The sequence below is a fragment of the Ochotona princeps genome, chromosome 26, assembly GCF_030435755.1.
Source record: "Ochotona princeps isolate mOchPri1 chromosome 26, mOchPri1.hap1, whole genome shotgun sequence".
Lineage (NCBI taxonomy): Eukaryota > Metazoa > Chordata > Mammalia > Lagomorpha > Ochotonidae > Ochotona > Ochotona princeps.
Window position 1 is genome coordinate 13,666,208 of NC_080857.1, and position 60,948 is coordinate 13,727,155.

Sequence of the window (60,948 nt, forward strand, 5' to 3'; positions counted from 1 at the left end):
CAATGTGGTAGACGTGGTGGGAACATCCTTAGGTCACCAGAGAGAATTAAAGCACAGAAAGAATTAAAGCACTTATCATAGGCCCTCCGTGTTAGTTCTCACCAAGTGCTATTATAAGAGAATCATGCTGACCATTCCAGCCTTTCTGGCTTCCTGTCTGGCAGCATGATCTTTTTTGGCACATTCCCACAACTGTGGTATCATCTGCCAGGAGCAGATGCCGCCAGAGACCCTCACTAGAGCCACTGCTATGCTTTTTTAGACTTTCCACCTCCAAAGCCATGAGCTAAATAAGCTCCTTTTCTGCAAAAGTACCCAACCTCACAAATTAAATTATAGCAACAAAACTCAGGCTAATACAAGTGGTGGCCTGTGTTGTAAGATGTCCTCCAAGGGATGTCAATGCATTGCATGAAAAGAACTGCCCAAAGAAGCATCTTAAAACCATCCTGTGACATGCTTTCTGCTCCTACTAATTGAGAAATTGAAAACTATAATTCACGGAAATATATTACATTAGTGGCTCCAAAATTTCTGTCCCCGTACCATATCTTGCTTAAAAAAATTATCACCGGGACCCAGCACAATGGCTCAATGGCTAAATCCTCACTTTGCAAGCACCAGGATCCCATATGGGCACAGGCTAGTGTACCTGCTGTTCCGATCCAGCTTCCCGCTTGTGGCCTGGGAAAGCAGTAGAGGATGGCTCAGAGCCTTGGTACCCTGCACCCTCGTGGGAGACCTGGAAAAGCTCCTGGCTTCAGATCAGCTCACCTCTGGCCATTGCAGTCATTTAGGGAGTGAAATGGATGGAAGATCTTTCTTTCTCTCCCTCGTTCTCTCTGTAAATCTGATTTGCCTTTCCAAGAAAAAAGTAATAAATCTTTTTTTAAAAATTAGCACTGAGCCTCATCGAAAGGGACAAATGAGACAGCCAAGGGTTTTTCTTGAAGCTAATTTTTAAATTCCCTCAATAAATTTAAAGTCCATTAGTGTGAGATTACATTTTCCCTACCATTGTCCTCTTCATTTTTCATTCTTTTTAAGGAATACTGCTAGTGAAAGGTCAGTGGGATTTTAGTTTCCAAATAAACTTAGTTGGAAAAATAAATTGTCACCCTATGGTAATCCCAAGTGGATGCCAGTGAGTCCCAACTGCTCTATCCCTGCTAAGGTACTTGGGAAAGCACTCTCTCTCTTTCTTTCTCTCTTTCAAATAAATAAATAAATCTTTCTTTAAAATGAAGAATATCAATTAAAAACATACTAGCTGAAGGAATCCAGGTACCTGACAACCATTGGAACTAACAGAAATAAAGGTAAGGTGAATGTATTTTTCTACCTGAGAGTCAATAATGTTAGTTACCAACATTTTTATCTATTTATAGTCTAATTATGTCCAAGTTGAAGTTGAAATTTATAAACCAAGGTTCAGCAGTATATGAATTTAATAAATGTCCACCATCTCTAATAATCTTTATTGTAGGGATGCAATTTTTCCTTATGAGCTGTCATTTGGCAGATTTCTTATTTGTAGGGAACTAGATGTAAACCTGTAGTTTCTGTGTTTAAATGCGTGTGCTAGCCTATTTGTTTGGAAACTTTTTGAGGTCCCCGAGCTCTTTGCTGGGAGAATGGAAAGAGTGAGTAGAGACAGAATCATAAATAAACTATTATTATTTATATCGTACATTCTTCATTCCCATGCACGAATACACAATGTTATTTATTAGTTTAATCACTGTTGTGAGAATTGTTATTACTATTTCATGAAATAAAACTAGAAGCGGAAATTGGAAAAGAGCAAAGAGAAAAACACAGTTCATCTTGAGGACATATAAGATTTACTGTATCTAATCTGTACATAGACAAACTATATTTATTTCTCTCCAGATTCCTTATTCATCAATGTATTAAATTGCCTCCTACCTCAGGAAACTCAGGAACATTTGTGAGTATAGAAACACAAATTTCATTTCTTGCCATTGTCCCCTTTATCCTTAACTCATTCCTAGTGTTTCCACTCCCAGGCTTTCGCATCTTGAGTCTCATATGCCTGCAGGGCAGTATAGGCCACTTGTGCAAACTCAGAGTTCAGAGAATTCCAATAATTTCAAAATTCTAGATGCGTCAACTCAGAAGTCCCAGTTGAGACGCTCTGAGTCTGCTTTCCTCCGTTCAGAGTCGTGACTCAGTTAAATACACCTGCTAACTTACAAATTCAAACTTCTCTGGAGATCAGCAGTCTTTGTATTTAAACACTAAGGCCATTCTTTAACTGTTTCTCCACTCTAACCGCAAAGATGAAAGAGTACTTGTTATCTACCCAGATGGACCTGTCTACCTTTCCCAGGCCTTGAACTGGCCATTGGCCACCTTCACGGACACACTTCCTGTAGTGCTTCACTGGCCCCAGCAAAAGCTACCCAAGCAACAGGTCTAATGCTTACCACTTCCTGCAAACCTCCTGTATGTCTTAGCTACTGCACTCACCAGTGAGCTTTATTTCACTATTATCTCATTCCAGTTCACTGTTGATGACTGTTCAAGCTTTGTAGAATTGAGAGCATGCTGCGGAGTTGCTTTCTTCCACTAGCCACCATCAGTATCAGTAGTTCTCTGGTTTGTTGGGTTTTTTTTTTTTTAAGATTTATTTATTTTTATTGGAAAGTCAGATACAGGGAGAGGAGGAGAGACAGTGAAGATCTTCAGTCTGATGGTTCACTCTGCAAGTGGTTGCAATGGCCAGAGCTGAGTCAATCTGAAGCCAGGAGCCAGGAGTTTCTTCCAGGTCTCCCACGTGGGTGCAGGATCCCAAGACTTTGGGCTGTCCTAGACTGCTTTCCCGACTGAAAGCACACCACAACATCTGGCACCCCTGGGAGTCAACAACCAAGACGATGCAGTGATAAAGATGCCCAGTGCCTTGCAGTCTGGTGTCTGCCGATTTCTGCAGCCTCGTTGCCAGTTAAGGAACCTCTACTCAGTCTTTGATGTCAAAACGGTTTCCGAAATGTGCTCCAAATACTCCTCTCCGCCTTAGCTTGTAACTGCCTATTGCTGGCAATTTCTGTTAGGGACCTTCCGCTTTCCCAAAGCTTTCTCCTCTGGATGTTTACGGTCTGTGGCCAGACTGCCCTCCTCCAGCAACTCAGACACTGAACCACCTGCAGTAGCCATGAGACATGGAGAATGCCTGGCAGCCAGAGTTGACCTTACATGATTTTTTTTCTTTGATGTCATCTAGACTGTAAGCTCAACCTCTTGTTAGGATGCCATCTTGGGCAGTGAGCAATAGGACTCTGCCTCAGTTTACCCATATTTATTAAACTTAGAAGTATTCCTTTTTTATTGTAAGGATTATCTGAGTATCTGTTCAAACCTAACGGAAATTCCTTTCTTCAAGAATTGAAAGAGGGAGGTAGTCCCTCATGGAATCTTTGGCTCAGCACGTAAAAGCCACAGGTGGCCAGGGGACGTGCCGCAGCTCACCAGAAAGGGGGAAGAGGAAGAGGAAGATGGGCAAGAGGGCACAAGGGTCAAGCCCCAAATCAACACCCACCATCTGCTGCAATTGACTTTCTCTGCCACCCATGGCTCCCACCTCACACCTGCAGCTGCTTATATTAAGCCAATTCCCTTGAATCCCCAAGAACACTGTTCAGCTCTCTCCAAATATTAAAAAAAAAGGTTCAAGGAAACATAGAAAATCAAAGTCAGTGGAAGAAGCACAAGGAACCCTGAGATTCGGTCTTTAGATCTGTGTTGGTTGTGCAGGTGGCAGGCCCTGTTCTTTATACCCTCACAGGTGTTTGTCGAATTGGCTCGAACATTTGCTTTTAGAACACACTTCTCCAGGGCCAAGGTAAGTAAACATCCCTCTTCTATGAGATCATGTCTCCGTCTACAAAGTAGCTTTGTTCCTTTCTGCAGGAATTCCCGAATGTCTGCTCTCTTGGTTTTGCCAATGGGAAGACTCTAGAGAAAGGAAATGGAAGGGAAGAGAGAAGCCGCAGGTGGGACTGAAGGCAAAAAAAATGTAGCAAAGCACAAACCACAGTCCAATCCAGCCAGAGTCTCTGCCTGGGGCAGGTCTTGAAGGAAGTGTGTGCTTCCAAGACAGAGCCCCTCAGTGGACACAGAAGGGATCCAGGGTCAGCCAAACCAACTCACTTCCAGCTGCAAACCTTGGGACTCAAAAGTGAGAAGAGACAGCAAGTCTCCGTGGGCCCATGCGTCTGTTCTTCACATTACTTCATCATTCACCTTCTTCTCAGAATCCTGAAATAAACCTGCCCAAACAGGCGTGCGGCACAGCAGTTAAGATACTGCTCCGGACATGGACACTCCATAGCAGAGTGACTGGATGGGAGTCCGGGCTCCGCTTCCTGTTAGTGGGTACCCTGGGAGACAGCAGGTGACAACCGAGCACTTGAGTCCCTGCCACCCTTCTAGAGGACCTGGATGGAATTCTGTTTCCTGATTTTAGCATGACTAAATGAACCATTGGATGGAAGACATGTTGGTGTCTTTGCCTTTCAAATCAGCAAAACAGATAAAAAATATTTTTTAAGAGAGAAAGAAGTTTTCTCTAGGTTAACCCGCAGGGTATGTGTGAAGGAGCCCATTTCAGCTCATACTCACGCTCTGATTGCCAATCGGCACCTTTCCCTTGGTGCCTTGCTTCTGTGTCTACAAGCATGTGCAGTGTGTTCCTCAACGTGCTCTTCTCTGGGACCCAGCAAAGCCCCACTGGCATCTCACAAAGAGAAGTTGTTGCCCTGGATATCTGTGAAACTGGGTAGTGTGCTAATTAGCAGGTGAACTGAGGAGAAAGATGGTCAGGTCTCTTGGCAACAAGGGAGTCACAATTTCTTTACAGGTAGAGAGGCTGTGTGCGTGCTCAGGCATTCTCACACATGGCCAGTGGGCTATGGCAGGGATTTTCAGGGTTAATTCCTATTTCCTTAGTCTAATTTTTTCCGTGCTTCTCCATAAACCAGCTCTTCCATTACAATTCACCTGATAGCCCACAATAGAGGTGCTTTTATTCTAAACCAGAATGCAAAGTCCTTTTTCCAAGACATCATTATTTTTTTTAAGACTTATATATTTAAAAGACAGAATGACAGAGAAAAAAAGGATAAAGAGGGAGAAACAAAAAGTTTGAGATCTTCCATCTACTCCCCAAATGGCTGCAACAAATAGGCTTGGGTCAGACCAAAGCCAGGAGCCAGGAACCCCAGCCCTGTCTTCTACATTAGGGCCAGGGGTCCAAGGACTGGGCCTATCTTCTGCTGCCTTCAACAGATATATTAGCAGGAAACTGGGATGAAAGCTGAGGAGCCAGAACCCAGACATTGCTCCAATGTAAGATGCCAACATCATAAACAGTAGTTTAACTCAAACCCAGGACTCACACTATGACTGGTTGTTCAGAATGCAAGCCTAGGCAAGCCTCCAGCTCTCCGGCTCTCACTGGCCTTGCTATGAACCACTCCTCTCTGCCGTCACTTCAGCTCTGAGTCCTTCAGACCTGCACAGACTTCACACACACACACACACACACACACACACACACCCCTCTTAGGGCTTCAGGACCCGCAACCCAGATTTCACCTCTCCCTCCAAATAAAGTTTAATTCACGTTTAATTGTGTAGGCCCTCTCAGGGCTTCTTGTCTGATTGATAATTGGTGGAATTGGAAATAAAGAGAGCAGTTCAGAAGAAAAACATCCATTTCAGGAAATAGTCAGTGGTTACTCCAGACAAGCAGCTTGGGGGTTTGCTCTGCTGCAAGCTTCGGCAACCATCACCCGCACTGAACCGTGGCTGGCCCGCTTGCCAAGCACCCTTCTCACCCACCCAACCAAGTCAGCTTTCACATCTCTGCTTCGTATAGATGCAGAAACAGGAAATGGACTTCAAACCCCATGCCTTTCTGACTTTGCAACGCTTGCTTGTCTTCAGGCACCAAGGGAAGGGAGTCAGGCTGCCGTGGCTGAGACATTATCATTCTAAAGCTACTTTTCATCCATGCTAGTTTCTTGTCTTCTTTTTTCTTTTCTTTTATCTTTTTTTTTTTTATTGTTTGAGCATTATATTCTCTTCCTGGGAATACAGCAAATCAGACGCTAATTTCTTGGCCTGGTTTTTGGCATAAAATTTTATTATTTCATTAGCTCTCATTCACATATTTCCTTCTTCGTTGAATGCTTAATAAGGAAACTAAAATTCCATTAAAAGGTCAATGAAAAACTCACATGTATGAGTATTCTGGGACTTTCCTAGGTGTTACACTTCAAGGGAAACATTGAGTCATGGCATGTTAAAGCACATGCCATGATGAATAGGTTTCACTGTTTGCTTGAAATGTCTGTGGTTCCCAGTACCTAGAAACTGTCACTTCTGTCTTCGACCAACTGAGAGTGGCCGTGTGCCACATCATTCTGATATTCTGCAGCTCGCTAGGACAGATCTGACAATCCATTCGACCAGTGGTTCCATCAACCTGGCCCTGAATTTATAAAACAGCTATAAAAGAGACCAGCATGATTGCTATTCAGTCGGTATGAAACAGATATTGTCAATTAAACTTCTTTTTATCTTTCACTGTATAATGCTTTCAAAAACTTCAACAGAATAGAAAAATATAAAAAAAATGTAATAATCGCCCAAATATCCCCTGCTCAGAACTGAATACTATTTGTTTCTTATCAAAAGATTTTTAATCTTTTCTTTGGCTTCTAAATATAAAATCACCCATCTTGGTAAAAATGATACACACCTATCATAAAAATGCAAAGAGGGGCAGGCATGGAAAAATAGATGAGCCTTTCACCAATGACACTGGCCTCCAATATGAACTTCCTTTTTTTAAAAAAGACATTTATTTTTATTGGAAAGGCAGATTTACAGAAAGAAAGAGAAACAAAGATCTTCTGTCCATTGGTTCAGTGGCTGCAACAGCCAGAACTGAGCCAATCCAAAACCAGGAACCTGGAGCTTCTTCCAGATCTCCCATGTGGATACAGGGTCCCAAGGCTTTGGGTCATCCTCCACTGCTTTCCCAGGCCACAGGCAGGGAGCTGGATGGGAAGTGAAGGAGCCAGGACACGAACAGGTCTCTGTATGGGATCTCGGCACGTACAAGGCAAGGATTTAGATTTAGCACAGAGCCAAATACAAATTTTTAAATATCTAAATCACACAGCCAGGAGAAGTATTGATCATATTGAATTAAAATGATAAACCATGGGGCAAGCATGGGAGCATAGCACGCTAATCTTCTGCCTGTGGTGCCGGTATCCCATGTGGATGCTGGTTAAAGTCCCAGTTGCTCCATTTCCCATCCAGCTGCCTGCATATGACCTAGGAAAGCTGTGGAGGGTGGCCCAAAGTCTTCATCCCCTGCAACCACATGGGAAACCCAGAAAGAAGCTCCTGGCCCCTGGTTTTATATCAGCTCAATAGCCTGGCTCATTCGTAAACATACACTTTAATTGGAAATCATTCATTTTAACTTTTTGCATGACTTGAAATGATTTAACTTGGACTTCATAATAGTGTGAAAGCGATATACATCCAGTAGAAATTATATTTCAAACTTTGAATTTTTACCTTTTCCCCTGATCTAGTAATTCATGATTTTATCCTCTCTGGTAATATAGGACAGTGAGCAACGAACTGCAGCCCCGCTGAACTGTGAGTACAAAGAAGAACAGCCAGGACTCTATGGTGTGCTGCACTGACAAACTAGAACATTCGGTATGTGAGAGAGAGAGAAAGCAGAAGCTCTCCTAGGCCCTGTGTCACTCCCCAAATGCCCATTAGCGCCAAAATCCAACACCCAATCCAAGTGCCCAGTCAGCGTCAGGAATGCAGCCACCAGGGCCCTCGGCATTGACTTCCGGGAAGCCGGAATCAGATCCTGAAACCAGGAGTGCAAAGGGGCATTTTGTCAACCAAGCCAAATGCCCATCCCATACATGGATCTTAAGGGAAGTGAAGGAAGACTACTAAAATCAAAGAAACTGCTAACAAACAAATCGAGGCTGTTATTTCAAAACATATTTTTTAAAAATTTCTGAGGTTAAAACAAAGAGTCATTAGCCATATTAGAGAATCAAGTTTTTAAAGTAGTTTATTTTGATGGGAGCAGTTTCTCTTCATTCTCCCTTTCCCACGTTCCCTCTCACCCTCTTCTTCGTGTTTGTGTGTTGCGGTGTTTACACAGTCTATTCACATTTTGTTAATTCACCCTGATCTCCATAATTGTTTCACATCAGTTCTGCATTTTTATGGGTTTGGGGCTCACTATCAGTCTTCCCTTCTGCATTGCCGTGTTCTCTGGTCTGAGTCATGCTGTAAGTGGTTTTATTTGCTTGCAGCTTCCTTTCAGAACTTCTTGGAAGGGCCTCGGTCTTTGAGATTCTGTTCTTGTGCTAAGAGCCATTAGCATGAGATCTACTCTCTCAAGAAACGTTTAAGTGCACAGTAGCCTAGTGTTAACTGCACACACAATCTAGTTCACTGGATTCTAGAAATTACTCACCTTGCATAACTCAGATCCATGCTGAACAGCAACTCCGCACGTCCTCCGGCCGTTACCCCCCGCAGTCATCTCCCTAGTCTCTCCGTGACCTTGGCCATGTTAGATACCTTACGTAAGTGAAACGTGTCCGTGTAACTTATGTCACCTCCCAGAAAACCCCGGAGGTCTGTCACAGTCACACAATTGCCTCTTTTTAAAGGATGAACAGCATTGCCTTGTACGTGTATGTGGGAGAGCTTTAAGGTCTGCTTTCAGTCATTTTGTATAAACACCCTGAAGTGAGCTCACCGGATCATATAGTAGCTCTATTGTGGGTTTTTTGAAGAAAATCCAAACTGTTTTCCCAAGTGGTTGCACTAGTTTGCTTTCCCAGTAGCAGCAGTAAACAAAGATGACACCTGCAGATTCAGTTTTTGTGTTTGAAACACGTTGACCTTCCCTCTTCACTTGCACTGAACTGCCGTAACTTTCGCCTTTTTAACTGTATTGACTCCGGTTGCCTCCAGCCTCTCTTCTGGGTTAGTCATTAAAATGATAGCCATGTTTCAGTGGTCTCCTGCACTATTACCAATTATTAGTTTGGTTCTTCAACTTAATTCCATGTAGCTTCCAAAACCCTGATTTTATTTGATCTTTTCAGTATCTGTCATTTCTATTTGTTGCCTTATAAAGTCAGATTGTTCTAAGACATAAAGCAATTGCAAATACCTTTCTTCTATCCCTAGCCCTGTATGTTCTTCTAGGCGAGGTGTGTGTGGAATCCTTCCTGCTTGCTCTCCTTGGAGCATGGCTTGGTTTTGCTTCTTTTCACGCAGGCTTGACCTGCTATCTGGCTGTTTATCTGTGTTTTGCTCAGGCGCAATAATCCTGTGCGGATTTTCTCCGTGGTCTGATACAAGTGAACAAGACTTGGAGCTCTCTTCTCACTGTATCTAGAACCAGAGTAACTTCCTGTCAAAAACAGATGGGAGAACTCACCTGAAAATGGTGTAGAGGTTAGATTACAAAACTTAACCCTTCTCCATCTTCAAATGTTTCACTACGGTCCATGGCTCCGCGCCCTGGGGCTCCTGCCACTTTCTGTGACTCCATGCCTGGCCATGGAGTTACCCTCCCGCATCCCTTCTTCCTGTGCCCTTTCCATGACTGCGCAGTCAGAAGGAGAAAAATGTAAGATCATGGGCACAGGGGCCCAAGGTCGTGGGCCATCCTCCACTGCTCTCCCTGGCCACACACGGGGAGCTGGATGGGAAGTGGAGCAGCCAGGACAAAGGGGATCCTGGTAGATCCAAGGTGAGGACTGGAGCCACTAGGTTATCACCTAGGTACCCAATGTTTTTTGGGGTTTTTTTTCGAAGTTTAATGAACTATATTATGTCTTATCATTTGACCACTACTTATAATCTTTCTGAATTTTGCTATTTCCTTATTTCATAATGTATAGGGGAAAGAATGCAGTTTGAGTCCACCATATTAGACCAAAGTTTTGAAATTTGTGAGAGACTGTTAAATCGTACAACATGATCCGTTGTACTCCCTGTGCTGTGAACACGACGCTGCACACCAGTTGTCTCTGCTTCCTTCTCTCCCACAGTGCGCATGTGGAAAGCAGGTGAGAGCCGGCCTTTCATTCCGTAAATACAGCCTGAGCAGCTACTCCATGGTACGCACCTGTGCCAGACACTTGGTTATTGCCATGAGGAGACCAGGGCACAGTCTGAGCCCTCAGGACACGCAGAGCATTGGTGCCAGACCAACACAGACAGCACAAACTTACAACCATCTCCGTTCTGTAAAATGGAGAGGTCTGTGCTTGGCTGATGGAGGAACTAGCACAGCGTGAATATACTTAATGCCAACGTACGTGCGCTTGATGCCACCAAATGAGACACTTTAAAATGATCATGGGCGTAAATTGTGTTACGTGTATTCTGCTGCAACTTTTACAAATGAGATGAACTGTAATGAGAGGGAGACAAATAGTAGCGTGGAAGCAGAGATGAGGGTGGGTCAGGAGACACTTTCCTGCGAATGGAATGATTGAGTTACTATAAGGATAACCTTGAAACCGCGCCACTTTATAAAAAAGATACATCATTCACAAACGTTGGTACTTTATTATTGGCGTGGCAGGATAATATTTTTGAAATATTAACCTATACTTCTTCCACGCATTTGCATTCACCTTTCTGCCCTTCCCCAGCACGCCCACACCCAACAGCCAGGCAAGCCTCACTCGCTTTGGAAGGAAAAGAGAGGCAGAGAGACATAAAGAGAAAAAAATCAAATGGTTTTAAGATTCATTCTCAAATTTGTTTTTGTTTTTTTTTTTCCAAAAGTTGGGGGAAATTACGCAAAGCAAAGGAACTGGGGATATAAGTTTTCGAAAGCAAAAACTGAGTAAAAAGGCAAGGATCCCTTCCACTCAAGATTTCCGCAGCTAGACGTGGAAAGCCTAAAAGAAACAGGGCTGTGGACATTGGGGGCTACGAGACAGGAAGGGGCAGCACCAACTCCAGGGGTGTGCTCAGATTCCCTGGCATGGGGAAGTCACCGCAGAGCAGAACAGGTTCCTGCCTGCCCGAGGAGGATCCTGGAAGGCAGCGGGATGCAGAGAGCAGAGGACAGTGGCTGCCCGGTGTTTCTGAGCCTGTGGCACTCCTGGAGGACAGGGCCACGCTGGCACCCTCAGCAGAACCTGGAGCTGGCACCCTCAGCAGAACCAGGAGCTGGCACCCTCAGCAGAACCAGGAGCTGGCACCCTCAGCAGAACCAGGAGCTGGCACGACCTGCTGCCAAATCTGAAACACAAAGGGAGAACGGGTGTCCCCTTGGCGACCTGAACGAGTCAGCAACCAGGACCAGGCAAGCAATGGACAGCTCAGCAGACACCCACGCGGCCCCGTGACCTCGCGGGCTTGGAGGATTTCCCTGCGGTCAGCCAACAATGTCTTGGCATCGCCTCTCCCCGCCGCTGCACCACCTGCTCCTGAACAAGCTGAGTCAGATGAAGTTTCCACTGTCCCAACAGAAGGAGAGTAGAAGTTAGAATGACTCTGAAGAAAAAGAAAGTTACAAGTCTCATCCCCCAATTCCTAGGCAGAGCAGCACAGTCAAAGAAAATGTGCGCCCGCCCGCCTGCAGAACTCTAAGACAGTCCCGAGGTCTGCCGCACTGACACAAGCCCTCCCCGCTGGCATCATTCCACCCGCGCTCGTTATTTTTCATACAGAAATGTGATAGAGCTCATGTGTTTCTTAATGGTCGTAATGATGTCTTAACTCCTGTCTCTTTCTTTTCTAACTCCTTGCTGAAACCGAGTTGCCTCAATAAATATTAAATGAGAGATCCCAGCTTTATATCCGCTATCTAGTACAATGTCTCATACAGAGTTAAACGGTTTCAATGAACATCAATAGCTACTGGGAGGCCAGTGTTCAGCAGCACGGCCAACCCTTCAGGAACTTCTGGATAGGCTCAGAGACAACGCTAATGCTTTTAGATAACTTGGCCTAATTTTTAAGACTCAATGTTTTGGATCCAGCTGAGTCCCCACTTCAAAACTTATTTTCAACATCTGGAAATGTGGAATACTTAACGGATGGTTTCTATAGGTACCCAGTTAAACAGAAGCCTAGAGGTTAGAACCTGCCACTTTTAAAATATGATACTGAGCTGTTTCGACCTTAAAAAGCTGTGAACCATGGTGAGGCTGTGTTGAGTGCTGGGAGCCATCTGTGTAGAAAAGCAGACGCCAAACAGTGTGGTCATGCCGCCCTCTCGTGGTGAAACGTCATAACGCCCAAAACACGGAGGCAGAAAAAAACGGCGACTGTTGTAACACAGCACTTACTGCGAATCGCTCCTCAGAATAAGCCACATTCCGTGACATGGTAAACTTTACAAATGTTATTTAGTCCACCGAAGTCTTGTAATAAAGCTCTTTGTTTTTATTATTCTTATTATCTTGTTATTGCTGAGCAAAGTAAGACTCAGAAGTTAGCAAAACCCAAGTTGTCACTAAGTTAGCAAGTGAAAGGTCTGGAATCCAAGCTCAGGAATGTCTAGTTTAAAAGCCATATGCGTTCTGCTGGATCACCTGGTAGTGTGTGCACGCCTGCCTGCGGTGCTCACATGGTGCGTATGCACCAATATTTATGGAATGAAGGATTGACATAGCCGCTACAACACGCATGCGCATCAGTGTCTATGCTGAGAGCTGGCATGCGCACTAGCCATTTGATTTTGCTCAACCAGGGAGAAGTTATGAGTTACTCTGCTGTATCTTTGGCTCGTTTGAGCATTCAGACACTCTTCTTACAGACACGGGCACTCAGCCGTAGGCGTGTGTAGGAAGGTCACTGTGAGCCAGCTGCTCCACACCGGTGAAGCTCGGGCAGTTGGAAGACGTGTCTCAGATTTCAATACCAGATTTCGGATGTTTTCACATTTGCTTGCTTTTCCTTCACTTCTTTAAGAGTTGCATGACGATTCTGCATCTGTTTTTTGGTGCAGTAACATCCTAGTTACCCGTGCTACTAGGAGCATGTGGTAGCTTTACCAAAGAAACAAAATCTGTGTGTGGCGTTTTTCGTTGCACTCACTAAACCCAGCAGAAGTGTCAGTATTTGTGAACCCGCACCTCCGAATGCTTCTGCAGGACGCGCTGCTTCAGAAGTCATGAGATCGTGGCAAGACGTGGCGTTGACCTATAAAAGACCCAGTGCCACCTCCGCCTGGTACCCGGCTTAATGAGCCTCCTCGCAGCAAACACGCAGGAAATGCGATGGAGGAGTACCTGGGGCATCTATGCAGCAGTTGCTCTTTCCAATTCAAAGAAAAAATACTTGAGTGTATGTCACTGAACCAACAAGACACGCAGTTCATTAAATTCCTATTTGCAAAAACAACAAGGAAATAGAATAACCACTAAGATTCCCTTCATCCTCAAAAATATTCTGATGGAAATTAGAGCAAAATTGCCTTTCCGTTTCCACTTCTCTGCGATCAGGGACCAACGTTACACAGACGCCACCGTGCTCTGAAATCGCAAGCCTTTCTTTTGGACGGCAAATTCGTCCAATCAACCAAGAACCACACGCAATGTCTCAGAAGCGCTTGGGGTTTGATTTTAAATGGAAGGAAAGCGGGCGTCATTACTCTGTATTCTCCCTCAGCCCCTGGTGAGGTCCTGGGCGCATCTCTCTCTGCTGCCAAGGGCGGTTCCCGGGAGGCAATCGCGTGCCTGGGGTCGGGAGGACTCCAAAGCCAAGGAGACAGGGAATGAGTGGTGACTGAAACCCTTCAGCGCAGGCTCCTGCTGACATTTTAAGTCTTTTGTCCAAACCTCTCTCAAATGCTAAGGAAAGAAAACAGCAAGAAGCGTCTGCGTTCGCTGGGACACCAGCCGTCCGTGGGAAGCCAGAGCCCCACGCGAGGGAATCTGTCACCAAGAGCGCCGAATTAGGCGAGATGGAGCAGCGCGTGGAGGCGGTTCTGAAGGTCTGTTCCCTTCAGAGGTTCTGCAAGATAGACAGACAGGGAATCTGCCAGAAACCAGGCTGAGTCAGACTTGGGAAGTGAGGGTTTGGCCCAGAGGTGACATTGTTGCTTTGGACGCCTGAATCCACAGATTGTCCTGGTTCCAGCCGCAGCTCTGGCTCCAATTCAGCTTCCTGCTAATGGACACAAGGGCAGTCAGCAGGCAACGGCTTACGTACGTGGTCCCTGCCACACACATGGGAGGGGTCCAGAAGGACTTCCAGAATCCTCACATGGACCTGGCCTAGCCCTGCTGGTTTGTTCACTGTGACAAATGCACCTCACTACGTGAGACTTCAGCCAGTGGAAATTCAGAATTACCTTCACTGTTTTTCTATAAACGGAAAGCTATTCCAGGACTACATTCCAGGAGTCAGGAACTCAACTGAACAATCTCCCCAGGAAGGTGATAAGGACCCAACCATCCGGGCCATCACCTGCTACCTCTCACTGTGTGTGTTAGCAGGAAGCCGGAACCAGGAGCTCCAGTCGGGAATTGAACCCAGGTACCTGAATTTGGGTCATGGACATCTTAATCAACGTGTTAATAGACCACCAGGAAGGTCTATTTGTGTTTCAATGTAGTGGAGCATGCCTGGGCCCTGCACGGCAGCCTAGCAGCCCCGGGATCCCATATGGGCGCCGGTTCTAATGCCGGCAGCTCCACTTCCCATCCAGCTCCCTGCTTGTGGCCTGGGAAAGCAGTCGAGGACAGTCCAAAGCCTTGGGACCCTGCACCCACCTGGGACTCCTGGAAGATGTCCTGGCTCCTGGCTTCAGACTGACTTAACTCTTTTTGTTGTTACGGCCACTTGGGGAGTGAACCAGTGGATGGAAGATCTTCCTCTCTGTCTCTCCTTCTTTCTGTAAATCCGATTTTCCAATAAAATAAGTCCAAAAAATAAAATAGAATGCATTTTAAAAACAAAATGCACTCTGCTGCAGCCTCCAATTGGGAGAGGAGACTTGTATCGCCTAAGACTCCCCTCAAAGAGGGCACATGTTAGATTTGTGACACAGGATCACCCCATACTCAGACTGTCAGGCCGGGCTGGGCACAGCAGGACACCAATTCTGGAAGCCTTCTGCCTCTGCTCTCGTAGTATCAGTGGCATGCTCTGTCCCAAGAAATGGTCGGACATATGTCACCAAGAGCAATACATTCTCCGCGTCTCAAGCCATCTTCCTGCTTAGCTGCCTGTGTTCCAATCACTCAGAAACGCGCTTCCTCTCCTTCCATGGGCAGAAGCTGTATGGAGCGCTGACCACGAGGGGGCACCAGAGGCCATCAGGCGCAGCCTGTAGGCGGTGGAGGGCTGCTGCCCTAGCTCAGCCGACCCGCAAGATTCCCAGGTCATCACAGACAACCTCCAGGGTCACTAAGGAGGTACCTAATGTACACTTTCCCCATCACAGCAGGGCACAAAATGCCATAGAATTCATTTTCATTTCTGAATCGGGTGCCTACAAACTCACAAATAGCCAATAGCTTCATTTAGCCAATGAGAGGTTACATTTTCCTTGGTGTAATAAAGCTAATGTCTTTTGCATTGCTTTGGCTTTGCTTTTATCATTTCCATTTTAAAACTCGACCAGTGGCCAATTCACTTACACACACAAACACACACCCTTCCCATCCCAGGGAGCACATGCCCCTCTTCCCATCCCAGGGAACATATCTTGTCTGTAAGGAATGTGTCATTTGCTACATTAGAATCCAGTAACCGGGCCAGCATGGTGGAGGGCATCTGCCCTGTGGTGCCAGCATCCCATATGGGCACCAGTTGTGTCCCAACCGCTCCACTTTCAATCCAGCTCCCTGCTATTGGCCTGGGAAAGGCAGTGGAGGATGGTCCAAGTACTGGCATCCCTGCACCCATGTGGGAGACTGAAGAAGCTCCTGGCTCCTGGCTTTGATCAGCTCAACTGCTGCGGCCACTGGGGGAGTGAGCCAGCAGATGGAAGACCGTCTCTATCTCTCCTTCTCTCTGGTAAAATTTGCCTTTGAAATAAAATAAATATTTTTTTAAATAATCCAGATGGTCTGTATTAGATGAAGAGGAATTATATCATAGGAGAGCTGAGAGGCGGGGGAGAAAAGATGGCCAGTCAGGAGGTTTGAATTCACTGCACAAAGTTGCAGGAAAGAGCCCAGCACGATAGCTTAGTGGTTAAGGTGCTCGCCTTGCACGCCCAGGATCCCATATGGGTGCTGGTTCTAATTCCAGTGGCCCTGCTTCCCATCCAGCTCCCTGCTTGTGGCCTGGGAAAGCAATCGAGGATGGCCCAAAGCTTTGGGACCCTGCACCTGCGTGGGAGACCCAGAAGAAGTTCCTGGCTCCTGGCTTCAGATTGGCTCAGCTCCAGCCATTGCGGCTGCTTGGGGAAGTGAATCATCGGAAGAAAGATCTTCCTCTCTGTCTCTCCTCCTCTCTGTATATCTGACTTTCCAATAAAAACAAATAAATCTTTTTGTGTAAAAAAAAAAAAATAAGTTGTAGGAAAGCCTCCAGCCACAGAATTTGAGGAACATGGGTCTGAGGGTGAGCTTGTCAGCAAGTGTACCTGACAGGAAGTAAGAATCAGAGATGTGAATAGATTGGTAACCATGGAAATAGAAAGCAGTAGAATGTTTAAGAAACATAGAGTCAGGGAGATAAGAATTACCAGGACTCAGAGACAAATTTAATTGCTCTTAAATAGTAAAATCCATTCTTAAGCTTGACAAAGGAGACATTCTGGAACTAACGGGTGACAGCCACTGCCCGCCTGGCATTCATTCCTGAGGATTCTGTCACACAGGCTCCATGATTAACACCCAAGGTTTTCTGGAAAATCCATAAAGAATAACTGAAATTGTTTTGGGCTACTTGAGAGTGGAATACCCAGGCCGACCTCTTCCCCATCCTCCAGCTAATCATTTATCTCCCTAAATGTGCTAAAAAAAAAAAAAAAAAAAACTATTTCAAAAGTCTCTGTTTCTCTTATCCCACCTGCCCCTCCCCCCTTCTCTCCTGTCTATTTTTTCCTCGTTCCTACACTCAGCACAAACGTCATTCCCTGACAGGAGGATGCTTGCTAAAATCCACGCAAGTTGGAACTGAACGGTGAGTTGGCTTCGATGGAGGGTGATGAAATCCACATCCATTTGTGTGCGTGTGCCTGGATACATACAAGCACTCCATCCGCTGCATGTGTGTGTGTGCAAGCCATAAATGTTCGTCATTGATTCTGCGATACGCGTGAGGGTTCCTCTTCCACCTCTGTCAGGTCTCTCAATCAAGCAGCTGAGCACCTGAGCTATGCAATTTGTGGCAGTTGCTTAACACTGAATCATGCCTTGATTGCTTTGACTACAAAATAGGAATAATTATGGTCCCCCCTTCCTGCTATTACTATGAATCTCAAACAACATGCAAAATGTAAATATCCTGTGAATGTACAACCTAAGTTACTGGGATGAGAACCTCAGAGAAACTGCCAGAATGCCAGCAGGAAATTGCTGGCCAGCCTTCAAAAACAAACAGGAACAAATATTTGCAACTGTACTTACCTCCTTTTTTTATGCCCACATCTTGCTCCAGTATCGTGTACCCCTTGCCTGCTTTGTTTTTTTCTCTGAAGCTCTTACCACCATGTTACATTATACATTGGAGTTTTGTTTTCCTTCTCTTCCTATTTGGAATGTAAGCGCCGTGGTTTTTATCTTTTTTGTTCCCTGCCAGCATCAGGAACAGTAGTGCTGAGAACGAAACTACAAAAAGCAGCCCTTGACATTCAGCAACTGGCCTCTCAACTTGATTACGTTACCCTCCCGTTAGACATAAGCAGTCTCACAGAAAACCAACCACAGATCAACAGGTTACTCTGACAACAGAATGCAAGAAGATACAGCAAGACCACTGCATAATGTTATCTAAGCACAGACAAAACCAAGTCTCTGTGCCACTCACAAAATACCAAACACCCACTCCTTAGAAAAACAAGTGGCTGCTACTTCTCTACCAACTACAGCTTTATCTTCTTTCTGGTCTTCTCTCCATATAAGAACCAGGGATGGGAACTGGCCACGCGAGGCTGTGCAGTATATCCAGGTGCACATGGAGGATATGGCAGTATATTGGAGCCTGCAGAGGACACCCGGTACAACAGAGGACAAAGTATAGAACAAATTGATCAAATACCCCAGCGAAGTGTTGGCAGTGACTATCTGGGCAAATGGAGACTCTAACGTGAACTATGTCAATCAATGGATTCTGGAAAGATTTCACCGTGCTTGGAGTGGCAGAAGTGGAAGTAATTCAGAACTGTTGAACTATCAAAACCTCTTGAGCAGGACCCTTAGAGCTTGCCCCACACTGGGGACCCTGGGATGGCGCTGAGTGACTGTCCTCCATCCCAGGGTAGGGAGGCAGTCGGGAGCCTGGTGGTGGCTTCTCCACTTGTATCCCCTTCTCCCCCAGATGCAGGAAGAAAAAAAAAAAAAAGAGAGAGAGAGAGAATGTGAAAATGGTGATCTCACCCACTCTCCTATAGCCTTTGACCCTTTGCACCTTGATCAAATATGTAAAAATCATCAAAAATAAACAAGAACTTTAAAGACTACATTTATGTATTTGAAAGGCAGAGTTACAGAGAGAAATGGAGAGATGGATGTTTCTCAGGTGCTGTTTTTCTTTCCAAAGGGCTACAACTAGGGCTGGGCCACGGCGAAGCAAGAAGCTTCCTCTGGGTCTCCCATGAGGGAGCAGGAACCCCAGGACCTGGACCACCCCCCACTGCTTTCCCAAATGCATCAGTAAGGAGCTGCATCAGACCCGGAGCAGCCAGGAGTCTAACCCGTGTCCGTGTGGAATGCTGGTGCCAGACGGTAGCTTAACCTGCTTCGCTACAGTGCGGACCCCAGGTTGGGCTCATAACTTCAACATTTGGAGGAGTTTCTCAACATTTGATGATTGTTTGGCTTATTTCGGTGAAAAGAGATCCCATCAATGTCATCTGCATAGAAAGGTATTTATGAGCTACCCTAGTCGTGACCTGCACGAGTTTGCAATTGCAGGGCAAACAGGTTTTCTACAACCTGGAAATCTACAATAATCACTTAGAGAACTAACAGGGACAGTGAACGGAGGACAGCTGAGTAAATATTAAGGAAGTCCGTGAATTAATAAGTTAACATTGTGTACAGGTACAGTGAGTACATAACTTGAACTGGGAATGTTGGCAGGAAACCTTCAGGAATGTGTTCTCAGACTAGAAGAAGACAAAGAGAATTGACAACCATTTTTTAAAAATTATTTCTTACTGATTGCTGGTTGAAGGAAATGAAAGAAATTAGTTTTGTTTGGTCCCTTCATTGTAAACGGTTTAGAGTTGCTAAAGCTTGCTCCTTATTCAGCAGAGAGTTAACTCCCACGCTCTGGAAATGTGGAGAACACCTCAACTTCTGCATTGCCGTGTTCTCTGGTCTGAGTCATGCTGTAAGTGGTTTTACTTGCTTGCAGCTTCCTTTCAGAACTTCTTGGAAGGGCCTTGGTCTTTGAGATTCTGTTCTTCTTGTGCTAACAGCCATTAGCATGAGATCCACTGTCCCAAGAAACTTTTAAGTGCACAATAGTATATTGTTAACTGCACACACAATCTAGTTCAGTGGGTCTCTAGAAATTACTCACCTTGCATAACTCAGATCCATGCCTGCTGAATAGCAGCTCTCCACTTTCTTCTGCCGTTACCCCCCGCAGAAGATGGTGGAGAACACCTTGAGTTCCCAGGGAAATTCTGGGACTTCAAAGCAGATTCGGAAGGTGGTACGGGAAAGACAAAGGTAACTTTACTGATCCAAGATGTGGGAAAAGGTCTATGATGATCAAAGTACTTTTTTCTTGCATCTCTTTTGATGCACCACAGAGAGGTAAGCTGTATCTATCAATAAGGGCATCCCTATCAAAACAGTCATTATCAAGTGCTAGAAGGTGGGAAGTCCAGTTCTAGATGTCTATAGCAAAATCATAATATCACCTCTGACAAGCAGACAATCCATGCAAATACAAACAACAACAACAAACAAAAATAACCCAGAGGGCTAGCGTCTTGGCACTGTGAGTTAAGTTTCCCCTGAGTCACTGGCCTTCTCATACCTGTGCCAATTTGTACCCTGGTTGCTTTGCTTCTGGTCGAGCTTCCTGCTAATGCTCCTGGGAAGGCAACCGAAGACGGCCCAAGTGGTTTGGCTCCTGCCACTGAGTCAGAGACCCGGCTGGAGCTGCTGGATCTTGTTTTCAGCCTGGCCCACACCTGGTTGTTGCAGCCATTTGGCTAAACTACTGGAAGAAAGATCTCTCTCTTTCTCCCTCTCTCCTTCTCTTCTCAACACTCTTCCCTGTCAAATAAAGATATTAATCTTTGGGGTCAGAATTATGGCACATCAGGTGAAGCCACCTACAATACAAGCTGGAGTTCCAGTTGATGAACTTCTGCTCAAACTCCCTGCTAATGTACCTGGAGAAGCAGCTGAAGATGGCACGATTTATTGGGCCCCTGCCATGCACGTGGAAGACCAGGATGCAGCTCCATGCTCCTGGCTTTGACCTGCCTCAGCCCCAGCCAAGGAGGCCCTTTGTAGATGGACCAGAAAATGGATCTCTCGCCCTCTCTCTGCTTAAAATAATCTTTGTTAGAAAAATAAATCTGTAGTTAAAAGGTTGTGAATGTTCTATACATACTTTAAGACATGAAAAGCAACCAAGAGGGGACTGGATGAATAAGTCTTCACTGAGAGGAAAAGTGAGCAAACACAGGATGGGTGCAGAACTGTGGCAAAGAAGCAGCAAGGGCATTGGGAAGAAACTAGGGATGCCCAGAGAAGGAAAAACGGGAAGAGTGTGGAAATCTGAAAGCAGTAAAACAACAAAATCGAGTCACGCAACACCTGGCACAATGTACGAAATTCAAGATGTACTCAATAAGGTCAAACATGAATCAAGAAGCTGGATCTAAACCAAGTGACAAACTTGCCCCAACGTTATCAAGGAATCATTCCTTCCTCTATGGCAGACAGCAGCTTTTCTTTTTTCCCCATTACTAATCCAAAAGAATAAGACTGCCAGCATACATTCCTATTTTGTGAATAGATGAAGTCCTAATATATATTTTAATTTTAATTCCGTGAAAAAGGGTAGCTAGTGGGAAAGCTTGAGTAGGTGGATGAATGACATTTGAAGAAGCATTTAACATGGTCATAGTGTGTGATTTTAGGTTACAGGGAAGCGGTCAGTCTGTGAACACTATTAGAATTCAGTTGCATCTTTCAAGTAAGGGAAATTAGAGCCTTTAGGAAAATTTTCAGTGAGAACAAAAGGGGGGAAAAAGGACAAGTAACAAAACAGAAAATAGAGCAAATAATTACTTAAAGTAGATAGTTGTACTGAGCTATAATTCGTTGGCTCATTTGAAATGGAAACTGACAAGAGCCCAACAGGCAAGCCAGACAAGGTTCACTCCAGGCTTATCTCTGAACACAAAAGAAACAGCACTGGCTCTCCTGGGAGCTGGACAGGTGTTTTTCCTGGGGGTGGGGGAAGCGTAGCAATTCCCCCTTGAGTTTGGGCCCCACAGTCTGCAGGTCACCAGGCCTTTTGACTCGTGTCCCTCCACATCTCACACTTGTTTAAGTTCAGTTCTGCATGGATCGGCTGGCTTTGTTTTTGTACAGGACACAAAATGGTGCCCACTCCCTAGGAGAGTCACATCTGGGGCACAGTTCTGTGTACACGTGTCATTGCTGCTTTGGTAATCCAGGGAATGAATGGTGGGCAGTGAGGAGGTCTGATGCATTCAGGGTCTCGATCCCCCTTTCTCCTGACTGGGCTGTTACTGGAGATGAATGTACTTCAGCTCAGGAGGGGCTTGACTGTGTCAGTCCTGTGTCTGTCCAGTCCTGGCAGGACTTGGTGATTGAAGAGGTGGAAAAGGGAGGAAAAACAAAACAGATTTGGTTCTGTGCTTTAACATCAGAGGAATTCTGCGGGAACGTTGTTGGAAACAGAAATGGAGGTTCTAGTAGGAACCATTTCTTTTTCTGGTTGCTATGGTAACTTTCTATCATGCCTCTGATGTGAATAAGTGATAGCCCTTATGTTTTTTTTCTGTTTCCAAAAAGGGGATTCTTTTCCCCAAAAAAAGGACCCAATGTAAATTTCCAAAAGTCTCAAAATGGCTACAGAAGATTTTTCCAAAGCCATAAACGTTCCAGGCCTAGGAACTTGTTGTGGGTGGTTGCCAGGGAAAGCAGGATGACGTAACGTGATGAGGCAACAGCCAGCTCCACCAAGTTATGGTACTGCTACCTTGTGGTAGCACGCCTAGAACATGAGCTTCTGTGAGCTGTTTGTGGTTCTACACTGCAATCAATTTCAATCAATTTCACTTCTGTCTCCTCTATACATCAGCTTAGCTTCCCAACTCTGTTCAAGCAAGAAAAAGACAGGAACAAATGTTTCAACGTGTTTTACAAAAACTGTTGACACAGATTATCTAATGGCTCCAGTAAAAATAAATACCAGGAAGAATTAAGTTTCTTCTGCTAGGTCGACAAGAGGACAGGGAGTTGTATTATAGTTTTTGCGTACAGATTACTGTTTCATCAGATTTTCTAAATAAAAGAGAGGTTTAACCAGTTCATAATCCTTAAATGTGCTGACACTTATCTTGGCTTATTAAAAAAAAAAGTAAGTAAACAGGCTTGTGTAGCCCAGGTGCCAACACTCTCAACTTCAGCACGCACCTGCCCTGGGAAAGCTGGTCCCAAGGTGGACTACACTTCCCACTAGCAGAAGCCGAAGGAATCCAATGAAGCGCATTGTGGGACTCGTAGTCCCGGGTAAGTCGCCCTTCCCTCGGCCCTGGTGACGCACGCTCTGATTCCGGCGTGGACGAATCCAGCCGCCACCAATTAGCTGGGGCCATGTCGGTGAGGCCGTGGCCCAACCGGGGGAAACCGGAGCGAGAGCCCCGCGCAGTCATTGGCCAATGGGTGATCCGGGGCGGGGCGCCGAGGTGGGCGGGGAAACGATGGCGATTGGGCGGAGGACAGTCGGCGGCGCCCGGGGATTGGCTGCGCTGCGGCTCGGGGCGGCCTGGGAAGGGGCGGAGGAAGGCGGCCGGAGCAGGAAGAGCAGCCGAGAGGCGGCTGAGTCGGGGGTGGCCGAGGGAAGGAGACAGCTCCAAGGGGTGGAGGTGGCGCCGGGAGCAGGATGCGGGTCCAGTCGGGGCTGACGCTGCTGCTCTGTGCGGTGCTGCTGGGTCCGGCCGTGACGTCCTCGGGTCAGTATCCACCCCTCTCCTCGGACTGAAGGCCTGGGGCCGCCGGGCCCCCCTCCCCCAGGCCTCCATCCCTGGGCGGAGGGATGGGGACGTCAGGCTCCGAACTCCGCTTGGCCCTGGTCACACCTCTCACTGACCTGTCGTTCGCTGCTTTTCTCGGGCTACGGGTGGCCTAGGCCGAAGGGATTGTTGTTGAGGGAGCGAAGGGGTCGATCACGCTGCCCATCACTGTCTCCCACGTAACCAAGTTCACCTGACTCGGTGGGAGTGGATCCCAAGAGCTGGCCGAGGCCACCCGCGACCCGGGAGCCCGACGGGAGCTTCGAGGCTGTTCGGGGCTTGTAAGTAATTGACACAACTGCAGCTGTCACTTTGGACAGAGCGGGATCCGTCAACACCAGGATGTTGACAGTGGTGTGCTAAACACCTGCAAGTGATCCCTGAGCTGTTTGTTTCACTCCAAGACTTCTGATGTAATTGTAGCCACTCCTGTTAACTTTAGCTTCAAAAGCTTTCTAAGAAAGGGAGCGTTTGTGTCAGAGTTGCCCCGTGTTTGTTAACAGCGATTTTTATCATTGTTGAGAAAATCTTGGTCCTCCTAATTGAAGAGCCAGTGGTTTTAACTTTTTACAAAATAGATGAATTCATGTGCGTTTGAGTTGAGCTTTCCGTGATCTAGTTTATAGTCTGGTTGTGTAAATAATTTTTTTTAATCCCTGTATGTTTTAGTCTGCCCAATTCACAAAAATTTTCAAAGCATTGGTTTAAAAAATACTTAGCATTTGTTAAGGGTGGGACAACTGAAGATTTGCAATTTTAATAAGTTTCAGTTAGCAAGACAGCTGTTCTGTGACTGTAAGTTTTTGTTTTGTTTTTTAGAACAAGAGAGGAGGGGACATGTCAACTAATTTCTTTTTTGATGGAAAATTTCTCAGAATGTTATCTGAATCCCCCAAGTATGTGTCCTACTTGTGAGGCAATGCCAGTAACATCATTCTGCTTCTAAAATAAGAAGCCTGAACCAAAATTTCTGCTCATGTTGTGATTTGAGCTAGCGCGTCACAAGCATATGCTACTCACCTGTTGCCAGCAGGGCTCAAGGGCCGCTTCTCTCTCCACCCTGAGTGATGGTTTGTGTTTGCTTGATCCAAGCGAATGCAAAGGGCGGCTGGTGAGCTTCGTGGGTAGAAGACCCGACAGAGCGCGTGAATGGCCGGCGTGCACGACCGTGGGAGGTGTTGAGAATTCAGTTTCAGGTCTGGGACGGGTCAGGTATCTGGGAGCTGACAAGATCCGTCATTGTTTCTTTACACTAAAGTTGGAGCACTGTGGTCAAGAACACCAGGTGTTTGCCTCTGGGTTCCATCTGGAGAGTGCAGTGAAAATTAAAGCGTATAGATTTTTCCCACCTCTGTCTTTGACTTTATTTCACATACTCAGACCTCCAGGTTCCTGAAGGTGGTACATGGAGATGAACCCTTACCATTGCAGGTAAAGCTATGCCAAGATGTTTCGTTGGTAAAGCTAAGAAACCTGACTTGGAACTGAAGGTGTGCATACTGAAAGGTAGTGAGGACAGACAGTGGGCTGTCTGCATCAACAGAGCCAATCAGTGCTTGTGGAAAATAGAAAGAAAATTGCATTTACGCTGAACATGTGACAGTATAACAACTATTTATGTAACATTTAGGAATTGTGGGTAGAGTATAGACATGTTGTTCACAAACACTGTGACATTGTATTGTCAGGGACTTAAGCATTCACAAAGTTTAGTATCCATGGGGCGTTGTGAGACCACCTCCTCCTTCCCACCCCCTCTCCCCCTGCATAGCCAGGAACAGCCATACTCAGCTGTGCTTGTGTGAAGTTCAAACTTCATAAAACACAGAGGAGTTTCTTTCAGTTGAGCACTTAGACTTCCGCTTGGCTCTTTGGTTCATTAGTGTGCTTATTTTTACAGGATTGTAACCTCATTTTTTCTCCCATTTAAAAATCAAGTTTTAGTTGATAATTTTGTGCTTCAGTGTCAGCAGTTCCTTGGGGCAAACTGCAGGTAGAATGCAGTCTGTCAACAGAGGAAGTCAGTCTTGTTGCTGTCGTCGTTAGCAGCTGATGCCCAGGCTCCTTCTGCAGGGCACGCCAAGAGCTGGTATTTCTATTAGACATGTTGCTTTCCCTGTGATTGAGTAAATTGGAAGGCGTGCATTAAAAGTACACATTTCGGGGTCGGCTGTGGTCTTGCAGGTAGGCACTGCCCGCAATGCTGGCATTCCATGTGGATGCAGGTACATGTCCCGGCTGCTCCACTTAAAAAAGACACGAACTGGCACCCATATGAGATCCTGGCACATGCAAGGCAAGGACACCAGCTGCTGGGCTACCACACCAGGCCCAGCTGCTGCACTCTTTTTTAAATACTTTTTAAGATTTATTTAATTTTTATTGGAAAGTCAGATGTACAAAGAGGAGGAGAGACGGAGAGGATAATCCTCTGTCCAGTCCGAAGCCAGGAGCCAGGAGCCTCCTCCAGGTTTTCCATGAGGGTGCAGGGTCCCAAGGCTTTGAGCCATCCTCAACTGCTTTCCCATGCCACAAGCAGGGAGCTGGATGGGAAGCAGGGCCACCAAGACTAGAAGCAGCATCCATATGGGATCCCTGTGCATGCAAGGCAAGGACTTTAGCCACTAGGCTACCACGCCAGGCCCAGCTGCTCCACTTCTGATCAAACTCCCAGCTAATGGTTTAAGAGAAGTGGCGGAAGAAGGTCCCACAGTCCTTGGGTCCCTGGGCCTGCATAAGAGATGCAGGTGAAGCTGCTAGCCTGATCCTGGCCCAGCCCTAGCCACTGCAGCCCTTTGTCAAGTGAACCAATAGATTAGAGATGAGGCACTCTCTCCATCACTTTGACTTTCAAATAAATAAATCTTTTAAAACATATCTGTCTGTACCTATATAGGTATATATCTATAGATATGTGGGTAGATATGCAAACTTTTCATTTTCTCAAGGTGATGATGAAAAGGCTATAATTTTTACCACTTAGAAACAAATGCTGGGCCCAGCACAGTAGCCTAGTGGCTGAAGTCCTTGCCTTGAACATGCTGGGATCCCATATGGGCACTGGTTCTAATCCCAGCTGCTCCACTTTCAATCCAGCTCCCTTCTTATGGCCTGGGAAAGCAATCAAACATGGCTCAAAGCTTTGGGACCCTGCACCGTGTGGGAAACCTGGAGGAAGCTCCTGGCTCCTGCCTTCGGATTGGCTCAGCTCTGGCTGTTATGGTCACTTGGGGAGTGAACCATCGGACGGAAGATCTTCCTCTCTGTCTCTCCTCCTCTATATATATCTGCCTTTCCAATTAAAAAAAAAAGTATAAAAGTGAAAGAAGAAAGAACTAAATGTTTTGGCAGGAAGAGACAAAGGGTTTTCTCTTTCTGCTTTATTGCAAAGTGCTGCAGTCCCTGTAATTATGTCCACTGCCAGGTATTTCACATAGCAGCTGCACTGACATCATGAATGCAGATTGCAGAGATGGTTTAATTCTGTGAATTTAGTCCCTTAAAACATTGTGAACCAATAGTACAGGTGGCATTATCCCCTTTAGAAAGCTTGAGAAAATGGAGGCTGAACAAGTTCACTCTTGAACCACGTGTGATGAAACCAATTGTGATGAAACAAGGTCTCGACCCTAGATCTCCAGAGGTGAGGTCATTTAGAACCAAGAATGTTGTGTGATTGGTGTCGATCCTGGGCAGCCCTAGCAGAGCCGCAGGTGCTGGGCCGTTGTTCACTGACAGCTCTCCAAATGCCCCGTGTTTGAAGGTGTAGCAGTGTTTTGTTTACATGGCAGGCAGGAAAGGGATTTTTTTTTTTTTATGATTTCTCGTCCCTGAAAGAATATCCCTATTGCTTTACAGCTTTGTTAGCTGACAGAATAAAAAGGAAAGTTGGTCCTTTTCAAAGAAGTGTGTACCGTTAATAAAGCAATGGAAAGCGTTATTTTTCGGATGTGATACCGAAGAGCAAAGGCCATAACTCTTTACAGTGGCTCTTTCTGCGTTTTCTTTTGCTCCATGACACCTGTGCTCTGTTGGAAGTGTTACTGTTTTTATATATAAAACTTCAGGGTGTTTGATCTTTACCTGAGTGTCTAGGTTCTAGACAACTTAAAAAGAAAAAAAGATGATGTGAGCTCTCATGTCTTAAGACTGCCACCTGGCACAGGCTATCCCGGTTTAGTAACTGAGAAAGAATTCTCTTTACAGGTGACCTTAGTACGTGTTCCTGGTTTGTAGAGGCAGAGCCAGAGAGACAGATGCATGATGCAATTCACATGAAACAGCTCCGGTGCCACAGTCACGGCTGCCAGAGTTGAAAAACACATTCGTTTCTGATCTGGATGTCTGAGTTAGTCTGTTTATCTGCCTAAATGTCTACCTAATTTACCTATTAACTACCCATGTACCTCTTGCAACAAAGGTGCTAAATTTAGGGATTAAGAGTTCCAGGTTTTAGCTTCAGTGCTTAGGGATATATTGTTCACATTTGTACATTGAATCTTAACCAGTGGATTTTTTGTAATTAATTATAGCTGTATGTATCAGAGCTGTAGTTTTTCCTTTAATTTTATTTTTTTGAAAATGGAATTTGAACTGTTAAAACTTGGGCTTCAGGGGATACTTTTGAAGACGTTAACAGAAAGGACACTTGCTACCTGAATGTTCACAGCATGTGTTAGTCTTCCTGCTTGCCAAAAGTAAAACACATTTTGAAAATATTTTTAAATTAGCTGACTAGTAGCAATGATTTTCAGTACTTTCATACATTGCTAGTAGACTAATTTTCTCAAGTATTAGAAGCAAATGTGAAATAGGGTTTTCTATTTTGTGCACGATGAGTTGGTAATACATCAGACTTGCTTCTGTTATACTTTTAAGTGTTGTGAGTTACGAATAAGAATTCAGATAGAACTGTGTGAAGTAAGGGTAAACGACAACTGTAGTACTCAATTTTCCATGACAAAAAAAATCAAATGATCTTGCACCATTCTGTCTGCTGGTGAATTTATTGAATAACTGTGGAGCAGGCAGTCCTGACACTCCCTTCTGAGTAAATCCAGGTGATTTTCAGGACAAAATGTAAACTTAGGGAACATCCAACAGTTTTGCTTTAAAAAAAAAAAACTGCAAAAGAACACAACGATCAGACAGATGCGCCTGAACATTGAATTGTTTGTGTAGGAGTAGGCAGAAGGGTAACAGACACAGCAGAAGTATTAGCCAGGGAATGTGGAAGGGACGATAGAAGAAAATGGGTGTAACTAGACAGAACCTGAGCAACCTGAATGAATTTGGGAAGCGAGACCGTTGGCTGGATTCATTGTTTAATATAAGCTGTTGATTGCTTAGTAAACAGCTCTCATAGCTTCCATGACAGTGAATAAATGGCAATATGCTGTTGCTTTGCTTTAAAAAAAAATCCTATATCTGTTTGTTTATTCAGTAAAGTAGAATATAGATTCTAACTAGTTTTGTCTTGTGGTTCTGCTGAACAAGTATTTCTTAGGTTTCATTTTTAGTAAGAATAGAGAACAGTAAAATGTACAGCTCTGAAATAAATAAGTAAGCAGGCTAATACAGCTCTAGCTCCTGAACAGAACAGAACCGGGGGAGGCCTCGAATGTGAAATGAGAGATGTGTCTGTCTGAATGTCATAGCACTCTCAGTCTGTACAGAAGGAGATGATCTACAGAAGTGTCTAGTGTTAGTGGGGACCGACTAGCCGGCCTTCCAACTCATGTAAGAGCTAAAACTTTCCTTGGAGAAACAGAAAAACTACCCCTTCCTCAGCCCCAAGACCAGTTTTTCCTTTTTCTTATGTCTGAACATTTACTGAGCACTAGCAATTTTCAGATTCTAGCCTTTCCTACACTGCATGTCATTATTACTTGCTGTCTATTATCAAGTGCTTTAGTTGAATAATTTCCCAACAATAAAAAAATAATTGTCTTAAATTTTTCCTTGCAGACGAAGAAGGCAGCCAGGATGAATCCTTAGATTCTAAGGTGTGTACCGGAATGTGCATTGGGCAGTATTTGCTGCTCACTTAAAAGCATAGAAAAATATGAGATCTGCGTCTTTTTGAGAAACAATTCAATTTTTCTTGAAAAACGTAAATAATGTGTAGTTCTTCTAGGAGAAAAATCACTGACCTACAAGACGGTAGTAGACATTTCCGTAAGAGTGTTGGTTATCAGGTTTAATTCCATCTTGAAAATGCAGAGTGTGTGTGTGTGTGTGTGTGTGTGTGTGTGTGTGAAGTGCCTTTGACAGTAACATTACTGCCTCATGAGTGGTTGCTTTTATCCTTTTTGGTTAGTTTTTAATTTCTTCTCATTTTGAAGACTTAATCTCCTATCATTAGTTTTCACTCCCATTAAGTTTTCAGACCATAAAAAATCCAGTGAGTTACTGCACCTTATTGCTTGATTGAGGGAGTGCAGCTGGTTCTGGCATGTCCAAGAAGGCCAGTCAGGAATGAGCTCTGACGTGCAGGTTAGAGAGGCTGTGGAAGCAGGTAGGGGATTATCCAGGCTTTAGGAATTAATGGAAACTGTGGGGGCAAGTAGTGTTCCAAATTGATGTTTACTGAAGGTGGAGGTGCTATGTGATAAAGACACGTGAGGAACGCAGAGCAGGCCTAGAGAGAAGTAGGGCAGCACTGGCAGGGAGCCGACGGGGACCTTCCGGGTTAGGAAACGTGATGCTCTCATGGGACTGGGGGTGTCTCGGTGCCATTGATAACTAACCATACTGTCTGTTCTCAGTCTGTGCCACCGGATGAGTCCGTAAAGGACCATGCCACTGCAGGCAGAGTAGTCGCCGGTCAGATATTTCTCGATCCAGAGGAGTCAGAATTGGAATCCCCTGTTCAAGAAGAGGAAGACAGCCTCAAGAACCAGGAGGGAGAAAGTGTCACAGAAGAAATGAACTTTCTAGAATCTCCAAATCCAGAAATTAAGGAATATGAAGAACCAAAAAAAGTGCGGAAACCAGGTAGTTGGACATTTTCTTTGATTTTGGGTGATAACTGAGATTCTGAAGTTAGTGATTGTAGAAAGATGCATAGGAAGGCTGGCCTCACTGATTATTAGCCATGTATAATGTAGTTTGACAGGTTTTTCTGTATTTTAATATGCTAATCACTTAACAAATTTAACCCTTGTTACAGAAACTGAATTCAGCAGACAAAAATTACATTTGTGTTTTATTGATATCCTGGCATTCCTTTTTTGAACTCCACTCTATAAATACATTTCTCCCTGAGAAATTCGGAAGATAGCAATCTGTCGGGATGATACCCATAACAGCAGCAGAGGGGTTATCTAAGCTGCCGCTTTGGTTTTTTTCAGGATTGTGTTGTAATTTTTGTTACCGTAACCTCTTTAATCACTATAGTCAACTGGATTGAGGTGTTTTCTCTCTTCATTGGAAGTTGAAGTAAACTTCAATCCTCTTTCTGATTTGTTTAGACTTTCACTCTTTTGATGCCTCTACTTCTCAACTTTCAGCCTGATCTTTCTCACAATACACTGCGCTAAGTACCTGTCCTTTAAAAATTATCGGTGTTTCTCTACTTTATCCCTCCTATTAGTTGGTTGATGATTCACAGATGACCACCTATGACCACCTGATGCTCCGTTATTAACCGCTTTCAGGAACTGAGCCCCACTTGAACGTTAATAATTTAGTTACCACACATATATCATACTCGTGAATAGGAAAAACATTTTTAAAAAATTAAAGTGCCTTAATCTCATCCTGAAGATGTGAAAAGCTCAATGAGGGTCCCCCCACTCCAGATTTATGATTATAATAAAACTAAACTGGATTAAAATTTTCTATACTGACAACTTTAACTATAAAGAAATGCTAAATGCTTTAAAGGGTAACGGTATTTCCCCTGAGCAGATATTACACCATGTCTGCCTATGACAGCATCAACACAGTGCCTTAGAAATAATGCATCATTTTTGTATGTAAATTGTTTTAATTTTCTAAAACTAAAACAGTTGGAAATCTATGCTATTTTATAACTTCCATTTTACATTCAACAGTTTACTCTGAGCACTTCCCTTGTTTAGAAGTATTTTACAATTAGGTGATTAATGGCTATATAAAAGTTACTATGTAAATATACCATAATTTAGAAGTAGGTCCTTATGTGGTTGGGAGATCATCTGAGAGGCAGGGAGTACACTACCCTCCACTGATTCACTTCTCAGATGTTACAGCTGAGCTGAAGTGAGGCTGAAGCCAGGGGTTGAGGACACCACCCATTCTGCAGTTACTTGCGCCATCACCCCCCTGCCAGGGTTCACATGAGCTGGGAACCACCCAAACAAGCATATGTGGCATGCGTGCATCTTAACCACAAGCCAGAAGGCCTAGCCTAAATGTAACATTTGGAAGTATTTGCTAAATTGGTTTTTAGAAAGTAATTCTGTCTTTCCTTTGAAACAAGCTCTTTTACTATACCTCAGTCAATTGGGTGCTGCCATTTGAAATATTATGGTTTAGTTAATTTTTAGCTTAGCTAGGGAGATTTTTGAGTAGGCAGAGAAGTGGGAGGGTTAAAAACTCTGCTTCTTTGTAACCATCATCCTACTTCAGCATCCATCAAATTATACTCTTCTTGTTTAATTTTACTCCACTCATACCTGCCTTTTTTTATTTCACTTCCTGGATTAGTTTAAAGCAGATTCCACGCTTAAGTTTTTACTTGTGTATCTGTAACTGTCAAAGTAAAACTTGTTTTTAGATAGGGTCTTTCTCCAGTTTCAGGTGTCTTTTCAAAGTTGGTTTGCTTGAATTAGTGTCCAACCCAAGATCTTAGATTTCTCTTAAATTGTAGCAGTTCTCTCTCACTTGTTTTTCAAGTGTCCCCTTGTCAAGGCAGTAATGATCTTTGTATTACACGGTTTTGGAACTAATTGATTATATCCTTGTAATATCTTTAGCTTGTTTTGCTATCTATATGCTATAAATCGGAGCATGACTCTTATTATTATAATTTAAACATTGATTCATTTATTTGGACGGCAAAGAGAGAGGGAGGAGGACAGGCAGAGAACTCCCGTGCGCTGTCTCACTCAGCCGCCAAGGACCAGGATAGCCAGGGCTGGGTCAGTCTAAAGCCAGATCCCAGAACTCCATCTGAATCTCTCATGTGTGGCAAGGCCCAGGATAGCCGGACCACTCTCCACTGCTTTTCTGACTTCCTGAAGGCATTGTTTAAAGTAGGATACTAGGATGTGTCCTTGTTTATACTGGAAAGAAAAAAGGAACATATTTTAGCCTTTCAGAACAGGGTTGCTAGCAAGAAGAGTGGCAGCTATCATCTCTTGAGCTGTCATTACCCAGGGTGCCTGGCACCAAGAGGAGCCCATGGCGTGGACTACCCCCATGGGGTTTTACAGGTAACCTGCTGCAGTGAGCAACAGTGCGCCTATCTTTAGATAAAGAGGTTATTTCTAAACAATTTTACTAGACATAAAAAGTTCTATTAAGAATAGACTGTTTTCTTGCCAGGCAGTAAGGCCTACATAGCAGAGACCGCTGCCACTCCTCCTGTCCAACACCTGGCACAATTCCCAGCAGTAGGAGATCCTAGTGAGTTGAAGACGTGTCCTCTGCCCTAAACTGGCTCAAAGTCCAGTAGGAGCTGGAGTATTACACAACAGTAATAACAGCCCCAGCACACAACACAGGTACTCTGATAAAGTGCTGTGCGGTCACAAAGGAGCATCTCTTGTTTGTAACTTAATATTATTGAATAAATTACCTTAAGGCATTCAAAAAAAAGAAGAAGAAGAGAGAGTTGTAGTCTGCCTTATTTTTCACTCATTTTGGGGGCAGGAGCTTTACAGTAAACTATTAACCTTCTAAGGTTGTATCTTAAGAACTTTAGAAAGTCTAAACTAGAATGACTTGCGCAATAGTCAGCCGGTCATGCTCACTAAATGGACTTTACCTCAAAACATCCCTAATCAAAATTCTTCTGATATTCCCCAGTACAAATTTGGCGTCATGATGCCTTCAGATTCTAATGGCAAAAATAGAGGGTCTCGAACCCATGAATTCCAAAAGTGCTGTTCACCTTTAGCTTTTTAATTCTTGTCTTTCTAGCTTTGACAGCCATTGAAGGCACAGCGCACGGGGAGCCCTGCCACTTCCCCTTTCTGTTCCTGGATAAGGAATATGATGAATGTACATCCGATGGGAGGGAAGATGGCCGACTGTGGTGTGCCACAACCTACGACTACAAAGCAGATGAGAAGTGGGGCTTTTGTGAAAGTAAGTAGCAGCCGTCCACACCACCTTGTGCCTTACACAACATTCCAGAGGCCTGTTTTTAGCATGTTTTTCTCCTTTTTCATTATTGGCCCGTGTTGTCGCATGGTTGTAAAGAATGGCCGTGAGAGCTAGAAGCGTGCGGTGTGTGTGTTTCCCGGCTGTGGGTCGGCCGTGTGTCGCTGTCTTATGTAAAGGTCTGCAATTTGTGTGCATGGGGCATTCTGTAAACTCCTCAGGCCAAACACTGAGCTAATTCGTGTGAAGCGTTTTTTGGCAATAATGGAAACAGATTGTCAGATTGAAGATTACTAATGGCAAGAAGAATAGTACTTCTTACAACCTCATTGAGTGAAATGTGCTTTGCTAAGGTTATATTTGACAGAGACAGTCTTTTACCATCCTCAGCCTAAATGTCAGTGCCAAAGGGGCTGATCCTACAGGCAAAGAAAAGCTGTCTGTGAGGAAACAACAGGAAACCTTAAACATGCCTCCCTTTACCACCAGATAACATTATGGAAATAATAGCTCTCTTAGAATAGTTGGGCATTCTTGGAAGATAACAGAAACATAATTTGTTCATTAACGTAAGCTAATATAGTTGGGTTTTCTACTGCAATACGTCATATTTTTTTTAATATGACAATGTCAATTCACTTCTGTTTCTAAGGTTATCAGTGCTTAGGAAACATATATCTTTTTGACAAGTTCTGGATTCCTATTTTAAATGTTATATTGCAGTATCTAGTAATTTTTGAGAACTTTTTTTTAACAGTTTTAACTAATACTATTAGTGGTGTTGTATGGCTGTGTAAAAGGAAGAATGCTACTGTTTGAAAAATCATTGGTGTAGAATCAAAATCCACTTTAATGTGCCTGGCATCTTGTTTTTAGCTGAAGAAGAGGCTACTAAGAGACGACAGATGCAGGAGGCAGAAATGATGTATCAGACTGGAATGAAAATCCTCAACGGAAGCAGTAAGAAAAACCAGAAAAGAGAGTAGGTGTCACGGCCGAGTCTGCTCTGCCCCAAGGTTTCGTCAACTTCCACTACCAGAAAACTCATTGGGGGCATTAGTGGCATTGCTTCTATTAAAATTTAGTTTATGTGGGTAAACAGTGTCGTAATTGCTGATTGAAAGGATGAATACTACCTAAAGTGGAAGTAAAATTGTAGTTTTTACAATTGTAGGGAATCTATGTATGGAACCATATCATGAAAAAGAATAAAGAAAGAAGAAATGGTAGTAGTTTCTTAGAATGTATATACTGTTCAGAATTCAAAGTTATATAAACTGAGCAGCGTGTTTGAGCATGGTTTGTGTGTGTTTCTGTGTGTGTGTGTGTGTTTTGCTTTGTGGATCTAGAAATTTATGATTGGAAGGTATGCAGAACAGACAGTTGTCATCTAACATTTTGTGTCTGTTTAATTTCATCTTTTGTTTTGGTCTGTAAAAAGATTCAAAAAGAAAACTGCAGTGGTAGACTATTTCATAATATTAGGATAACAGAGAGAATGAGTGCCTTATGTAAAAAACAAATAGCCAGGATGTTCTGTGTACCTACAAGTAGAAATAAGATCTGTAACAAAAGGAAATTATTTATATTGCATTCAGTAGGTCTTGAAAAAAATGTAATGCTGATTCTGAAACATCACTGATGTTGTTGTCAATGGTTTCTATTTAAAAATAGCGCGTATCGGTATCTTCAGAAGGCAGCAGGCATGAACCACACCAAGGCCCTGGAGAGAGTGTCTTATGCCCTTCTCTTTGGTGATTACCTGCCACAGAACATCCAAGCAGCTAAAGCGATGTTTGAGAAACTGACCGAGGAAGGCTCTCCCAAAGGACAAACTGTGAGTGTTTCAACAGCGAAAAACATAACACAAGTTCCTTTTTTTAATGTATATCCTAACTTCTTTTGTTAAGTAAGACTGGGGACCCAGTGTGGTAGCCTAATGGGAGATCTGGAAGAGGCTCCTGGCTCCCGGCTTCAGATGGGCTCAGCTCCAGCCATTGCAGCTACTTGGGGAGCGAGTGAGCCAGCGGATAGAAGATCTTTCTGTCTCTCTCTGTCTCTCTCTGTCTCTCCTCTCTGTAAATCTGACTTCCCAGTAAAAAGAAAGTATATCTTTCAAAAAATCGAGTAAGATAGAAGATTAAATACCGATAAATACTAATTTTGAGACAAAGCAGTTTTCTTGGAAAATCTTTTCCTTACGCCATGAACTCTAGCAGTTACTAAAGACATGTTTGGAGTCGTATCTTCCCTCAGTGACATTTATCAGGTTAGGTCTTTATGGAAGGTAGTTACTTTTGGACAGAAATTATTGACAATGCATTTTTTCTAAAATTCAAGTGATGCAGTTCTTGTTAATTTTGGTGGTTTTCAGTAACTGTTTTATTACAGAAGCCATTCATCTCTGTTAGTGGAAACTGCACACCAAAAAAGAAAACACCACGTATGCACTGCTCCGAGCTGAGCTGTGGTGAGATGCCTGTGCCGGCGTGCCCTGCAAACCTTTGTCTTTGTGTATATATACATATGAATTTTTTTACTAAAAATCGAATGCCACTGTCTCTCTCTTTTCTTTCCTAAACATTTGTGTTGTTTATTTGAAAACTAGAGTTACAGAGAGAAAGGAAAAGCTAGAGAGCTTCCCTCCACTGGTTTACGCTCTGGATGGCCATGACAGCCATGGGTGGGACAGGCAGAAGTCGTCCACTGAGAGCTTCTTCCAGGTCTCCGCCATGTGTAGAGGGGCCCAAACACTAGGGCCATCTTGTGATGCTCTCCCAGGCGTTAGCAGGGAGCTGTATCATGGAGCAGCCAAGACTTGAACTGTGCCACACCACAATGCCAGCCCTGCTTTCTTAAAAAAAAAAGGGGGGTGGGGGGCTTCTCCCCGCCACCCGGGCTTGTTTAAAAAACAACAAAAACAACAACAACAACACACACACACACACACACACACACGAGGAGAAACAGAGCTCTTACATTTTGCTGGTTCACTTCCCAAATGTTTGCAGGCCAGGAGCCAGGAGCCAGGGACTGCATTCCAATGTTCCCATGTATGTAGCAGGAGCCCAAGAGCTTTGGCCATCCTTTGCTGTTTTCCCAGGTACGGAACTGGAACAGAATCAGAGTAGCTAGGACGTGAAAATGCATTCTCATATTGTACCTGGCAAAGCAAGTTGGAACTTAACTCATCACACCACAGCATCAGCCCCACTATTGCTTTTTTGCAATTAATGCCTTCACTTTCTCCTTCCTGCAAGCTTTTGCATCTCATAAGACCTACAACTGACTATATTTCTGTGGCATTAAACCAAATAAGTCTTTGCCGTTATGTCCAAACTGTAGGTATCCAGTCTGGAACTGTACCCTGTATTTAGTTGTTAGTTATGACTAACATAGTCTCCGGCCCTGATTTTATTTGCTGTGTTAAGAGATCGGGCTGGTTTTTTCTGTAGAATGCCCTATCTCTTTGCTTTCTCACAGAGCCCTTGAGTGTGATTCTCTGTTGCTTACATTTCTTGTAAACAGAATATCACAGCGTCGGGTGATGAACTCGAGTGAAGTATTTTCAGCTAGACTACTTTATAAACAATGTTTGGTATTTTGTATTGCATCACATCAGTTGATACATGGAATCTGTTTTTCTCCCCATTAAAAATGCTTACATTAACACTTGGTGGTGTCAGTTTATCTTTATTATTCCCCTTTGATTGCCAGGCCCTTTGCTCCTTTGTACAAAATTCAGTTTGTATAAAATTGACTCCCGTGTTCTTCGTTTTTGGAGTCCTCCTGCTCTGAAGCCATTTTCCTTCTAATAATAGGCCCTCACAGCACCATACTACTTTCCACTTTGCAAAGCATCTCTTCTTTGGAATTTGTACTGACTGATGGAATAGATAAAAGTCCTGGAATCCTACACCATATAGAGCTGTTTTTTCCCAATGTCAAGCCAGTTTCTTCCACCTGGAGACTTGGAGTCACCATCTTGTAGTCACACCGCTCACGGACATGGGCCTCCAAGCCATCGTGAAGGGTGGAGAGAGGCACGGGTCTCTCAGCTTATAGCCCTTCTAGTCAAAACAGCTGTAGAGAGCGGCACGCTGGCAGGCTCTGCCACACCTCACCTTTCTGACTTCAGCTGGCACTTTGCTGTCACCAAGGATGGTCTGCAGAAGGCAAAGGGTAGAACTTTACCACGGAGTTGTTTGTTTGACCATTTTTAGAAAACCACTTGTACTCTAACATTGCTAAGTGACCTTTCTCCTTTGACCCCTTTTGACTTGAACCCTTGCTGCCTCTTTTCATTCCTGGGAAGGTTTATCTTGATAAGCCTCTTATCTTTTTACAAAGTGTATCCCATTCTCCAGAGGTAAATAATACGGGCATAAGCTGGAGGAATTGTTTTGTCTTTATAGCAGCCATTCATAACCATGAAGTAAAGGTTGTGTTTGGGTGTGATCAGTTTTGTTTCATTAGCTCATGTTTTATTAAATTGCCTTTAATCTTCATCATTAAAGGAAGAATTCTTATTTTTGTCATTTTATTTCAGGCTCTTGGCTTTCTGTATGCTTCTGGACTTGGTGTTAATTCAAGTCAGGCAAAGGTAAAACTATTAAAACTTTACTGCATTTTGCAGTGTGACTTGAATAAGTAGTTGTATCAGTAAATGCACCTGTATTCAGTGAGTCTCTTCCCTTTTTCCCACAGGCCCTTGTATATTACACCTTTGGAGCTCTGGGGGGCAATCTTATAGCACACATGGTTTTGGTAAGTGTGACTTCAGGGGAAGACTTCAGGAGCAGAAGAATTTTTTTTAAGATTTATTATATTTTTATTGGGAAGTCATATACAGACTAGGAGAAACAGAGAGGAGATCTTCAGTCTGCTGGTTCACTCTCCAAGTGGGCACAACGGCTGGAGCTGAGCCTCTCCGACACCAGGAGCCAGGAGCTCTTCCGGGTCTCCCACGCGGGTGCAGGGTCCCAAGGCTTTGGGCCGTCCCCAGCTGCTTTTCCAGGCCACAGGCAGGTCGCTGAATGGGAAGTGGGGCTGCAAGGATTGAACCAGCGCCCATATGGGATCCCAGAGCATGCAATGTGAGGACGTTAGCCACTAGGCTACCGCACTGGACCCATTAGAAGAATTTCTAGTTGATAGTGTTCACTTTTCCAACCTTTATTGTGGAAAATTTTGCTTCTGTTAATTAAAGCCCAATATTTACCTAAGCATTCGTCAAATTATTGTTAATGACTGTGAAAGATTTAATATACATTGACATGAAAATTGGTAGTGCCACAATTTTTCTTACAATGATTTTTTTTCCTTAAAAATTGAGATCTAATAAATGGTTCTCAAAAAAAAAGCTTCTCCGCAAGTTGTAGCTGTCATCAGAATCAATTTTAGGTTGGATTACCACATATTTGACACTTAAATGGTTGAAGGACTTAACGTAAGCAGTATTCTATGAAGGACATTAAGGAGTATTGCTTCAGTATTACCAGATAGGAGTGACCACTTAATTAACCTAGTGGTTAATTGAGGGAAAAAAAAAAGCAACTTCCCAACAGATTCTTTTTCTGCTAACGTGTTTATTCTACCTTCTTCTTGAAAAACTGATTTGTGGTGAATCATGTGAGTTCAGATACATGTTACTGTGTTCAAATGAATTTGCTAAGTTCTTTCTTTCCAGTAGGTAGAGAGTAGGCTGATGAGAAGTGAGACTGAAAACAGAAAAACTGATCCAAAAATCCAAGAAAGACCTGCAGGGTTGGTCAAGGAAAATGCAGTGGGCCTGGGTAGATCCTGGGTCATTCTTCTCAAATGTGTTGAAAAAATATTGAAGGAGTGTTTACCATTCAGAGGCCAAATATTATTGAGGTATAGAACCCATTCCCAATAAATTTATAATCTAGAACGGAAAACACAAAAAGGAAAACCGTGTGGCCATGTTCAGGGCTCTACCGTTGGAAAGGAGCAGAGTGTTACAGATACTCCTAAAGAATCCGTTGCTGTGATTTTTGGAGTTAATAAATGCCCGGGAAGGAAAAATGCCCAGACAGCAACAGCAGTCAACGCAGAGGGACAGACACAAGAGGAACAGGGTGTCCTCAAGGAGGTGCTGTGATGTGGTGAGCGTGTAAGGCCTGATTGTAAGATGGGCAGGATCGTGTGAGAGAACGGTAGGTCATGCTGAGGAGCTCAGATCCTGTCCTGTTACAAGAGAGGTAACGCTGAAAGACTCAACAGTCGGAAGATGAGGGGTTGTTTTGACTCCCTGGAGCAGCTCTCAATAACTTGAACATATTTTTTCCATTTGTTTATCTACAGTAATATCTATTCCTCAAACAGTAATTTAAAAGTTCACTTTAGGTGAATTTTCCAGAAATAACAGAGTTTATATTTTTGTATGGTATGCATGTTAAATATTTTTGATAGATATTGTGTATTCTTTTTACCAGTCTTCATATTTTGAAGATTGATTCATTTATTTGAAAGGCACAGTGACAAATAAAGGAGGAGGGAGGGAGAGAGGTATTTTGCAACTGCTAGTTCACTTTTCCAATGCACACAGCAGCCACGGCTGGGCCAGACCGAAGACAGAACCTAGAATGCTGCCTGGGTCTCCCATGTAGGCAGCACAGCCCAGGCACCACAGCCGTCGGTGACAGGAAGCTGTCTGGAAAGCCAAGTAGTCAGGGCCTGAACCAGCACACTGTAGGGTGCAGGCATCCCAAGTAGCAGCTTAACTTGCTGTGCCACAACACCCACTCTGTCAGTGTTCTTCACTAGCAGCTCCGCAGTAAGAGCATTAAAGGGGTGGACACTGGGCTTGGTGGTGGAGATGCCCACATTCTGCGTCCCGGTGCTTGGGGTTTCCCAACTCCAACTGCCTGCTGATGCATGAACTCAGAGGCAGTGGTGATAGCTCAAGAATTGGGCTTCTGCCATCCATATTGGGGACTTGGATTGCATTTCTGACCCCCCCTGACCCTAGCCTTAGCCTGACACTGGCCATCTGGAGGTTTGGGGCATAAACGTATGGATGGGGGAAGTGCTAACTCCATCCTGTATCTTGCCTTTCAAATCAATACTTTGTAAAAGAACATTAAATATTTTGCTGTTGTACAGTAATGCCCTAAGGATTGTTGAAGTTTGCAAGAATCAGCCTTTCTGCTGTTCATTATTAGTTATCTTATCCTGAAATTGTTGCTTGTTAGTGTCAGTGGGTCTGCTGCTAGTAGTCCTGTTTCCCATATTCTGCCAATTTCTTTGTTAATTTGAAAGATTAGTCCATTTTTATTAAAATTGTATCTAAAATAAGATTTAAAAATTTTCTAAGCAGGAGCCTAAGTTTTCTCTTATGTAAATGTAAGTTTTCTCTTATGTAAATGCACACACTGCGTTTAGTGTCTTCTTTACTAAATGGAGTGTATACAGTTAGCTGTTCATGGCATTTATTTTGATTGCTCCAAGAATTTTAAGCTTTATTTCTTGGCTCTTCACTGTTGTTGGAATTGTTTAGTAAATTACGATCTCACATCTTAAAATGCAGCATACATGAGGTGCTTGTATCTTAGTCACAGGACAGCATTCTGAGTAGTGTTGGCATTATGAGTTCCTAGAAGAATGCCTTGAACTTGATGAGATTACTGCCTCTTACCTGCAATTGTTTTCCAGGGTTACAGGTACTGGGCTGGCATCGGAGTCCTCCAGAGCTGTGAATCTGCCCTGACTCATTATCGGCTTGTTGCCAATCATGGTATGTGTTTTTCCCTTTTCACTTTCAAAAAGCGAAACTAATTTTAAGTTTAATCTGTTTTTATTGTACTACTTGAAATATTTGTCATGGTTGTCTTACATATCTTTCCTTCAAACTAGTTTATGAAACTGTTTTGAATTTCGTTTTGGGTTTCCCTTCTTCAGTATTGTGTGATGGTGGGTTTCTTTTATTAATAGGCTATATTTTATAATCAGACGACCATAAAGAAAGCTTTCTCTCACATTCTCGCTCGTCAGCCTTAATCAGCTGAGATTGTACCTCTTTCTGCAGAGGCTCATTCTGAGTTTGTTTTTTCCACATCATTTTGTCTCCAATTTCAGTTGCTAGTGACATTTCGCTAACAGGAGGCTCGGTAGTGCAGAGAATACGGCTGCCCGATGAGGTAGAAAATCCAGGAATGAACAGTGGGATGCTGGAAGAAGATTTGATTCAGTATTACCAGTTTCTAGCTGAAAAGGGTGATGTGCAAGCACAGGTATGTGTTTACTTGTTGCGTTGTGTGTTTTATTCTGGTGGGGAGGGGGCTAGGGGCTTAGATCTGTTCGTAGCATTTCCATTTCTCTGAGCAGTCACTGGCTTCGTGTTAAAGCCACCAGAGGAACATTGAAAACAATACCAAGAACCCCACAGTCTAGGATGAGACCTGGACTGTGATAGCCTCTAAAACGGCCCATGTGACCGTCCCAGATAGCACGCTTGGAAGGTGCTGCGTGGGGAAGGCAGCATTGACACTAACGATGAGGGTTCTCGCTCGAGTCACCAAGGAAGAAAGCTCATTTCTCTTAAGAAATCTCTACAACATTTGGAATATCACTCACTGTTTATGACCATTGACTGTTCATGTTTGTTCTGCTCACCTTGGAACATAATTTTCTCAAGGTCAAGAACAGAAATGGGCTTGTTCAGTGCAGAGGGAATGCTAACCATCGGAATATCGTGTGTGTGTGTGTGTGTGTGTGTGTACTTCTTGGCTTATTTTGATATTAAAATTAAAACATCTTTTTACTTACTACATTTGGGTTTCTTTCTAATTTGCAATATATAAGGATAAGCCAAAGACATCAACTAAGAAAACATTTTTTTAAAAAAAAGATTTATATACTTTTTTTGAAAGGCAGATTTTAAAAAGAGAGAGAGGGAGACAGAGAGAAAGGTCTTTCATTTGCTGGTTCATTCCCCAAGTGTCCACAGTGGCCGGAGCTGAGCTGATCCGAAGCTAGGAGCCAGGAGCTTCCTCTGGTCTTCCTTGTGGATGAAGGGTCAAGGCTAAGAGCCATTCTCTGATGCTTTTCCAGGCCAAAGCAAGAAGCTGCAGCAGAAGTGGAACAGCCAGGTCTCGAACCGGTGCCCATATGGGATGCAGGCACCACAGGAAGAGGGTTAGCCTATTGAGCCACCATGCTGTCCCCAAAGGGCAATTTTTTTTAAACTAACAGAAGAGAGTCTTAACTTTTAAAAAAAACTAACCAAATAAAATGTAAATTGACAGTTTAACTCACTGAAATTAGGATGATGTTATCTTGTTTGGTTAAACTTATTTATTCTGCATGAATGATTTTTGGTTTAAATCTTCTATTTATGTAGCAGGCTGTTCCATGTTCTCTGTTCTCTTCCTCTGTTCCCCGCTTTGGGTTTGGGTATGTCTCCGCCCCTCGCCTAGTGTGCTGCCTGTCCTTCCCCTCCTCTGTAAGAGACTATCTAGCCATGGATCCCTGCGTGCATCCTTAAGTTAGCAAAGACTGCTGTGATAAGCACTTTCACCATTTCCAGGACAATTCAGAAACCCAAGTTTACGCTGTGTGTCTCCTATTGCGATCCTATTGTTTGATGTAGGACGTAGAAGCTTGGATTCACTCAGATCTGCTTTCCCATTGCTCACTCCTGTTGCTTCTCCAAGGTTCCTAGATACTTTTCCTTCCTGCCTGAAGAGCGCTTTACCATTTCCTTTAGCGTTGGTTAGGGACAAATGCAGTTTGGCTCTATCCGAAAACATTTCATCTCATCCCCATTTCAGAAGGAAGCTGTATGTTTAAAAGCATACTTTTGTGTTGTTTACAAGTTTAAGTATAATAGTGTCTAGCAGTGAAGACTTAGTTTTTCTGAGTGATGAACAGAAACCTTTTTACTCCCAGGTGGTTTCTTCCTATTCTGATCTTCATTTTACTTGTGCTCTGGTTTTTAGGTTGGCCTGGGACAGCTGCACCTGCATGGAGGGCGTGGAGTGGAACAAAATCACCAGGTATCTCCCCATCTCTTGGGCTTTAAAACCTCATTTTGTACCAAGAAGTGATATTCTAGCTCACATTTCTTGCTCACTCAAAGCCAGTATCAAACTTCTGTTATTTACAAGCTGCCAAACAGCTTTCAAAGTCTAATGCCTGAGAAAGCTAAAGAAAAAACTGTGAATGTACTTTATACTAGTAGAAAAGGTCTGATTCGTTTTAAAACTGCTTCTCAGTATTGCTCTAAAATTTCAGGTACAAGGTCTTGGTTTTAAGTATGTGATGGAAGTATGATTTTAAATACCTTTTAGTAAATGAGAAAATGGAATTCAGAGTTAAAAATTTGCTTCGTACCTTATGTATAACAAATCTGGGAATATTCCTGTGTTGTGCTCTGCCAACCTGCAAAGCAAATGCACTGTAAATTGTTTCACTGGCTTTACAGAAGAAATAAGCTCTTGACATCTTGTTGGCTGTCCAGCCGTGATGGACTTGGAGCATGGAGCTGATGACCACACGCACGGACTGCCAGCTAATGCTCAATAGCCCGAGTTTATTAACAGCATCAGACTTGAAGACAGAGAGCAAACAAGGGTTGTGAAACAGGATGCACTGTACGCACAGGCGTGCACAAGGGAAAGGTCAGTTAGCAAACAATATGGTGTAACAGGCTGCTCGTGATTAATATAGCATAGGGAGAAGGGGCATCTGTCTTTGGGTCTACTGTGTAAACTTGAAGGTTAGGGAACTGCTGGCCCTTGCATTCCCATGTCAACTGCTTCAGGACCTTTGCCCAGAGTTCTGGGAGCTTTCTCACCAGGAGAACAGCTGATTTATAGTTTTACAATAGCAAGGAGTTTCTGTTTCTCCACAACTTACAACTGAATTAACAAGTATTTTAGTGCCTGTTGTATATCAAACACTGCTAACAATTCAAGATTCAAAGTAGGAGGGTTCTTCCAAAAGTTCATGGGCAATATGTGTCATGTGAAAACAATGCATGAATTTCAAAACTTCTGCAACCGAATAAACTTGCACTTAATGCAACACATTTTCAGAGGATTCAGTTTGCGGAGCCAGTGGGACTAGACATCAGCTTGAAAAGGGCTCTTGTAAATGAATTTTATAATAAAACTAAAGCTAAAACAAATATCCGTCTTTTGGTGACACTTAATTGGAAGAATGGTAAATCATTGGCACTTGACAAAATGTTTATGGGGACGGTGCCTGAAAGAAGTCAGGTTTACAGATAGGTTACTGTTTTAAGAGAGAGCCGTGTTGAAGGCGAAGCACATGATGACCAGCCATCCACTTCCATTTATAAGCAAAACATAAATCGTGTTCTTTGTCTGATTGAAGAAGAACAGTGGCTAGCAGCAGAAGCAGTCATCAACACCTTTGACGCCTCACTGGTTTTAGCTCACGCAGTTCTCCCTGAATGTTGAGCGGACATTTTCCTTGAGGGCTGCCAAAATGTGTGCCCAGATCGACTGTGCATAAAAGATCCCAGCGGAAATCTTAAATGGGTGAGATCAAGATCCTGAAACATTTCTTTAAGTAATAACAGGAGATAAACCATGGCTTTACCACAGCAATCCTCCAGACAGAGCGCAAAGCAGGGGCTACCAGAAGGTAGAAAATGGTTCAGACAAGGCCAAAGACCAATAGAGACCAAAAGTCATTTGGGAAAAGCTTATGGCATTTTGCTTATTGACTTCCTATAGGGCCAAAGAATGCTAGCATCTGTTCATGATGAGAAGGTTTGGAGAAAGACAAAGCTTCAGCAGAGAACCTCCCACAAGGTCTTCACCAGGGAATCCTGGCCCACCAGAACAACGTTCCTTCTCACTCTCCCCAGAGGAGGGCGGCTTTGCCAGAGTTTCATGGCAAGCCATTAAACACTCAACTGGAGTTGGTTCCTTCTAGCTTTATTTTATTTATAATTTTTAATTTAAAAGTATATGTAGGGCCCGGCGGTGTGGCCTAGCGGCTAAAGTCCTCACCTTGAAAGCCCCGGGATCCCATATGGGCGCCGGTTCTAATCCTGGCAGCTCCACTTCCCAGCCAGCTCCCTGCTTGTGGCCTGGGAAAGCAGTTGAGGACGGCCCAATGCATTGGGACACTGCACCCACGTGGGAGACCTGGAGGAAGTTCCAGGTTCCCGGCTTCGGATCGGCACACCGGCCCGTTGTGGCTCACTTGGGGAGTGAATCATCGGACGGAAGATCTTCCTCTCTGTCTCTCCTCCTCTCTGTATATCTGGCTGTAATAAAATGAATAAATCTTTAAAAAAAAAAAAAGTATGTGTATATATATGATATATATATAATTTAAAATTCAAAGGGAGCCTATTTTTTTCCCTCAGGTAATATAAAGAAGAACTCTATTGTCATGAGCAAATTCCCAGAACCCTCCATTCTTTAGGACCCTGGGAATGGCTGATAAAATCACTTGCAAAAAAAAAGTATCCTGAACTTGATGGAGCTTATATCATTACATAAAGTTTTTATTTTAAATTTTTCTTAGCCAGTTTTTCACAAGGCCATTTGAAGTCCGCTCATACTGGACTGACTGTCTGTGTTCTTTATTCCCGTGGAGCTTTAAGTTTAGTAAGAGCATTGGATATATGTTAATCATGATATATATAAATTATGATCATTATTATAAAGAATAATTAAAGGACACAGACACTGACTGGTGAATTGGAAGTACCAGTTATCAGGGACGACCTAAGAAGTAGATGACATTCAAGTTGACACTGGAGGTAAGATTGACCCCCATAAGGAGCAGCATGAAGGACATGGCTGGTACACACACAGTGTGGAGAGCACGAAGCAGAGCTGGGGAAAGTGCCGGGCAACCTCAGCATGTCCCTGCAGTATTTCAAGAGGTTACAAGGAACAACATGTTCAGATATTAAAACAATGACTTTAACATTGCAGAGAATGAATTAGAACACCCCAAGTTTAAAACAGGATTGTCAGGGAGAAAGTTGTTCCAGAGATTCAAGTGAAAGATAATTTATTTGGATGAGAGCTGTAGTAATGAAAAGTAATAAATGGATTCAAGATGTGTTTACAGTGCATGCAGTTCATTTGAGAAGCTGGCGATGGCAAGATAGCGGTCATCACTGGAAAGAAATTGGGGATCTGAAAACGACTAGAATGCATTTGAGCAGGAAGAGTTCAGGGGGAGGTTAAATGAGCAAGAAGTAGCCAAGACCTTCAATGCTGGGTCCTCACCTGGGATAATTTCTAATTTCTGGTGATAATTTCTAATGATGCTGGTGTATTCAGATGTAAGCTTCTAAGCAGATTCAAGAATTTTACTCTAAGGAGAACAAAAAGGAAATTTTACTTCTTTACAGTTGTTTGAAACATCTTTCCATGCCTTGAAAAGGCTTTGATTTTTCCCCTTCCAAGGTTGCAGGAGAGAAGGAGATAAGAATTGAGCAGCTGTTGACTCTTTCAGGCAGCCCGCTATTCCCTTTCCCTGTAGATAACACAGGTCTTTTTGGTGCTTCAGTTTAGGAAACACAAGAAATGCCTTTGTGTCTCTAACTCTAAAAAGACTCAGTGACACAGTTGTCTTTTAACAAAATAAAATTTGTATGTATTCATTTCTAGTTTGAAATACAACTGGATCTTCTTATTTTTTAAATTGCTGTAATATTACAAGATTTTTTAAATGTTTTCCTGTTTTTGCTAAACTTGATTCCATTAAAAGCTGATTGTTTTAAACTTTCTTTTCTCACAGAGAGCATTTGACTACTTCAACTTGGCAGCTAATGCTGGCAATTCGCATGCTATGGCTTTCTTGGGAAAGGTATTGTATGGCCTGTGAATGTGTTATGTAATAGAAAGGAGTGTTTCATGCTAAGAATAAAGTGCATTCAAAATCTACAATTTACCCAAAATAAATTGGAAATGAAGTTTCTAGTGGAGGCATATTATATTTTAAGCAGACCTTTTAATTACCTTTATAAAAAATATTTATTAATTTATTTATGCATGCGTGCGGAAGAGCCACTGCAGAGGGGCACTGAGAGAGAGCTTCATCTGCTGGCCCATTCCAGATGGCCACGGCAGCCAGGCCAGAGCCAGGCCAGAGCCAAGAGAAGAGGCATGCAGTTGGCATGGGTCTCCCACCGGATGGCATGGGCTCAGCTTTTCCCAGACCATTAGCAGGGAATTGTATCAAAAGTAGAGTAACCAGGACACAGCTGACACCCATACAGGAAGTTGATGTCACAGACAGCAGCTTTACACACTGCACAACACCGACCCTTTTCCGTGTCTTAAATGTGACAGATATAAACCCCTCCAAATCCAGTTCTTTTCTCAAGCACAGAAATGTTTACGTCTAACAGGTGCCATATCACAGAACAATCAAAACTTCATTTTTGCTTATTTTGGAAACTAATACAATATAAACCCATAACTATTTTTATCTATAACCAAATCCTAATGTAGGACAGTTCCCATGGGTCATATGTCAAGGTTTTTACAAATAGGAATATTTCGTTTGCCATGTGATCACAAGTAGTTCATCAGAGCTTGTTGACTTGGTTTGATTATTCCAACCACTGTAGCCTAGATGTGCCTGTTGCCCATCTGCTGTTGTTGTACGTGGTTTCCTTTTGTTGTTTCCTCATCATGACACAGATAGACATGGCATTGGTCATCCTTTTGGTTGGCCTTGTGTCATGCTTCATACCAGATGCTTTTAATGTTCAGTGTTTATTAAAGCTTTTTAAAATAGCATTTAAGTTGTTGATTTTCCTAAACGTTAAGACCACTGTTATCCCAGGGACAGTTGTGGTCCAGGGCAAGGGATAGCGGACAGTGCCGTTAGACGTGCCTTGGCTGATCCCTCATCCCAGGGACCCTGCCATCTCTGTCACTGCCCTCAGGTAGAGAGAAAGCGGATGCACCACGGGGTTAGAGATTTCCTCTTGAAACTGAGCTGTGAGCTGGTTTTATGTGCGCCTGTGTACAGAAAAGTCGTGAATTTAAGCTGACATCTAATATATAATATAAACATGTTGGCTTTGAAGAGTTTGCTTTTTAAATTTGAAATCTTTGGATGCTTTTCATGCGATCCAACCTAAGAACCAAAGTGAAATGAGATAGGAGGAAAATGTAGCTGGGAAGAGGGTCCGGCTCTTGACGAACTGGGGATCTGTTTGGCAGATGTATTCCGAGGGAAGCGATATTGTGCCTCAGAGTAATGAGACGGCGCTCCACTATTTCAAGAAAGCTGCTGACATGGTAAGGCTTCATGACTGTGTGTCCTGAAATGTGAACCACATTACTGTTACAGTAGACATTTATTGTGTTGTGAGATGAATCGTTATTACCTAGCTTGTGCCACAAATTAGTAAAAGCACATATGTAAATATGAATCGTGTGAATTGTTTTGCTGTATGTAACTTTTCCAATAAAAAACAGTTTTTCCTTAGGGACTAGTTGTTGAATATTAACTTTCTGTTTGTGTGTCTCTGAGTAGTTTCTTAATCAGAGGAATATTTATTTTAGTAATGGAATTGGGAGTTAGATAATCGGCCCTATTTGTATTGCACCATGAAGTTTAAAAGGATACATAATTGGATATTTTTGATAACCATGGTACATCATTTAAGCTTTCTCTGAACCTGAGAAGACCACACATGATTACTTAAGACCCTATGTCTCCCAGATGTACACTTATTTTGCATATTACAGTCACCCTAATCTCACTTGTGTGCTTCCCAGAGGAGCAATGCAAACTTTTCTTATAAGATGCCTTCTGAGGAGGATGGGGGCAACACATTCAGAAGACAGGTTACAAGTGTCATTTACTCCTAAGCTTACATTGTAAAATAAATGAAAGCTGTTCACTTTGTTTAAATAAAATATTTTTTAAATCAATGAATAAGTAAAGCTGCCTTCTACCTAACTTTAGGTGAATTCTAGATTTTTTTTTTCTCTCTTGATTTTAAAGCAATGATTATCTTTAGAATACTCAGGTAACCTCAAGTGTATCTTTGCAATCTGATGGTAGTGCAACTACTATCACAAGACTGGTAATGTTATCCCATGATGTCTTCTTTTTAGTTGGGGTAGAAGGTTCTTAATGAGAAACTACCCAATAAAAAAGAAACACATAACCCGCTTTGATTTGTACAAAATATGTTAGTCATATTTTGTAGTAAAATTTCTTGGCACAACTGGTCATAAGATAAGTCACCAAATTTTAGTTGAAACTAACTTGCTGTTTATTCTTTTCAGCAAATTACTAAAAGTCTCTAAATGTTTTAAAGTTGATGTTAAATTGTCTGACATGGAAGAAGTTTTTACTTTGTATCAGAAAATACTGACATGTTTTGAATATGCTTGAAAATGATTTATTTCATAATTATTTACTTTTGCCTGTTGTTAATGAATTCTTCCCACTCATCTGTCTTATTTCTCTGGTTTTTAGGGCAACCCAGTTGGACAGAGTGGGCTTGGAATGGCCTACCTCTACGGGAGAGGAGTTCAAGTTGTAAGTATGGAGTTGCACATTCTGACTTTAATAAGCAGTCAGCTACTGAGGTGGGCCATCTTCTTAACTGATAGCCAGGTGAAGTCACCCCATTGTTACCTCAGAGTGTAGCTGGCCACCACCCCGCATTCTGCACCCCGCATTGGCTGTCCTTTTCAGCTTCCATCTCGGCTACCATCTTCCAAAGGCATGAGGTTGCTCGCTCCTCCTTCTGTTCAAGCTTCCTCCCCTGCCAGCCCTTCCATTTCTCCAGAGATGAAACATCCCCGGGCCTGTTTCTCGACTTCACCCTAAGAAAATCATCAGCACCCACACTCAGGAGGGACAGGCTTTCCATCCTACCTCTTGTCCCTTGTAGCTCTCCACCTCTGCTCTCCAGTCTTTCTCTAATGAATGAACTTGACGAAGGGGCTGGTTATTGACTCTCGTTTGCAGCAGTTAGGTGTCCGCCTCATATGGCTGCTTTCTCTCAGTCACTGGTAGCCAGTTGGCGCTTTGGTTCTACCTCGCCTAAGCTGTCTTCTCTATGGTTCTGTGACTCCAGACTCTCTGCTGTCAGCTCAGCCTGGATGTCCTGGATTTGCGATGCTGTTCTCTCCTCTGATCTGTCCAAATGAATGTTCTATTGAGCCTCAGACTAAATAGTCTGAGCTAGTGTTCCCTAAAACAGATGAAAATTATCTTATTTGGGTTTCTTGTAGTCAATAGTAATCTTTATTTTAACTTTTCTCTATGAATGCATATGACCTTTCAAGTCTATTCATGTCATGTTTGATAAGGCCCACAGGGAAGGAGTGCATGAAAGGACTGGTTGGTTAGTAAGGAAGATTGTTTCTTCATTCCTGACTTGGAGTTTCTGTTGGCAGTTGTGCTTTCTGAGAATAAGCAAATTATTTTGCAAAAGTGCTAACTATTACTATCTGTATACTTTAAATTATATTACCGTCTTTATATGCTATAATAAAGCACATGATAGTTCTTATTGTTGCCTTTAAGAATGATTCTGTGTGTGGGTGCCTTATGGATCCTTAACTCCTGAGTATGTCAGCCTTTTGATGTTTCTTATTGTATGGCATGTCTTTCTACAGAATTATGACCTGGCACTGAAGTATTTCCAGAAAGCTGCTGAACAAGGCTGGGTGGATGGGCAGCTGCAGCTTGGTTCCATGTACTACAGTAAGTAGTTTTTCATTGTCAATCGATAGTAATCAGATTCACATATTTACTCAGTACCAGTTCACAGCTTTAGACTTTTCATATCTAAGTCTTCTCTCCTGCTTAACTACATCTCATGTAAGGCTGTAACTAACCTCTGATTTGGTTCATTTCTTACAGATGGCATTGGAGTTAAGAGAGATTATAAACAGGCCCTCAAGTATTTTAACTTAGCTTCTCAAGGAGGCCATATCTTGGCTTTCTATAACTTGGCACAGATGCATGCCAGTGGCACTGGTGTGATGCGGTCCTGTCACACAGCAGTGGAGGTAAGGGCTTTTCTGCCAGCTCATATGTGGGATATTGACTTGCCCACTAGGACAGTATCTCTTTGTAATTCTGGGTTTCTTTGCATTTCTTCTGCAAAAAGACCGGACTCAGCCTCCTAGTATGGATATCGGAGGGAAGACTCTGTGTATAGCTGTTATACTTTAGTCTGTATCTCCCTGTTACTAACATTTATAAGGACAGATGTTGGTGTGGTTAGTATTAAAGTACCTAAGACAATATCCAAAAAAGTATGTATTGAATGAAATTCCAAAGGGGAATGAATGAGAATATATCCAGACTGGAAATTTTCCTTTAGCTCTCTGAAGCCTAGTACTTTAAAATGTCAATGATAAATGCTTAGCCAAGTTTCTAGATCTCTCTTCATGCTTAGTTACATCATCGGGTGGCACTTTATGAACTTTATAGTAGGATCAGTGTGTTAATATCCATACATCACCAGAACAGTGCAGAGCTAGGGCAATGGTGTGTAAAGCTGTTGACTTCTATAGTCAGTGAAAGGGAAGATGTTTGGTATAGTGGTTAACGCACTATTTGGGTTGCCATCTTCCCATATTGGAGTGCCTGGGTTTGGAACCTGGCTCACTTCCTGATTCCAGCATCCTGCTAATGTGCACCCACTGAAGCAGTGGTGGTGACTCAGGTGCCTGGGTCACTGTCACCCGTATGGGAAACCAGGATTGAGTTTCCGGCTCCCCGTTTTATTAGCCTGTCCCAGCTCTGGTTAGGAAATGAGAGATGGGAGCTAGCTCTCTGTCTACATCTCTCTCCCTTCCCACTGCTGTAATTCTGCCTTTCAAGCAAACAAAATAAATACACTAAAAATCATGATAATAATCAGAGAAGACTAAGTGGAAGCCGGCGCAGTGGCAATATCAGGCTAGTGTTCCACCTGCAAGTGCCAGCATCCCATAGGGGTGACAGTCTGAGTCCCACAAGCTCCACTTCTGATCCAGCTCCCTGTTTGTGGCTTGGGAAAGCAGTAGAGGACGGCCCAGAGCCTTAAACAGGGCTGCAGCCATTTGGGAGACCCAGAGGAAGTTCCTAGCTCCCAGCTTCAGACAGGCCCAGCTCTGGCCATGGTGGCCATTTGGAGAGTAAGTCAGCAGATGCAATCTCTCTCTTGTTGTCATCTTCTCTTTCTGTAGTAACTCTGCTTTTCAAATACGATAAAAGTAATCATGAAAAAAATCCTAAGTGAAAACAAGTGTGCAGAGGTTCAAAGCAATGTAACAAGCGCTTGTGACCAGAGTACAGAAGTTTACTTTCTGACAGCTCTTCATGGCTTTATGTTTGTTTCTGTTTTGTTTTGTTTTCTTCGCCTTCTCACAGTTGTTTAAGAATGTGTGTGAACGAGGCCGTTGGTCAGAGCGGCTTATGACTGCCTACAACAGCTACAAAGATGGGGACTACAATGCTGCGGTGATCCAGTACCTCCTGCTGGCCGAACAGGGCTACGAAGTGGCACAAAGCAACGCGGCCTTTATCCTCGATCAAAGTAAGGCGTCCCCCAGCTTTGAGTTCACATGGGGCTAGCTTGTTTAAAAAGAACAGCCTCAAAGAAATGTTCTTTTATTTGTTGTAAATGGAACCTAACTCACATGTTTAATTTATTTCACTTCAGATCCCTAAATCACCAGCATTAATTTCATAATTAGAACTGACCATTGAAACAGATCTGACAATCACATTTAAAGTAATTGCACCCAGTGAATGTGTTTTTTTAAAAGAAGCTGGGTACAAGAATGCCATTTTCCCAAAGCTGTGGGTTCCTAGAAGTGGCTGAATAATTAGTCTCATTGTTGGTGCTGTGGATCAAGTGTTTTTCCAGAAGTTGCGCTGTCCTGAATCCAGGGACTCCCTTTGAACTCCGAACTTTATTCCGTCCCTGGTTTACTCCAGTGCTTGTGGTATCCGGGCCCTTGTTAAGTTGGGCTGTGTGCACTCAGGCGAGTTGGCTAATGAAGCCTGAAAGTCTGGCGCCTTTGCCTGATTTGTATTTCACTTCTTTTTTTCTGTAGGAGAAGCCACTATTGTAGGTGAGAATGAAACTTATCCCAGAGCTTTGCTCCATTGGAACAGAGCTGCCTCGCAAGGTAAGTGGTTGATTATCAGGGAAGAGTTTCAACTTCCAGAAGTATTAACTCATTCCATTTCATTCCTTAAAATTAAGTAACAATTTATTGTTTAACTTGTTTGTACTGATTCTTAAGGCAGTAGTTTCAGGGCCGGAGTCTATGTCTCCGCTAGATTCCCATCGCCCTCTGGTTCACTCTTTGCCTTCTAATTTGAAGCCAGACAAAATGAGAGAGTGGAATACAAGTTGTAACAGAAGCCAAAACCCAAAAACCTCTAGCCTTTTCCCACCTTTTTTTTTTTTTTTTTTTTTTGAATATTTCTTTCTCACACATTGCGTTCTCTCAGCCCTCTGTCTGTCCGCTCTTCACATCTAAACAGCAGTGGTCACAAGGAGCTGTTTGGTTAAACGTAAATGACTTTGATGAAGCAGATCTTGATTACTTGAAGAGGTGTATGTACCACCACCTGTTTATCTCTCCCAGACTATTCCAAAACCTTCTGCAGAAGAGTTTAAGTTTTTACCAACTTAGTAACTGGGAGAGGGATTTGTCCTAAAGTTTGAGTGCTGTACATTGAAGTTGGTTATACTAGCATGTACAACAGTTGGGTATGTTGAAGCCTGGCTTACCTGCAGGTTTGCAATTGCTCTTTGTTTCAGGCTATACAGTGGCTAGAATTAAGCTGGGAGACTACCACTTCTATGGATTCGGCACGGATGTGGATTACGAGACCGCCTTCATCCACTACCGGCTAGCTTCCGAGCAACAGCACAGCGCACAAGCGATGTTCAACCTGGGATACATGCATGAGAAAGGACTGGGCATTAAACAGGTACCTGGCTTTACAACAAAAGCTTGAATAAAGTCACTGTGAGTGAAGGAAACATCTTAATTTGCATAGGAAATAGACTTTGAATTCAATCAGATTTGGGGCCACTGATTTATGAAACCGATTTGTAGTGATGTATGCATCTTCTAGCACAGCACATACACATATTAATATCCACACTGTTACACTCCTATGATTATGATAGAGTCCTGAAAGCAGAAATACAGTGTGGCTTCTGCTGTTTGGTTCTTTGGCAGTCCGCCCAACTTCAGCCATATTTTACTGTTTGTAAGTTATTTCCAACTGAATAAAAATGTTTTCTATAAGTAAACTTCCAATTCTTACAACTTCCTAATGAAGTCAGTTTTAGCTTGTGTACGTGCCAAGGAATTTTGAAGTACAGCCTACTCATACATTTAAAATTTTCTTAGTTTCAAAATGTCTAAAACGCCAGCTATTGTAACATTACTAATGTTTTAATTAACAATAATTAACATTTAAATTAACATTTTAATTGAATTATTAAATTACTCTTATAGTAGTCAACAGTATCTAAATACCAAAGAATGATTTTTTTAAGATAACATGATCACCTTTTCCCTTTTTTTGTGTTTTTGTTTTTTGCTAGATGAAAGAGACATACAAAGAACTAAAAACCAGTCAATTTACATCCAGCTTAGCTACAAAAATACTAAGTATTCAGTAAAATGAAACTGAGTTGTAATGTGGAAGAAAAATAATTCAGGATGCGATTCGACAAGTTTAATTGTCCTGTGGAGTGTGTTTAGTTACTGAACTGAATCATCCACAGGGTGCTTATGTGTTGCCACATGAAGTTTGATTCATAATCTTGAGAAACCTACCCATCCAAATACATTTATAGTTTTTTTTTTTTTTTTTTTTTCAAAAAATCAGACATGCTAATCATTTTAGCTAATGATACCATCTAGAGATAAGAATAAACAGTAACTGCTTATATTTACATGTCTGGGGAGCAAATTCATTTGTAAGAATAAGGCTTGCTTTCTGGTATCTCACAAAACTGTTCCCTAAAAGTCTGGTATTCTTTGCCAATAGGGCATGGAAGGATTCTCAGGTGAAGCTTGTCATAAATCCCCGCATCATTCTGCCACACATCTGAGGTGACAGCCATCTGGGCCAACCTCGTACTGACTTGTTTCACCTCCCACAGTATTATTAAGAGAAGGAAATATGAAATTTCCTATCGTGATATTAGTTGAAGATGCCTGCTCCAAAGCCGTTGTTTGTGAGAGGACAGGCAAAGGCAGAGCGCCTGAGAAGAGGATGAGGCGGTGGGAGGCTGTGCTGCTCGGGACGCTGCGTTTAGCACAAGCCCTCAGCAAGTTCAGGAACTGTGAACTTCAGCAGCCCCGCACACTGTGCATGCCAGTCCCTCTCAGGAAGTCTTGAGTGTGTTTATTCCAGTTTCGAGATAACTGTCTCAAACTGAAACCAGTTTTTTCCTAACACTGATTTTCCTGTAGATAAAAAATGAGCTTGAAACTTAGATGTTGCCCTTAGAACTCCCAAGTTAGCAATATTATGCTTAAATAGATGTGTGTGTGTTGAGCATTTCTACACAGTAAATGGGATATTTTGTTGGGGGGAAATATGTGCTAATTTTTCATTACATTTTTTTTTTTGAAAATTCAGAAGACAGATTTTACCAAAGTCAACTTTGGCATTTTCCTCTAGGTGAAGAAAATTCATTTTTAAATGAAAATTTGAGAGGTTAGATGAATTTTCTTCATAGTCATAAACAATTCATATTTCCACTAATTCGGTAGGAAGTAAACTGTGTCTTGTTTTCTGTCTCACAGGACATTCACCTCGCCAAGCGTTTTTATGACATGGCCGCTGAGGCCAGCCCCGACGCGCAGGTCCCCGTCTTCCTGGCTCTCTGCAAGCTGGGCGTGGTCTATTTCTTGCAGTATATACGAGAAACAAATGTAAGTAGTCTGTGTCTCCTTTTTACTAAAATACAGCCCGGTTGCAAAAAGTGTACGCTTAAAAAACCGAGGCGTCAGATGTTTAGCGTACCAGTTAAGATGCTTCTGTCCGACGTGGGAGCGCCTGGGTTTATATGCCTGGCTGAGGCTCCTGACTCCAGCTTCTCACTGAGCGGAAGCCCTGGGAGGCAGCCGTCCACGTACCGAGCTGGTGAGTCGTCAGAGGAACTGGCTTGAATCCCTGATGTTATTGTAGTGTGTGTTCTCCAGCATCGGTGAGGAAACCAGCCCTTCTCGCTTGCCCCACCTTAGCCTGCGCTGCTAAGGTCCTCCACGTGCAGGGCCCCAGAGCGCTGCAGATGCTGGGCTGCAGATGCTGGGCTCTCGTTGGGGCCACGGTGTGCACGTGTCATCTGCTGCACCTGCTTCGTGTCCTGCAGCATGCGCTGGACCCTCTGCTGACTCAGCTGATCTGTCAGTAGAAAGCTAGTCATGTGGCAGCTGGCTGCCTCTCCGTCAGGGCTGGGTCAGACTCTTGTCTCCCACAGTTTTAGTCACTACAAAACGATTGGCTGGAGTCTAGGATTTGATTTCACAGTCCTATACCATACGGGGTATGTCATATCTTTGCTGTTCGTTTGCATGTAAAGTATAACAGCAATAATAAAATATCCTGCAATCCTACCACCCACATATTCCAACGGAAAAATAAATAAATAAAAAGCTTGGCAGGTAGAGATGACAAGCAAGTCAAACAGTTCTGGTCTTTCCCCAGGAAACCCAGTTTCTTGTAAATCTTTTCCCCCAGAACAGTTTAGCACCTGCACTTATGAATATGTAGCATGGGGCCCTGTTAAATGCACTTTTATGCATAGAAAGGGCCACACCCTGTGTTTGTATACTCCATGGCAGTTGTATACCCCAGACAGTGTCAGGGTAATTTCTTTTCAGTGACACCAAGACCATTAAAATATCAGAGAATAAGAATATAACATTTAAGTGCAAATTCACCTGCTCAGTCCTAACCAAGAGGCATTGTTTGTTCAGCTGTTCAACGTTTGGATTCCTGTGGTGTTGGACTCAGCCTTTTAACTAACAAGTTTTCTGTGTAGCTAGGCTACCGGAGTGTCAAGGTACTGACTTCTCCTCCTCGTCCCGCTGCTGTCTCAGGTTTCTTTTCAAATATTTTCTGTGAAAAATGCCTGGAAATCAGTACACTAGATGAATGATGGAAAGAACCCCGTGAGACACCATACATCACCAGCGACTATAAAATGCAAGCTCAGTTCAGCCAGTTCCTCCCCGCACACTGTAGTGACACTAACTGTTTTGTATTATTTTCCTTTAAGATTCGAGATATGTTCACCCATCTGGATATGGACCAGCTGTTGGGACCAGAGTGGGACCTTTACCTCATGACCGTCATTGCGTTGCTCCTGGGAACAGTCATAGCGTACAGGCAGAGGCAGCACCAGGACATGCCCGGGCCCCGGCCCCCTGGGCCCCGGCCAGCGCCGCCCCAGCAGGAGGGGGCAGCACAGTGACGGACACTGTTCCCAGCCTCAGTCAGCCTGCGCTGAGAACACTTCGGTTTGGCTTAGGACTTTGGATCAGTGGCCCCTCCTGGAAGAAGCACCAAAAGCGTGAAATTCTAAAGCTGCTTGGAATCTGATGCCTTTATTTTCAGGGATGAGTAACTCTCACCTAAACTAAGTTGAATGTTTGTCTCAGTGCCATATGGAATAACAGCTCTCCGTGGCTTTCCTCTTTCCTTTTGTTTTCCATTGGAAACATGAAAGACACTCAAAGTGACGTTCGCTGCATCCAGCTCTCTTTCTCGGATCCTGCCATTCTGGTGTGCGTAAGTTCTTACGCCATCTTTGAAGTCTTGTGCATTGACAGTAAAAACCGATCTGATCGGCATAAAAAGGAAAGCCCAATTCATTGCAGATTTAACCTTAAAGATATTTGAAAGTCTAAAAACAGAATCGATTTTTTAAGTTACAAGAAAAAAAAGGGCTTTGGAACTGTGGTAAATGAGAAACTTTGGCTAGTGCTGATGCAGTATATGTATTCTGCATATTTGTTATTTTAAAAAGTTTGAGAGGTTTCTTCCTATTGGTGATTGTCCTACTTAATACTGTACGTCTTGTACTTCCCTCCTTCAAAGACTGAGAGGTGTAGTTAATGAATTCTGTGTGAACCTCACCTCTTTGAAATGAGAAATGTGTAAGACTGTGTGACTCCTTGCACTAACATGTGAATTAGCACACCTACTCTCTGTAATGAGCTTGTTCGGAGTATGTAGAGCCTTGACGCAAAGCCAGAGGACGGACTGACTCAATGGGAGAAGGAAGAACTCTGGGTAATGAGGTACCAAGATCAGACACTTTCCCAAAAGTTGAAGGATTTGTTCCCAGGACTAATTTTAATTTACGTTTCTTATCACACAAAATTAACAGATCACCCAACATGGGGCACACACGGACTACCCTAACTATACTCAAAGTATCTAACAGAGAATCCGACATGGATCAAACTATACAGTAGACACAAGCTGGAGCCTGTTCAGGTAGATCCTTCTCTCTGGCAGTTTATATCACAGTAGAAAAGCACCTGCCTGCCTAACTTTTGACCTCACCATTGTCCTCCTGCTAGGATTAGAAAAATCAAGGCTGCTACACTTCAGAATCGTGTGATGAAATAGTGCGGGGGAGTAAAACAACAACTAAACTGAGGTCCCATGATCACATAAATGGAAGAATTAAACCAAATTTATATTTCCTTCTGTTGTCAGGTAGTGTTCACCAGCCTAAGACTGCATTAGAAAGCAAGCAGGCTTTGTATGCCTCCTGCCAGTCTACTTACAGTAAACTCTTTTCCCACAATCACCCATCTTCCAGAAGAGGTGAAGAGTTTACTACTTGCAGAATTGTAATCCTTGAGTGTTTGAACTTGGAATTGTATTTAGAACTAATTTAATCCAGAATGAACATAGAAGGCTTTAAATATAAAATTGTACATTATTTTTGTGTTTAGACTATTATGGGAAACTGGTGAGAAAAGTTTCCCCCTCAACAGTCGCATATAACTTTGCAGAGATTGTCACAGAGAGAACTACACAGAGGGAGGTTAGGCAATGGGAAGCGTGCTGTTGGGCAGTTCTTGTGACGCTCAAGGCTTGTGACCCTCGCGTGTTGCATGCCCTTGATGTAGTGCCGCGCTGTCCGCACCGCCGCTTCTCCTCGGAAGTGTAGTGTAATCCGTCGGGCAGCCGCACTTCATTCTGAAGAAGCTATATTGTTTTCTTTGAACTTGAAAACCCTTTGAGGTGACTGTCAACTTCCATCTTGTTTTTCCTCCACCATCCATCTGCTAATTCCTTTAGGAACTTCTTCTTCTTTTTAAATCTCTGTTCTTCCCTCTAAGAAATGTTTTCTTAAAGCAGTGTGCACGACCTGAGGCCGGGGGGAAGGGCAGTCTTGTTCAGGCTTGCCCCTTGCTTTATCGGCTTCCTTACTACTCCTAGCTCAGATATCCTCTTCTCGCGCCCTCCCATCTTGTGTTTCCCTCTGGGTCAGTGGCTACCAGAAGTTTGGAGTGGTTTGTGTAACGTAATTTGTTCTGAAAGACTTTCTTTGCTCCCTTTTTTCTTGTTTCGTTCATGGGATGTTGGTACCTAAGCAAAGAGGAACTGGGTTAGGCTTTTCTCCTAAAAATAATGCTCAATATTTACCTAATCAAATGGCATCCATTTGAATAAAGTGACAATAACTAAAGCTAGTTAATGTCAGTGACATTAAACTAACTCCAGGATTCAGGAGTTTTAATGTTAGAGTTTAGACTTAACAGAGTGTGGTTTCATTTCTCTCTGGTAGCTCATCTTCCTTGATAGTCTTTGAGTCTTCCTGCCTTGGAAGGGGGGATACCAGTAGAACTCTGTCGAACTTAGGCCAGTCTTTCCTTGTGCATCCGGGGTTGTTGCTTAGCCAGCTGTTTCAGGATCTCAAGTGTACCGGTGTTGCTTCTGTTTTGTTGGACAAAGGTAGTATCAGTGCTTTTCCAGTCCCTCCCTCACCTCCTTTTTTGTTTTCGTTTTTGTTTTTGCCTGATGTTGTTGTTTCTGTTTTCTGGGTGAGGCTTCCCTTATTATTAGTTAATAGTCAAATGGCACAGGAAAAAAAGAAAAATCAAGGCCTTCTATCTTTCAAACTTCTTTATCCAGGACTTGAATCAGACTAACGTGTGAATCAT

At 43.2% G+C, this 60,948-nt stretch overlaps 1 protein-coding gene across 1 annotated transcript; it reads left to right on the forward strand.

Annotated features, from left to right (window-relative positions):
- Window positions 1–23,245: 23,245 nt before the first annotated feature.
- SEL1L (SEL1L adaptor subunit of SYVN1 ubiquitin ligase) lies at window positions 23,246–59,352 on the forward strand. Its single transcript, XM_058655218.1, has 21 exons — window positions 23,246–23,416; window positions 29,444–29,481; window positions 30,244–30,472; window positions 33,605–33,772; window positions 34,664–34,769; window positions 35,462–35,624; window positions 38,337–38,390; window positions 38,495–38,554; window positions 41,465–41,546; window positions 41,888–42,042; window positions 43,750–43,806; window positions 47,546–47,614; window positions 48,982–49,059; window positions 50,252–50,314; window positions 51,403–51,490; window positions 51,650–51,798; window positions 53,150–53,315; window positions 53,839–53,913; window positions 54,555–54,727; window positions 56,566–56,694; window positions 58,044–59,352. The coding sequence occupies exons 1-21, from the start codon at window positions 23,347–23,349 to the stop codon at window positions 58,236–58,238; spliced, it is 2,367 nt and encodes a 788-aa protein (XP_058511201.1). The 5' UTR covers window positions 23,246–23,346; the 3' UTR covers window positions 58,239–59,352.
- Window positions 59,353–60,948: the final 1,596 nt, after the last annotated feature.

Coding starts and splice junctions, on each gene's coding strand:
- SEL1L (XM_058655218.1), top strand. CDS start 23,347: ATGCGGGTCCAGTCGGGGCTGACGCTGCTGCTCTGTGCGGTGCTGCTG. Junction 35,625..38,336: donor GCTCTCCCAAAGGACAAACT/GTGAGTGTTTCA, acceptor ATTTTATTTCAG/GCTCTTGGCTTTCTGTATGC. Junction 41,547..41,887: donor TCGGCTTGTTGCCAATCATG/GTATGTGTTTTT, acceptor CTCCAATTTCAG/TTGCTAGTGACATTTCGCTA.